The sequence below is a fragment of the Sciurus carolinensis genome, chromosome 6 (genome assembly GCF_902686445.1).
Source record: "Sciurus carolinensis chromosome 6, mSciCar1.2, whole genome shotgun sequence".
Lineage (NCBI taxonomy): Eukaryota > Metazoa > Chordata > Mammalia > Rodentia > Sciuridae > Sciurus > Sciurus carolinensis.
In genome coordinates, this window is record NC_062218.1 from 82480993 (window position 1) to 82553081 (window position 72089).

At 34.8% G+C, this 72089-nt stretch overlaps 1 pseudogene; it reads right to left on the minus strand.

Annotated features, from left to right (window-relative positions):
• Window positions 1-25608: 25608 nt before the first annotated feature.
• Window positions 25609-26016, minus strand: LOC124986342 (2-iminobutanoate/2-iminopropanoate deaminase-like; annotated as a pseudogene).
• Between the last annotated feature and the right edge of the window lie 46073 nt (window positions 26017-72089).

Genomic DNA, 72089 nt, shown 5'->3' on the forward strand with positions numbered 1-72089 from the left:
AACCAGAGACACAGGCACAAACAGGCCTTGCCTCAGCCAGCAGCCTAGTTCCTCCTGGGATGACCATTGGTCAACAAGTAGAGGCACCTCTGCCCACTAGCAGGGAATATACCCCACCTGAAGACCACCACCCCTAGAGAGGCAACTTCCTTGGGGAGCACCACAGTATCAACTTCCTCTAAGACTTCAGGCTACTGAAGGATAAGAGGGGATACACTAGCAATCTTCAGGGACATTATAAGTCGATAGAGGAAATCTGCAACATCTCAGCAGTCCACTGATACCTGAACAACATGAGAAAACAAGGGAAGAAAATGCCTCAAACAAATCTGGATGTTACATCAATAAAATCCAATGACAGCATGGCAGAAGAAATGTCAGAAAGTGAGTTCAGAATGTACATAATTAACATGATAAGGGAAGCAAACGATGAAATGAAAGAGCAAAGGCAGACATTGAATGAACGCACCAATCAACAGTTAAAAGAGCAAATACAGGAAGCAAAAGACCATTTCAATAAAGAGTTAGAGATATTGAAAAAAAGCAAACAGAAATCCTTGAAATGAAGGAAACAATAAACCAAATTAAGAACTCCATAGAAAGCACAACCAATAGGATAGAACACCTGGAAGACAGAACCTCAGATATTGAAGACAAAATATTTAACCTCGAAAACAAAGTCGAACAAACAGAGAAGATGGTAAGAAATCATGAACAGAATCTCCAAGAACTATGGGATATCATGACAAGGCCAAATTTGAGAATTATTGGGATTGAGGAAGGCTTAGAGAAACAAACCAAAGGAATGAACAACCTATTCAATGAGATAATTTCAGAAAATTTCCCAAATCTGAAGAATGAAATGGAAAATCAAGTTCAAGAGGCTTATAGGACTCCAAATACACAAAATTACAACAGACCCACAACAAGGCACATTATAATGAAAATATCTAACATACAAAATAAAGACAGAATCTTAAAGGCTGTGAGAGAAAAGAACCAAATTACATTCAGGGGGAAACCAATACGGATATCAGCAGATTTTTCAATCCAGACCTTAAAAGCTAGAAAGGCCTGGAATAACATTTTTCAAGCCCTAAAAGAAAATGGATGCCAACCAAGAATCTTATACCCAGCAAAACTTACCTTCAGATTTGACGACGAAATAAAATCCTTCCACGAAAAACAAAAGCTAAAAGAATATACAAAAAGAAAGCCAGCATTACAGAACATTCTCAGCAAAATATTCCATGAAGAAGAGATGAAAAACAAAGAAGCAAGTCAGCAAAGGGAGGAGCTATCCTAAAGGAACTCTCAAAGAGGAACCAAGTTGTGTCAAAAATAAACAAATAAATGAATAAAATGAGTCAAATGACCGGGAATACAAATCATATCTCAATAATAACCCTGAATATTAATGGCCTGAATTCATCAATCAAAAGACATAGACTGGCAGATTGGATAAAAAAGAAAGATCCAACAATATGTTGCCTGCAAGAGACTCATCTCTTAGAAAGAGATACACATAGACTAAAGGTGAAAGGATGGGAAAAAATTTACCATGCACATGGACCCAGTAAAAAAACTGGGGTATCCATCCTCATTTCAGATAAAGTGGACTTCAAGCCAAAGTTAGTCAGAAGGAATGAAGAAGGACATTTCATACTGCTTAAGGGAATCATAAATCAGCAAGACATAACAATCATAAATATCTATGCCCCAAACAGTGGCTCACCCATGTATGTCAAACAAATCCTTCTCAATCTCAGAAACCAAATAGACCATACTACAATAATACTAGGTGATTTTAACACGCCTCTCACCACTGGACTGATCTTCCAAACAAAAATTGAACAAAGAAACCATAGATCTCAATAACACAATCAATAATTTAGACTTAACAGACATTTATAGAATACACCATCCAACCAAGAGCGAATACACTTTCTTCTCAGCAGCACAAGGATCCTTCTCTAAAATAGACCATATATTATGCCACAAAGCTAATGTCAGCAAATACAAGAAGATAGAGACACTTCCTTGTATTTTATCAGATCATAATGGATTGAAATTAGAAATAAATGAAAGAGTAAAAAACAGCCTGGAGATTAAACAATATGCTATTATATGGTGAATGGATAACAGAAGATATTAGGAAGGAAATTAAAAAATTCTTAGAGGTAAACGAGAACAAAGAAACATCATATCAAAATCTCTGGGACACTATGAAAGCAGTACTTAGAGGAAAATTTATTTCATGGAGCGCATTCAATAAAAGAAGTAAAACTCAAAAAATAAACGACCTAACACTACAGCTCAAAGCCCTAGAAAAAAAAGAACAGACCAACACCAAAAGTAATAGAAGACAGGAAATAGTTAAACTCAGAGCTGAAATCAACAAAATTGAAATAAAAGAAACAATACAAAAAATTGACAAAATAAATAGTTGGTTCTTCGAAAAAATAAACAAAATTGATAAATAGCCACACTAACAAAGAGAAGACGAGAGAAAACCCAAATCACTAAAATTCGGAATGAACAAGGAAATATCACAACAGACACGATTGAAATAGAAAAGATAATTAGAAGCTATTTTGAAAATCTATACTCCAACAAAATAGAAAATTTCGAAGATATCAACAAGTTTCTAGAGACCTATGAATTGCCTAAACTAAACGAGGAGGACATACACAATTTAAATAGACCAATTTCAAGTAATGAAATAGAAGAAGTCATCAAAAGCCTACCAACAAAGAAAAGTCCAGGACCTGATGGTTTCTCAGCCAAGTTCTACAAAACCTTTAAAGAAGACCTCATTCCAATACTTTTCAAAGTACTCCATGAAATAGAAGAGGAGGGAACTCTCCCAAAATCATTCTACGAAGCCAATATCACCCTGATACCTAAACTAGACAGAGACACATCGAGGAAAGAAAATTTCAGACCAATATCCTTAATGAACATCGACGCAAACATTCTGAACAAAATTTTAGCAAATCGCATAGAAAAACATATTAAAAAGATAGTGCACCATGATCAAGTGGGTTTCATCCCAGGGATGCAAGGTTGGTTCAACATCAGGAAATCAATAAATGTAATTCACCATATCAACAGACTTAAAGTCAAGAATCACATGATTATTTCAATAGATGAAGAAAAAGCATTTGATAAAATACAGCATCCTTTCATGCTCAAAACACTAGAAAAAATAGGGATAGTAGGAACGTTCCTTAACATTGTAAAGGCCATCTATGCTAAGCCCATGGCTAAAATCATTCGTAATGGTGAAAAACTGAAAGCATCCCCCCTAAAACCTGGAACAAAGCAGGGATGCCCTCTCTCACCACTCCTATTCAATATCGTCCTTCAAACTCTAGCCAGAGCAATTAGACAGACCAAAGAAATTAAAGGGATACGAATAGGAAAAGAAGAACTCAAACTATACCTATTTGCTGATGATATGATTATATACTTTGAGGAACCAGGAAATTCCACCGAAAACTCTTAGAACTCATAAGTGAATTTAGTAAAGTAGCGGGATATAAGATCAATGCTCATAAATCTAATGCATTTTTATACATAAGTGATGAATCTTCAGAAAGAGAAGTTAGGAAAACTTCCCCATTCACAATAGCCTCGAAAAAAATAAAATACTTGGGAATCAATCTCACAAAAGAGGTGAAAGACCTCTACAATGAGAACTACAAAACCCTAAAGAAAGTAATTAAAGAACACCTTAGAAGATGGAAAGATCTCCCATGTTCCTGGATAGGCAGAATTAATATTGTCAAAATGGCCATACTACCAAAAGTGCTATACAGATTCAATGCAATTCCAATTAAATTCCCAACGATGTACTTTACAGAAATAGAACAAGCAATCATGAAATTCATCTGGAAGAGTAAGAAACCCAGAATTGCTAAAGCAATCCTTCGCAGGAAAAATGAAGCAGGGGGTATTGCAATACATGAACTTCAACTGTACTACATAGCAATAGTAACAAAAATGGCATGGTATTTGCACCAAAATAGACAGGTAGATCAATAGTACGGAATAGAGGACACAGACACAAACCCAAATAAATATAATTTCCTCATTCTAGACAAAGGGGCCAAAAATATGCAATGGAGAAAAGATAGCCTCTTCAACAAATGGTGCTGGGAGAATTGGAAATCCATATGCAACAGAATGAAACTAAACCCATATCTCTCACCGTGCACAAAACTAAACTCAAAATGGATTAAGGACCTCGGAATCAGACCAGAGACCTTGCATCTTATAGAAGAAAAAGTAGGTCTAGAGCTTCAACATGTCGGCTTAGGACCAGACTTCCTCAACAGGACTCCCATAGCACAAGAAATAAAAGCAAGAATTAATAACTGGGATAGATTCAAACTAAAAAGCTTTCTCTCAGCAAAGGAAACTATCAGCAATGCGAAGAAAGAGCCTACAGAGTGGGAGAAAATCTTTGCCAATCATACTTCAGATAGAGCACTAATCTCCAGAATCTATAAAGAACTCAAAAAACTCAACACCAAGACTACAAATAACCCAATTGACAAATTTTCTAAGGAAATGAACAGACACTTCACAGAAGAAGACCTACAAACAATCAACAAACATATGGAAAAATGTTCAACATCTCTAGTAATAAGAGAAATGTAAATCAAAACCACCCTAAGATTCCATCTCACCCCAATGAGAATGGCGATTATCAAGAATACAAGCAACAACAGGTGTTGGGGAGGATGTGGGGAAAAAGATACACTCATACATTGCTGGTGGGGTTGCAAATTAGTGCAGCCACTCTGGAAGGCAGTATGGAGATTCCTTAGAAAACTTGGAATGGAACTACCATTTGACCCAGCTATCCCACTCCTTGGCCTATACCCAAAGGACTTACAATCAGCATACTACAGAGATACAGCCACATCAATGTTCATTGCTGCTCAATTCACCATAGCCAGATTGTGGAACCAACCTAGATGTCCTTCAGTTGATGAATGGATAAAGAAACTGTGGCATATATATACAATGGAATATTACTCAGCCATAATGAATGATAAAATTATGGCATTTGCAGGCAAATGGATGAAATTGGAGAATATCTTGCTAAGTGAGATAAGCCAATCTCAACAAACCAAAGGAAGAATGATCTCGCTGATAAGTTGATGATGATACATAATGGGGGGTGGGAGGGGTTAGTTTTAGGGTTAGAGTGAGGGTTAGGGAGAGGGGCAAGAACGGGGGAAGGAAGGACTATATAGAGGGAAAAGAGGGATGGGAGGGGTGGGGGGAAGGGGAAAAATAACAGAATGAATCAAACAACATTACCCTATGTAAATTTATGATTACACAAATGGTATGCCTTTACTCTATGTATAAACAGAGAAACAACATGTATCCCATTTCTTTACATTAAAAAAAAAAAAAAAAGAATTGACTCAAGAAACTAAGAATGGAACCACCAAACTACCATTTGACCCAACTATCCCACTCCTTGGTATATGGTAGGAATGGTAAATAGTTGGCAAGAGTATTAAACAACCAATAATAAACACATTAATACATTTTGGATTTGTAAACCAACTTTAACATTCAAATTTATTAATCTAAGATGCATCCAACAAAAAGCCATAAGCATTGTGAAGATGTTGACAAGTCAGTTCTATAAATCTGTAGGTGACTAGATATTTATAAAAGGGTTTAAAAGAAATATCCTGGTGTCACCTAAAGGGAAAGCATTGGGCATTGCAAAAATGTGTGCCAAAACCTACTTAATATTGAAGAAATAAAAGGAGTGAATACAACTCTTAGAATGAATTATAACCAACAGCCAAAATTTGATCATTTAGAGCCAGTGAAAATCAGAAATAAGTGAGAGGATTAAGGTTAAAAAAGATCCCATTTGCTCTGAATATATATGTCACTTTGTCCATTGAGAATATTGCATGTAAATTATAAACTGCTCCCCTCAAAAATGAGCTGGAGTTATATCTTCAATCAACTGATCCACAGATAGAATAGCGCAAGCCCCCAAGCACTCACTCTTATAGCTAAAATTCCTTAGAAATAACACAAAAACAAGCATAGCAAAATCCCTTAAAGCTCAGAGGCTATGACCTTGTGTCTTGAAGACTGACAAGGAAATAAGTCCTCTGGGTTTCCTTTTTGTTTCTCAAATATCCTGAACAGTACACTGAAGAAGTCCACAGCCTGGAACCACCAACAAGCAAAAACAAAAAGTTCCAAGAAAAGTCTGTCTAAAATAGCAGAAGACTGGGGAAAGAGTAGGCTGTGGTTGTGGCTCAATGGTAGAGCACTTGCCTAGCACACGTAAGGCACCAGGTTCAATCCTTAGCACCACATAAAATTAAAGAAAATAAGGATGAGGTAGGAAAAATGATGAAATGAGACAGACATCATTACCCTATGTATATGTATGATTACATGAATGGTATGAATCTACCATGTACAACCACAGAAACGAAATGATGTACCCCATTTGGGTACAATGAATCAAAATGCAGTCTGTACAAAATAAAAATTAAAAAAAAAATTAAATGGTATTGTGTCCATCTACAACTAAAAGACATTAAAAAAAAAAACTGAGAAGAGTGATCTCTGGAAACACGTGTCCTACTCCAGCTAAACACTAACCTAAGTGTTCATGTGTGCACACATGCACATGCACACTCCCTGCATGGTTTCAATGAGCTAAACTTCCACTTCCACCTTATTCCGTGGAAGCTGGTAGTGTCACTCCAATCCTCCCTCCAGTGGTCTTATTGGAACACAGATGGCATCAGGTCTTTCACTCCCCATCCAGCAGGAGCAAGCCATGCCCCTATCTCCCCCAGAGTAGTTGGTGGGGTCCAGCAGCAATCTGAGCATCCATAACCACCCAACAGCAATAAGGTTCATCAATGAGTTGAAAGATGAAGTTACTCACCACTCAGTTTTACGAATCCGCATCTATGATGTAAGTGAGACCCAGTGGGATCAGCCACCTTATCTGACATCACTGAGACTTGAAGTATACAAGTTGGGGCCAGTAAGCACTCCACTGTCTCCTCCTACCATGACAGGGTCACCTATTGGGAGCTGCACTCCCACACCAACCTGGCAGTAACAAAACACGAGGTGACCTGAAGCAATGTTCATGGACACTCTTTTTTCTAATCCACACTGGTGTGAGTATAGTCAGTGAAAAGTTGAACATCCACCCCTATTGGGCATCACTAAGGCAAAATGAGGCGGTTTGAGGATATAAAGTGATCAAAACTGCTTCCTGCCCTTCATCTTAGTGGAGTCCAGAGGGAATTAGTCTCAACCCCCCACCCAACATCAAGAGACCAAATATGGTAATGGGAGGCAGAGCTAATTGTCAAACCATCCCTTTTATCTGACGTCAAAATGGCGAGAGTTGAGTTTCCATCATAAACCTTCGGTAGCAGAGGCACGAGCAAGGTCTTCACATCTCTCTTATCAGAATATGTGAACGGATGTGAAAGTGGACTGAGAGGGAAATTCACAGCGCTAAATGCTTAAATCAGAAAACAAAAAGAATATCATCTAAGTTCCTCTTCAAGCAATTGGAAAAAGAAGAGACATTTACACCTAAGTCATGAACCTAAGTTCATGATGGATACTAGTTTCTACTCTTCCTTTTTTAATAGGTGTTTCTCTAATTTTCATATCAGTGTAATAATATCCCCATAAAATAGATAGAAAAGTGTCCCCCCATCTTCAAATTTCTGGAAGAGATTGTGCAAAAGGGGGATTAATCTTTAAATATATAGTTGGTAGAATTCTCCATTGGTACAGAAGGTTTCTTTTTTGGGAGACTTCTAATAATAGATTTCACTACTTTTTTTATAGTTCTTTTTAGTTATACATAACAGTAGAATCCATTTTGATATAATTATACAAGCATGTAATATATCTTATTCTAAGGATCCCGGTCTTCTGAATACACATAGTGGTGAAATTCATGTATGTACATAGGAAAATTTTGTCAATTCTTTCCACTATCATTTCTTTTTCGGTCTCCCTCCCTTCCCTTCATTTACCTTTTCCTAGTCCACGGAACATCTATTCTTCCCCACTGCCAATGTGGGTAAGCTTCCACATATCAGAGAAAGCATTTGACCTTTGGTTTTTTGGGATTGGCTTATTTCACTTAGTATGATAATCTCCAGACCCATCCATTTACTAGCAAATGTCCATTTTATTAAGGATTATTGGACTATTTGTGTTGCCTATTTCACCTTAAGTTTTAGTACTATGTAGCGTTTATTTGAAAATTGGTACATTTCTAAGTTGTCAAATTTGTGAATATAAATTTGCTTCTTATATTCACTGCTTATCCTTTGAGTGAGTGTGGGACTTGTTGTCATAAGGCTATTTAATTCACCATGCTAATCATTTGTATCTTCTCTCTGTTAACATTTTTTTCAGACTTGCCAGAAGTTTATCAATTTAATTGTGTTTTGTTAAGAAACAGTTTCTTGTGTTATTTATTTTCTCTTCTTTTTACTGCTTTAAATTTCATATAAAAATTAAATCAAAACAAAACATAGGCTTACTCTAAAACATAAAACTATAAAACATTTTGAAAAAAAGAGAGAAAAATGTTTGGATCTACAGCAGAGCAAAATTCATAGACTTGGCACCAAAAGCATGCTCCAATTAACGATAAATTGCACTTCTAATTTTCTTCAAGATTATAAAATTCATAAATTACAAAGTGAAAAATCCATGTGAAGACAATGAAAAGATAAGCTACAGACTGGTAGAAAATATTCAAAAACCACAAGGCTAACTAAGGATTACTATACGTAACATACAAAGAACTCCTTAAAAATGAGTTAAAAATCCAATTCTTAAATAGGCAAAAGACCTGAATATTTACAATTGGTAAGTAAGTATAAGATGTTCGAAAGCATTAGCCATTAGTGAAATACAAGGTAAAATCCCAACAAAGTATAACTTGTGCTATCACAATGACTAAAACAAAAAATAGTGACAACGGTGAATGCTGACAAGGACCCAGGGAAACTAGATCACTCATGCATCACTGGTGGGAATATGAAAAGGTACAGTGACTCTGGAAAACAATTTGACAGTTTCATCATTCTTGTTAACTGAAGATACAATTGTCATATGATCCAGCCATTGTATTCTTAGTAAACAATTCCACAGAAATGAAAACTTTGTTCACATAAAAACTTGATTTATATCTTTATTGGTAAAGTAAATAAGGAACCAGTGAAGGTATTGATAAGGACCCTGAACTGGAAACCACCTAGGTGCATGTCATATATGAATGATCAACAATGTCCATATCAAGGAATATTACTCTGCAATAAAGGAGAGAGCTATTGTTATCTACAACGACTAGGATAAATCTCCAGAGAATCACACTAAGGGAAAACACCAATCACAAGATTCCATTTATATAACTTTCTTCAAATAACAAATTATAGAAATGTAAAACAGATTAAAGGTCACCAGAGGTTAGGAATGGTGGGGCTTGGTGTTGTGGGTAAGGAACTCTTCTGTATCTTGCCTGTATCACTGTCAAAATACTCATACTGTGTTGTTTTTTAGAAAAATATGTTGTAGATGTTGATAGACCTTTATTTTATTCATTTATTGATATGTGGTGTTGAGAATCAAGCCTAGTGCCTCACATATACTAGGCAAATGCTCTACCACTGAGCCACAACCCCAGACCCCTGTGCTGTAGTTTTAAAAACTGTTGCCTTTGGGAGAAATTGGGAAAAGAGTCCATGGGATTTCTCTGCACTATTTCTTACAGCTTCCTAGAAATCCACACCTATCTCAATATAAAAACTTAGTTTATGAAAAGTTAAGAAGCTGTCTGTTTTGTGGAAGGTTAGTGTTAGTTATTAATTAATCAGCTATAAATCCATTAACTGTCATAAAGAAATTTACCTAAAAATGAAAGTCACATGTATATAATTTTTTAGCTTTCAAAGCAACTTCACAAATGTTGCTACATTTAATTCCTCCAACAATGCTGTGAGCTTTCATCCCCATTTAACTGATGATGAATCTGAGAGTAGAACATGTGGCTTGCCCACGTTACCCACCTGGGAAGCGTCCATAAGGACTAAGTCTGCACCATGAGCATGTCCATGCTTCTCTCATTATCACTTTCATTGACTTTCTTCCTCTTTTCAGAAACCCAATTCCTATTCTAAGTGGTAGCCTCTGTGGCTACAGTTTTTCTCATAGATTTTATCCTTTATGTGGCCAACTCCTTCTTCTTAGAAATGTCCTTAATGCCTGCAGTTACCATTTACAATCTAGAACTGTTCATCTTCAGCCATCCAGTGACTCATCCTGCAAGGGTCCCTTATTGCCCCATGGGCCTGAGCCTTAGTCCTGAGTCTTTGCTAGTACCAACTCTTTTTGTTGACAGAGGGTCTCTCCTGGGGCAACAAACCTATCTCGCTCAAGCCTTGCTCCACTCTTTGTATTTGACTGTGAGAAATATTAAGTACACTTTTCTCCATATGTGTATTTGCTTCAGGATGCAGAATATAAATAAGTGACCCCAGGCATAAAAGTGATCACAGGCAGTGATGATTCAACTTCTGAAGTCAAACCCCCGTATTGGAAGCCGAATCTGTTGTGCCATCTTTCTGAAGAATGTGGAAAGTGTTTAAACATTTGTGAATAGCAGGAGGAAGAAATGTAATTGCCCCAAAGAGAGAATTATTTATTAGTATGTAAAAGTTCTACACTCAATATTGTAAAGAATATGTTTAGCATTCTGCAGAGGTTTCTGAACCCTAAAAAAAAGATGTTTGATGGATTATATATCATTTGAATAAAGCAAAATCTTTCATATATATAAATACATACATATATTGTCTATTGATTATATATAACTAAAATCTATAATATTGATCACATGTAATAAGTAAGTGACATAGAATGAAATAAGATATTTTGGTTATTGGTTCTTGATCATAAATTATTCATAGAATCACATATGGAGACTTAGCTTAATACCTGTTGTTTGGATTTGTATTAAATTTGAAACCCATATGAACATGATCATGCCAAATTTTCCACTTCATTCATTTCTGAATTTGTTAAACTTCTTTTTATGGTCACATATAACAATCCTATGGTAAGGGATAAGGATTCTTCTTGCATTTAAAGCAAAAATCTTCCTTGATTTTTCTGCATCTATAGTGCAAACTAGAGAAACATATTAATGGAGCTGTATGGTTGAAATTTGGACCAAGAATTTGTAAAGGTGTACTTTGCCTTGGTGTCTTGCCATTCTTGTTATTAATATTTCTTTGTACCATACAATCTAATGATCATATGTGCCACTTGTCTTTCCTTCCATCCTCCTTCCTCTCCTCCTAAGCCCTACTCACCTCATTATCTTTCTCCACTCTCTATCATCTCCCATCCTCAGAGTCTCACCTTTGCCACTCCTTCCATCACTTTCCTTCCCCACTTGCCCTTATCTCCACCTTATCTCCCTCCATTCCTTCCTTATCCATCCCCACTGTTCCTCACCTGTTCATTCCTCCCACATTCACCCCTCCTTTGGATCTCTATGCACTTTATCACTCTCCCCACCCCTAAAGTATAGCTTTCTATCTTTATAAATGCATTTTTATTCAATAAGTCAATATCACTAGCTTGCCTAAGAGACTTCCAGACCTAATCACACTAATGCAGAATGAGAACCACTCTCATCCCACCACAGGACATGAGAGTTTCCTGAGGTGTGAGGAAAGGCTTTGAGAATCAGAGTTCTCTGTGAGACCCAGGCCATGGAATTTCTTTGAATCTTCACATTTTCAACATGAAAGCCTGTGATTCATCATTGTAAAAATGTGTCTCATTTTTTTTTGTTTTGTTTTGTTTTAATTTTAATTTATTTTTATTGTAAACAAATGGGATACATGTTGTTTCTGTTTGTACATGGAGTAACAGCATACCATTTGTGTAGTCATACATTTACATAGGGTAATGATGTTTGATTCCTTCTGTTATTTTTTCCTTTCCCCCACCCCTCCTACCTCTCTTTTCCCTCTATACAGTCCCTCCTTCCTCCATTCTTGTCCCCTCCCACCCCCCATTATGTGTCATCATCCGCTTATCAGTGAGATCATTCACCTTTTGTATTTTTGAGATTGGCTTATCTCATTTAGCATGATATTCTCCAATTTCACCTATTTGCCTGCAAATGCCATAATTTTATCATTCTTTATGGCGGAGTAATATTCCATTGTATATATATGTACCACAGTTTCTTTATCCATTCATCAGTTGAAGGACATCTAGCTTGGTTCCACAGTCTGGCTATTGTGAATTGAGCAGCTATGAACATTGATGTGGCTGTATCTCTGTAGTATGCTGATTTTAAGTCCTTTGGATATAGGCCAAGGGGTGGGATAGCTTGGTCAAATGGTGGGTCCATTCCAAGTTTTCTAAGGAATCTCCACACTGCTTTCCAGAGTGGCTGCACTAATTTGCAGCCCCACCAGCAATGTATAAGTGTACCTTTTTCCCTACATCCTCTCCAACACCTATTGTGCTTGTATTCTTGATAACCGCCATTCTAATTGGGGTGAGATGGAATCTTAGTGTAGTTTTGATTTGCATTTCTCTTATTACTAAAAATGGTGAACATTTCTTCATATGTTTGTTGATTGCTTGTAGATCTTCTTCTGTGAAGCATCTGTTCATTCCTTAGCCCATTTGTTGATTGGGTTATTTGTATTCTTTGTGTAGAGTTATTTGAGTTCTTTATAGATTCTGGAAATTAGTGCTCTGTCTGAAGGATGAGTGCTAAAGATTTTCTCCCACTCTGTAGGTTCTCTCTTCGCATTGCTGATAGTTTCCTTTGCTGAGAGAAAGCTATTTAGTTTAAATCTATCCCAGTTATTGATTCTTGTTTTTATTTCTTGTGCTATGGGAGTCCTGTTAAGGAAGTCTGATCCTAAGCCGACATGTTGAAGATCTGGACCTACTTTTTCTTCTATAAGATGCAGGGTCTCTGATCTGATTTCAAGGTCCTTGATCTATTGTGAGTTGAGTTTTGTGCAGGGTGATAGATAGGGGTTTAGTTTCATTCTGTTGCATATGGATTTCCAGTTTTCCCAGCACCATTTGTTGAATAGGCTATCTTTTCTCCATTGCATATTTTTGGCATCTTTGTCTAATATAAGAAAATTGTATTTATTTGGGTTTGTGTCCATGTCCTCTATTCTGTACCATTGATCTACTTGTCTATTTTGGTGCAAATACCATGTCGTTTTTGTTACTATTGCTTTGTAGTATAATTGAAGTTCTGGTATTGCAATACTCCCTGCTTCATTCTTCCTGCTAAGGATTGTTTTAGCTATTCTGGGTTTCTTATTCTTCCAGATGAATTTCATGATTGCTTGCTCTATTTCTCTAAGGTACATCATTGGGATTTTAATTGGAATTGCACTGAATCTGTATAGCACTTTTGGTAGTATGGCAATTTTGACAATATTAATTCTGCCTATCCAAGAACATGGAAGATCTTTCCATCTTCTAATGTCTTCCTCAATTTCTTTCTTCAATGTTTTGTAGTTTTCATTGTAGAGATCTTTTACCTCTTTGGTTAGATTGATGCCCAAGTATTTTATTTTTTTTTTGAGGCTATTGCAAATGGAGTTGTTTCCTCATTTCCCTTTCAGATGTTTCGTCACTTGCGTATAAAAATGCTTTCGATTTATGCATGTTGATTTTATAGCCTGCTATTTTGCTGAATTCATTGATGAGATCAAAAGTTTTCTGGAGGAGTTTTTTGGATCCTCTAAATATAGAATCATGTCACCTGCAAATAGTGACAGCTTAAGTTCCTCTTTTCCTATTTGTATCACTTTAATTTCTTCAGTCTGCCTAATTGCTCTGATTAGAGTTTCGAGGACAATGTTGAATAGAAGTGGTGAAAGAGGACATCCTTGTCTTGTTCCCATTTTTAAAGGGAATGGTTTCAGTTTTTCTCCATTAAGAATGATGTTGGCCATGGGCTTAGCATAAATAGCCTTTACAATGTTCAGGTATTTTCCTACTATCCCTTTTTTTTTCTAGTGTTTTGAGCATGAAGGGGTGTTGTATTTTGTCAAACGCTTTTTCTGCATCAATTGAAATAACCATATGATTCCTATCCTTAAGTCTGTTGACATGATGGATTACGTTCATTGATCTATGGATGTTAAACCATCCTTGCATTCCAGGGATGAACACCACTTGATTGTGGTGCACGATTTTCTTAATATGCTTTTGGATACGGTTTGCCAATATTTTGTTAAGGATCTTTGCACCTATATTCATCAAGGATATTGGTCTAAAATTTTCTTTCCTTGATGTGTCTTTTCCTGGTTTGGGTATGAGGGTGATATTAGCTTCATAGAATGAGTTCGGTAGGGTACCCTCCTTTTCTATTTCCTGGAATACTTTGAGAATTATTGGAATGAGATCTTCTTTGAAGGTCTTGTAAAACTTGGCTGAGAATCCATCTGGTCCTGGGCTTTTCTTGGTTGGTAGGTTTTTAATGGCTTCTTCTATTTCATTGCTTGATATTGATCTGTTTAAATTGTGTATGTCTTCCTGGTTCAGTGTGGGTGGAGCATATGTCTCTAGAAATTTGTCAATGTCTTCCGTAGATTCTATTTTGTTGGAATACAGATTTTCAAAGTAGCTTCTCCTTATGTTCTGTATCTCAGTGGTGTCTGTTGTGATATTTCCTTTCTCATCACGAATTTTAGCAATTTGAGTTTTCTCTCTCCTTCTCTTTGTTAGTGTGGCTAAGGGTTTGTCTATTTTGTTTACTTTCTCAAAGAACCAACTTTTTATTTTGTCAATTTTTTGAATAGTTTCTTTTGTTTCACTTTCATTGATTTCAGCTCTGATTTTAATTATTTCCTGTCTTCTACTACTTTTGCTGTTATTCTGTTCTTCTTTTTCTAAGGCTTTGAGCTGTAATGGTAGGTCATTTACTTGTTGACTTTTCATTCTTTTCTGGAATGTGCCCCATGCAATGAATTTTCCTCTTAGTACCGCTTTCATAGTGTCCCAGAGATTTTGATATGTTGTATCGTCATTCTCACTGACCTCTAAGAATTTTTTTATCTCCTCCCTGATGTTTTCTGTTATCCATGTTTCATTCAGTAGCATATTATTTAGTCTCCAGGTGTTGGAGTAATTTCTGTTTTTTATTTTGTCATTGATTTCTACTCTCAGTCCATTATGATCTGATAGAACACAAGGCAGTATCTCTATTTTTTTTGCATTTCCTAAGGGCTGCTTTGTGGCATAACATATGGTCTCTTTTTGAGAAGGTTCCATGTGCTGCTGAGAAGAAAGTGAATCCACTCATTGATGGATTGAATATTCTATATATGTCTATTAAGTCTAGGTTATTGATTGTGTTATTGAGTTGTATGGTTTCTTTGTTTGATTTTTGTTTGGAAGATCTATCTAGTGGTGACAGTGGTGTGTTAAAGTCACCCAGAATTATTGTGTTGTGGTCTGTGTGATTCCTGAAATTGAGAAGGATTTGTTTGATGTACAGGGATGCACCATTGTTTGGGGCATAAATATGTACTATCGTTATGTCTTCCTGATTTATGGTTTCCTTAAGCAGTATTAAATGTCCTTCTTTATCCCTTCTGACTAACTTTGGCTTGAAGTCCACGTTATCTGAAATGAGGATGGATACTCCAACTTTTTTGCTGAGTCCATGTGCATGGTATGTTTTCCCCATCCTTTCACCTTTAGTCTATGAGTATCTCTTTCTATGAGGTGAGTCTCTTGCAGGCAACATATTGTTAGATCTTTCTTTTTAATCCATTCTGCCAGTCTATGTCTTTTGATTGATGAATTCAGGCCATTAACATTCAGGGTTATTATTGAGATATGATTTGTATTCCCAGTCATTTGGTTTATTTTTAGTTTTTAAGTTGGCTTGGTTTCTCCTTTGAGTGGTTTTTCTCTAAGGTAGTTCCTCCCTTTGCTGATCTACATTGTTGTTTTTCATTTCCTCCTCATGGAATATTTTGTTGAGAACATTCTGTAGTGCAGGCTTTCTATTCGTAAATTCTTTTAACTTTTGTTTATCATGGAAGGATTTTATTTCATCTTCAAATCTGAAGGTTAGTTTTGCTGGGTATAGGATTCTTGGTTGGCAACCATGTTCTTTCAGAGCTTGAAATACGCTGTTCCAGGCCCTTGTAGCTCTTAGAGTCTGGGTTGAGAAGTCGGTTGCTATCCGTATTGGTCTCCCCCTATATGTAGTCTGATGCTTTTCTCTGACGGCCTTCAAGATCCTATCTTTATTTTGAATGTTAGGCATTTTCATTATAATGTGCCTTGGTGTGGACCTGTTGTGATTTTGTACATTTGGTGTTCTGTAAGCCTCTTGTATTTGATTTTCCATTTCATTCTTCAGGTTTGGAAAATTTTCTGATATTATTTCATTGAATAGGTTGTTCATTTCTTTGGTTTGTATCTCTGTGCCTTCCTCAACCCAAATAATTCTTAAATTTGGTCTTTTCATGATGTCCCATAGTTCTTGGAGATTCTGTTCATGATTTCTTACCATCTTCTCTGTTTGGGCAACATTAGTTTCAAGATTAAATATCTTGTCTTCATTGTCTGAGGTTTTGTCTTCCACGAGGTCTAGTCTTTTGGTGATGCTTTCCATTGAGTTTTTTATTTGGTTTATTGTTTCCTTCATTTCCAGGATTTCCATTTGTTTTTTTTTTTTGTTTTTTTTTTTTTTTTTTTTTTTTGAGAATCTCTATCTCTTCATTGAAATGATCTTTTGCTTCCTGAAGGTGCTCTTTGGGGTTATTGGTATTATCATTCTTTGCCTGCATTTGCTCTCTTATCTCATCCTTTGCTTCACGAATCATCTTAATCGTGTATAATCTGAAGTCCTTTTCTGACATTTCTTCTAACATACTGTCATTGGATTCTATTAATATAGAATCTAGATTTGTTTGGATCATTTTCTTCCCTTGTTTTTTCATGTTGTTCCTGTATCTTCCCTCTAGCAGTGCAGATCTGGGGTATTGCAGATTTCCCCCTATAGGTTTATAATGGCCCTATAGGTTTCCAAAACCCTTTCTTTAAGGGGAGATCAATATTAGCAGTGCCCAATTCAGACACTATGCAATCCTAAGCCAAATAGCCCCTATGAGGACAACAACAAAATTGTCATAATAAACAGAATGAGTTAAAATATTATCTTCAATAAAACAGATTTGCAATAAGGTCTGCAGTTTCTAATGGAGGACAAACAGGATGCAGAGGGATGTAGAATGTGGCTGTTAATGGGATAAGAAAAGATTATACAGAAATTCTAGATAATAGAAAGGGTGAGAGTGGAATCAAAAGAAATTGGATGTTAGCATGCAAAAAAGGGAGAAAGAGACTCTGAGGGAACAGGTAAGCAAAAAGAAAAGAGAACAAGAAAAGTAAAGAAATAAAAACTTAAATTTTTCTCTATAAGGAGAAAAAATAAAATCTACAGTATTATAGTCATATAGTAATGAAACCTCCCAGTGTTCAGTAGCCTGATGCATGAGAAGTACCTGACAATGAGCTTCAAGTCTCCAGCAGGCGTCTCAGGATGGGATTTGCCCCACCTAAAGATCGGAGCTATGGCTTCCAGGATTATCCAAGATGGCCGCTCTGGCTTCAAAATGTGTTGGCAAGTGGGGAGCTGCAGCTCAGGGTGTGGACGTGGTCAGCTGGAGGTCCTGGAGGTGGGATGCCGTTGGTCAAGCAGGGGTCCTGCAGGTACTGTAACAGTGAACTTCCAGGCAACAGCAGGCAGCTGGAGCTCCACTGGCGGTCGGTGATCAATTTGCTGACTGTTGTCGGAGGATCAGGAGGTGAACCTCGTGCATTGGGTGATGGATAGGAGTAATGCAGATGATGAACAGGCCAGAGGCAGGCATATGGTGGATGATAGGCGCCTGGCAGTGAGCAATCTGCACTCAAAAAAGTCGTCGATATGCTGGCAGACTGCAGGTCATCACAGCAGACAAATGGGGTAAACACCAAGGAATCAATAAGCAGCAAAAACTGCCTCACCAAGAAACAGATATCCTCTGCTTGAAACCGGAGTTACGGAGCGACAAGGAATGCAGCCTCCCTCTCTCATTTGGTTTTGAGTTTTAGAGCCCCACGATAGGAATACCACTAATAATAATAATGAGATTATCTATAATTGTATTTTCTTCTTTACTGTTTAATAATGATTAATAATAAGTATAAGGCTATGATAAAATAGCTATTAATTTCTTCCTTACTAGAATACAATTTATTTGAAAACAAAATATTGTTTTGCAACATAATGTCCTCTTTTCCTGGTTAAGAAAATATGGAATTTTTCCATTGTTTAATAAATTTTCTGTTGTAAGTTTTTGAGTGTAAGATTTACAGTTTTATGAAATGTGCTAGAAGTATAGCTATGTCATTAGCACTTTCTCACTCAGTAAGTGAGAAAATACAGTGAAATTAAAACTCAGTCATGATATTTAAAGATGTCTCTCTTCTTTCATTCCAAATACATTTTCTTGTATTGTACAAAACACAGATACACATTTAACTGAAGATGGCTGAATAAAATCTTTTTACTGAAGAGAAAGAAGAATGGAAAACTGAAAAACCTTGATTATATTGTATTTAAGATAATAACATGTTTTTTGTTTTAAAAAAGTCTCAAAATGTGGGTAAAACCACATTCTGTGATTTCAAAAAGTATTACTATAGATACATCAGAAAAATAGTCACAGAGGACATGTCATCTCTTAAGAGGAAAGCTTTATGAAGAAGGAACTGTAATCAGAAAAACTAACTGATATGGAGGAGAAACAAATTAATTTACTCCTTTACTGAATTCAGAAGGACTATGTGTTAGATCTTGATCAGTTTAAAGTAGCAGCTTAATTGGCTCACATATCATTTTTCTAAATTTTGTTGGAATGGTTCCTGAATTTTATAGTTGCTATTTTTCCTTATCTGTGGTCTCACTTAGACTATGAGAGGTGATTTAAAAATATCTTATTCATCAACATAAATGGGAAACTGAACTAGAATAAAGAAATATCACTGATTAATGCCAAAAGGAGAGAAATATATTTCAAAGAAAAATAATTTTAGTAGCCAATTATTTAGGTTTGGAGAGTTTATATACATTAATAATATATAAACTAACACAATGAGCACAATATGAAATTAAAGACAGCAGTGAATTTCTTCCTGTGCACATTTTTTACTGTGGCGCTTGGTAACCTAAGTTTCTTAGTTCTCACTTGGCCCATTTTTTCATTAAATAATATGATTTACACATTTGTTTAATCTGCAAATTTGGGATTCTTCCTTGATTCTTCACTCCGTCAAACACCAAAAGGTGATTTAATACCAGAAACACACCTCAAAATTCCTAACTTTCCTCTTAATTCCACTGCTGCCTGCTTTCTCTGAACTGTCTCTCATTGGGATTGTGGAAATGACTTTCTGACTGGGTCTTGTCTTCATCCACTATAACCTAGTCTTCTAGAATCCCACGCCGGGTCCTGAAAGGCAGGGTAATATATCACTGCCCTGTTTCAAACCTTTTCATCATTTTCTGCTGCACATAGAAGATCCAAACATATCTCATGGCCTCCAACGTTCTAACTGTCCTGGTCCTTTCATATGAATTCCCCAAGATAATTTAGACCAGTAATCCCCCACTCTCAGCAGGATCAAAGTTTCCTTTGAATTTTGAACATACCATACATTTCAATCATCAGGACCCTTAAACACATATTCCCTGCCTCTGCTGGCATTGGTCTTCTGACATGAAGCCTACTCAGAAAGGCTTCTTCCTCCCTAAATTAGATATTACCCTTTATTCTGTGTTACAGTAATAGATGTTCTGTGTTGCTCCCATCTCAATTGCAGTTATCTATTTCTTTCCTTTTTTGTGTGTTGTCTGGCTCTTCTACCAGACTGTAAGATCAATGAGCTCAGGGAACATGCCTGTTTTTGTTCATCCTTATCCTAAGGCTTAGCATAGTGTTTGCTGCAGTATGTGTTGGGAAGTATTGGTGGGAGGAACACCTATCCCTGTGAGGCAGCCAGGAGCAGTGCCCAGTATGGGTGACTCTGCCCAGATCATGTGCCCCTGGGATGTTCCAGTTCATGCTTACATTTATCCTTTCACCCATGAGGACAATTCCAGGTGTCTTCAAGATCCAGTACAAAATAAAGATCAGAATTCCCCCAGTCGAAAAATTGGGGTGGAGTTAAAATGCAGTTAAAAACACTAAAATCTGAGGCTTTTTCCTTTAAAAATATCAGGTCTGAATAAAATTTATCTCATATCTGACAAAACTTAATAGGGGCAATAGTGATATATGAATATCAACATGAAGTAATAAATTGTAAAAAATTATATTTTGTGGGTCAACATGTTATATAATAATAATTAATGATTGATTTTAAATTACTCTGGGTTTTTTTTACTGCAAATTTATTTGTTGGTCATCACAGTTTTTATCTTAATTGAAAGCAACACCAATCTCTTTTGGCAAATACAAGATCACAAATAATTTTGCAGTTTTAGTTCTGGAAGAATTCCTGTGCTTGGAATTGTTACTAGAACTGTCAACTGAAATTTATAGGTTATAAAACCTTTTAGTGTATCTAGAACTAATTAGTCTCATGAACATTTTTTTCTAAAAAGATTAAACTCTTTGTACACACTGGTTTCATGTAAGTCTAAATTAATATTTTGGTTATAAATTAATATAATGACATTATAATGTTTCCTCTGACATCTGTGACTTGTGAAGGTTGTAGAAGAAACTCAAAGTGTCTTCACTGTTTCTGTATAATTCAAAATGCCTGGTTATGCATTCTATAAGTGTATTTTCAATTATAAAAAATAATTTTAAAATTAATCTTAAAAAATTCTTTTGAAGCTTCATATGAATCTAGTATTCTTTCTTGCTAAATGTGACAATTTTTATATTAAATTTTTATTTCTAAGTCTGTACTATTTGCTTTGCAATGTTGTGACGAATTACAAAACCAGAGATTCTAAACACTGAAGAATTCTAGTTATTCTTATTTTTCTTTATTACAATGTCCTTATGTGTACTTTTATTTTGGTAATTTACTCATGAAATTTAATTTACTCCCAAAAGCTAATAGTTCTAGTCCTAGAGCCTAAGTCAGAAAGTTACATTTGCACAGATGCCACAGGCAGACTTTGGGAATGCTTGGACAAGTGTCTTTTTGCTGAGGGACCTGGTTCTACCATACATGGATCCTCTTGTTGCCTAGGGCTGTGACCCCTACTGATGACTGGTGCTGCTGCCAAACTGCCCTTGGAATTTTTGCCACAAGCTCCTCCACAGGTCAGTCTCATGCACAGCCCTCCATTTTAATCAAATTTTCCCCACCCCAGTTGTCATTTTATAATAAAAGACATCCTAATGCCAAACCAAAAGATAAATCACAAAGTCAGGTATTTTGTGTAGCAAGGATTAGCAGAGAACTGTGAAGGTGGGAGGTCATGGTTTTCATAAGGAATCTGTTCCTGAGATGGTTTACAAGACAGGAAAAGTGGGATATATTATACACCCCATATATACAGAGAAGTTACTGTGCTTCTAACAGCAATGTTCAGAAATAATTATGGCAGTAAAAATAAAAGTTTTTACTTCATAAAGACCACATACCCTATACTCCAGAATGTCCAGCTGACATAAGGGCTTAGTATACTTTTGTTGAGTGACTCAATGTATTTGTAGGACCCAAGATAACTGGATTTAACCTCACGGTGAAATTGCATTTAAAACATATATTTGCATTTGAAACAAAATGATCCCAAGAATCCAGGATTTGCTAGTATTATTTTTATGTTTAACATGTGTTCTTTAATTTCACACCAAAAAATCTTATCTCTCAATTCTTCATTTTATCCTTATCCACAAAAACATGCCCACACACCTATATATATATATATGTATGTACATATATATATATTTAAATTTTCCTATTTTCCTTTTCCTTTTACTTCAGTCAATATGTAAAAGGATTAGAAAATCTCTTTTGCATTATTTTTATGATTGTTAATTTAATCCTGTATGAAGAAATAAATTGAGATCACAGACAAAATTATACAATTTTTAAGTGTAGTATGCATTATGCTAATGAAGCTTGGTAAATCTACTTCCAGCTTAAGAAAACACAGTTTTAACATAAACACTTTGGCATAAAGTTGTTCCACTGTGTGTCAAATACCTAATATGTATTTTTATAGTACATTATAATAGCACTATCATAGATCTGGATATGAACTGAAAACTTAGCAGTTGCCCAAAAGTTAGCAGTTGCTTAATCCCCAAAGGCAAGATATTGATATATATTTGCTGAAAAACAAAGTATCTATCCATAAATTATCAAAACTGCTGTATAAAAATGTATTAATTTACAAATATTTATAAAACAAAGAGTTAATTTTTTTCAAATAAGGCAGTTTTCCACCTTACATTTTATTGCCTTTACTTTTTATTTAGTTTTACCAGCCCCCCCAAAAGATAGTTTTCACTGCAGAGAAATATCTACAGCTAATCCAAGAGCAGTCAGATTGGCAGCTGTCTGGGGAAATGCCTATTTTCTGTTGTTGTGTTTTGTTTTCTCCAAATAGCTCAGAATATGCTATTTTGACTTTCCATGGGAAGTGGGCTGAATTTGTCAAAATAGTCTGGCGAGAAAAGTAATTATTATTTTAATTTTTAAAAAATGATGTCCAGAGAGGAGAAGGCATAATGCAGAGATTAGGCAAATTATCTCTGATCTCCTCAAGACTGTGCCTCTGACTCAGCTCACAGAAGTGGTAACTTTTTAGAAGAACTTTTGCCCCTGATAAATTTACTTAGCTGAGTTTGAAAGTCAAGAACCCAAAAGAGCTCACTCTCTATTGGAGTGTTAGCTCTTTCCCAGGCCAACTGACAGTCACTGTTTTTGGTAACATCACGTGTGCCCCTTCCTGTACTATCAAGGAGTGTTCTCTCTGACTCCCCTAGTAGGGTGTACTGTGAAATTTCTCTCTTGCAGCTTGAATTACCTTGTGTAATATACATCAGAATTTCTCATTTATTTTCTCATTTCACAAAATTCATTCAGATCTTCAGGGATCTGGCCAACACTTGATGCCTGTGTTCACTTTACCAGCCATCTTACTCAAGTTTGCTAACATTATCCAGATTAAGCAAAAATGTTCCATAATACCCAGTTTCATAAGATACATGGCTCAAAGTTTATGCTAAACAAAATTTGCATGTTTTATCTTCAGTTATAATCTCCTTGAAGTCAGGCATGGTATTTCAGTCCTCTTCGTTTAATTTTTACTTCTGAGAGATTCAAGAACACACTGGATGCTCAATAAACATTTATTTAAAAAATGAATCAATGTTTCATAAGTATTATCTTGGAGATGGTTGTGGGAAAATGTGATTATTTTTTTCCTGACAGATGTGGAGTAGGAATTCATACTTAATAGATCTATATAGACTTGATATTAATACCCAAAAATAATAATTAAAAAAAGATTTTAGGTTCTAGATGACCAAATGGACAAGTTGGCAAGAAGAAATTTATAAGTGGGTAGAGCATTCAGGCTCAGTCTGAATAGCAAAGAGATATTCAAATGATACTAAACCATTACAACTAGAGAGTTAATACATGTTGGGACAGATGATTAAAGGAAGCAACTACAGAATGAAACTGGTCAAACCAAGGTGTATGAATACACCACAGTGAATTCCACATTTGTGTATATCCAATTTAAAAAAAATAAAAATTGGGACTGGAGTTGTGGCTCAGTGGCAGAGCACTTGCATAGCATGTATGAGTCATTGGGTTAGATTCTTGACTCCACATATAAATAAATAAAATAAAGGTACATTGACAACTAAAAAATTTTTTTAAATAAATAAATAGAAGAAAGACCAGTAGAGTAGAAGAAGGGGAATAGGAGGAGGGAGAGAGGAAGGATAGAGAAAATACTGGGGCAAATTTCATCCCATGCATGTATCATTATGTCAAAATGAAACCCGATATTTTTAAAGAAACCATGAAATGTATCTAATGAAGAGAAAAAAAAAACTTACAATAAAATATTTGAAGACACGAAGCCCAAAATGAGTCAGCAGCAAAATGATCAACACTGATTAAAGGAAATAAAATATATATATTTAGCCTTTGTTTTTAATCCTTGAGCTATCTATATAATTTTAGTTTTTTAAAATAGGATTTAAGTAATTTTGAGTGTTCTTTTTTTTAAAATAAGACATGGGTCAGTCTCTTGTTTTACAAGTTAATACTTGAGTGTCATAGACCTAGATGTTCTTGTAATCTACACTTGAAATAACCTTGTTGCTTTCAGAAGGAATTATGCTTTGTTAAAGCAACAGTCTGTGTTAGACGCAAATGTATCTAGTATTATCTACCTCAACATAAAAATCTTGACTATAGTGGACAAATGGGAGCCCCAAGTTTAGTTATCTATGTTATGGCAAGGTTTACCTTTTTTTTTTTTTTTTCTTTTAACTTGAGATTTTATTAGGAAAAGTAAGGAATTAATTCAACATGACTCACCCATGCAGTGATGAGATCTTTCCACATTTTAATATTCAACTATCATAGGCAGATCTTCCCAGAATGACCATGACATGAATATTCTGATGTTAATTCCAAGGGCTTTCAGAGAATTCTCAATGTGACCAAGGTTCTTTTCCTTCATTTTGATCTGGATTCCTATTCTCTGATTGCCATGTGTTTTATGTATTGCTTTTATGTGGAGATGTCTTTGACCACCAACAATCAATGTAGAACAGTGCATCCCTATGCATTAGAGTTCTTACTTCCTTGCTTTATTTATGCTCTTTGTTCAAAGTTCATTTTATTTATTAATTGGAAATCTGGATATCTGTTTTATTTTCATTTGAAAAATATTATGTATAAAATATTGAGTCCACTTTCTTCTCCTTTATCTCTATCATTCAAGTTTGAGTATTTATTTTACTTGCATACAAGAAGAATCACATATCTAACAAAGGAACTAAATATTTCACAATGTTAAATTAATAGGACTTAATTTACTTGGGTTTATTCTTTACTATTTTTCAGGAACAATAACTCATCTTTCTTGTACTTCTTTTTTTTCAGTACTGGGATTTGAACCCAGGGCCTTATATATGCTAGATAAATACCCAACCCCTGAGCTACACCTCTAGTCCTCTTTCCTATATTTTTATTTATTTGAGTTACTATATTATGAGTGTCTCTTTTCCCACATTAAGCTATGTGAGTGTACCTAAGCGTAATTTATAGCATTAGTAACTGAATTCATTATCTAACATTCAACTCATGTCAAATTCCTCAAGATATGGTACTTCCACAATGGCTGCAGATATTCCAGTCATACATATACTTTCCAGCAGCAGTTGTAAAACTACAGATGTTAATTTAAAGACATGATGAGAACAACACTGTGCCCACTTATACTCATGCTGTCATGAGAACTTCTTGGACAGCTACTGCTTCGATTTCAACACAGTCTCCTTTGGGTAAAGCAAGCAACCTAGTAGGCACATCTAGCAGGAAAATTACTCTTGAAATACTGTTTGCAGATTTCATTGACAAATTGAGGTCATTCATGTGAGCCAGCAAAACGACTACTTTGACCACATTGGTGAAGTCAGAGTCTGCAGCTTTCAGAATTTCACCTACGCTTGTAAGAGCTTGTTTAGCTTCTGCTGCCACTCCTCCTGGGACACCCTGTCCACTCAAAGTGTCCAGGCTTTTCTGTCCTGAGATGTAAATGGTCCTGTTGACTAACATTGCTTGACTGTCGGAACCAATGAACCCTGGAGCTTTCAAAGTGTTAATCATAGTTTTGATCAGAGACAACATGGCTAGTTCTTTCTCACGCCCCTCTGGGAGAAGAAACCCCTACACCAGCCCCTCCTACTTCTAACTCAATAATTCTCAAAGTTTAACTATAGTCTTTATCAGTTCTATTGCCAATTAGAGTTCATTCCTCCAGTGTGTTCCACAGGGTATCTGTTACTAATTTTGAAATAATTTCTGTATGTGCGTGTGTGTGTATATAACCTAAGTGTCTTATCTTCAACTGGTGTGCCATGATACTGAAGGTGGAAGAAAGGGAAGTCATTCTTATCTAAGGCAATAGTCACAATAAATTCCTGAGCATATCCTTAATAAAATTGCAGAATTACTATTGAACAGGATACACTCATCTTGTTATGCTCTATGTAAAACCTTTAAATGCAGTCTCACAAAAACCTTACTATTTAAGTGTTTCATATCCTCTGTGGTGAAGGATATACTGGCCCAATAACCTTATCACATGTCATTGACCACTTGAATAATAGTGTCTTAAGCTATAGGCCTGGTGATTATGGATTCCCTCCATAATTCTATTCACTTGTTTTTGTTTTTTGTTTTTTGTTTTTTGTACAGGGTATTGAACCCAAGAAGTGCACTTTTCCAAAGAGTTACCCAGTCCTTTTTATTTTTATTTTTATTTTGAGACAGGGACTCACTGAGTTGCTGAGAGTCTCCCTAGTCTTGAATTTGCAACCCTCCTGCCTCAGTCTCACAAGTCAGTGGGATTACAAACATGCAACATTGCATCTGACTTCTATTCACCTTCAACTGACAGAAGGGCTGAAGTACAATGTAAAATTTTAGCAGAGCTGAGAAAAAGGGACAGGACTGATGTTATAGAAGAAACGGAAAGAATGGTGGAAAGAAAAAAATGAGCAAATAAAATGGAAACTAAGTGTTGATTACCTACAGAATAAAATATCTTTTAACTTTGGGAAAGATGAAGTACTTATGACAGGCAGATTCTCTTAGTGAATGCTGAGAGCTTCTCAGTGAAGGCTGAGACTTCTTAGTGAATGCTGAAAACATGGCTGTTTAGGAAGAAGAATCTTCCTCTATCCCTGGTTTTCTCTAAGTGAACCAATAGTGGGTATGTTTTAAGTGAATAAATTCAATTATTAAGGTACATTTTTACATTTTCAATTATCTTAGGGGACAGCTACAATTCATGAAGAATGCATTTTTACCATCTATAGTTAATATAATAAGATTCAACATATTTCCATATTGCAATTCACTGTTAGAGTAAATAATTCAAACTAACCTGAACCTGGACTGACTGTGAGGAAAACATGCACTTATGTATGTGTGCATACATATATTCTCTACAAGGAATAAGGACTTAGTCCAGAGTTTTTCACCATTTTAATTACTTTTTATAACATTAAAACTGTAATAACACCATCAACACCCCTATTTAAAACAAGGTGTTTCAGTTGTGAAGAACAAGCTTGTAAGCAATCAGTTTAAAATATTTTAGTTTTCTTCTGTTAAACATTTGTTTCTTACGGTTCCATCTGAATGCAGCATAGGCAGAGGTGGCATTCTCAAAGTTATTGAACTATCTTGGGATAATATGAGAATCAGGACTGAGAAGGCTGAGCAGGATGGGCATTTCCACTTGTCTTGCATTGTGCTCTATGTGTGGTCTCTCTGCTTTCCTCTGAGTTGATTCCACCTTACTTGGTTCATCAGCAGGACTCTTGGTTGCTTAAACTTGATGGAGGTCCATGGCTCAGGGCTGAAGGTGCTCGGAACTGTTTTCCTGGAGTGTTATGTCCTTCCCAGGCAAAATGGAGCTAGTAAAGCAGGGAAGACTCAGATGAGTAGCACTTGGCCATGGGAACAATCTCTACACTTTGTGGCATTTCAGTTTATCTGTACTCTCATCAAAAAAAGACCTAGAGTTCCTTGTTGTGGCAGCTGCCTTTCTTGACTGCCCAAGTTTCATTTGCCAGTTACCACCCTTCTCTTTGGAAACCTTGTAACCATCTTGACACCTCCTCTCTCACCTTGAAAGTCAGTCTGTTGACAACTTCCATCCTGTCTCTCTTACATTCTAGGCTTCCTGTTTTGGTGTCCCCAAGGAGAACCTTATGCTCTCCCTGGTTTACTGTGCCCTATTTAATTTATCCTCCTGACAACAGTCAAATTAAATTTTATAAAATTCACCAGATGTTTTATTAGTTGAAATTTTAAAAGTTGAAGATGTAAAATAAGCTAATCTCAAAAAACCAAAGGCCACATGTTTTCTCTGATAAGTGGATGCCAGTACAGAAAGCCGGGGCCTTGGGGGTAAAAGAGGAATGGAGGAGCTTTGGATTGTATAGAGGGAAATGAGGGGTGTGGGGGAAGAAAAGACAGGGGACTGAGACAAACATCATTAGCCTATGTGCACGTATGATTACATGAACAGTGTGAATCTACATCGTGCACCACCATAGAAACAAAAAGTTGTACCCTTCTGAGTATGATGAATCAAAATGCAGTCTGTAAAAATAAAATAAAATTAAAAAAAAAACACATAAGAAAGTATAGAAAAACACACCAATTAACAACAACAACAAACAAAAAGTAGAAGGTACCCCTTCTTTGTCTCTACAACCCCAACCTTGCTTTCTACTTCGTCTTCACTGCAGCATTACTGGCTTCCTATTCAAGCCATGTAAATACATGATTATCACAATACAGTCAAAATCCTTATTTTTACTCTTTTCATCCTTTCTACCCATAAAACCATTTCTTCCTCTGAGTAGCTTCCCTTCCCATGATAACCTTAACCACAAAAGATTTCTCAACCTGTTAGGTAAAACCTGATATGCCCTATTTCTAGAATGCCTGTTCAGATAATACCAACATTTAGGCTAAAGCCCTGGTCTGCAGGCTTTTTAATCATCACTTTGTATTTATATTTCTTTTTAGTATTCCCCATATTTCCTTACATTTTAAATTTTCTTATTCCAGGATCTCTGGCTCTCTCCTGAGCAGGAAGATTTCTCCCAGGAATCTTTTGATATCATACAGTCATTTCAAATGTAGTAGGATTTTAAGTAAATCCTTTCTCTATTCAGTAATTGGTGTTTCTATCAATTTATCTGTTTCCTTGAGAAAAATGTTAGCAAGTGTACGTTCCTTGATTTTTCTTGCCATAAATAAGTATCAATTTCTTGTCATTCTTAATCGGAGGAAAAGACAAATCACTTACATTCAGAAACTATTATTTCCCATTGAGTTAATTTGCCTTAAATAGAAATTCTATCAGAGTTATGAAATGGCAAACTCTCATTTCTGTACTTTGAAAATTACTTTAAAATAACTTTAAATGAAAAAATCAATGAAAATAATATGGTGTTTCCACAAAAGAAATGATGGTAATCGCTCATGATTTACTCAGGAAAAACAACATTTAGGAATCTCATTTTCTTGTGATATTTATTGTAGAAATGAGCTGAATGCAAGTTGTGAAACTCTGATCAGGAACTGCTTCTTCTGAGACACTGACAGTGCTTCATTTTTTTTTTTTTTTTGTAAAATCCATCTGTTATGGTGTTTATTATTTAATATGATACTGCAACATCTTGAGATTTAAACTACAGAAATTAAGAAAAAGGGGCTCAGACATCAGGTTTATATCATAAGTAGGACTTAACATCTGATCTACTTTAAAAACGTTTACTTATTCCAAGTCACTATGAGGTTCCCATGCAAGTCAAATTAATTAATCATGGAAAAATAGAAATTATTGATGTAAAGTCTATCAATTTTCTACTAGAAACTATTTTTGTTTCAGATAAAGTCTATTAAATAACTTGCTTCCAATAACATGGGATTTCATTTATCTACATGCTACATTTCCAAATTTGTTAATTAATTTTTTTTAACAAATGTTTGTTCATCATTTACTATAGGCCATGAACAGTGTTGGGTGCTAAATGTAATGATGAACAGTGTGGAAAGGGAGACTTTCCCGGCAGGGATTACAGTGGAGCAGGGAAGGCAAAGAACAGTTAGTCCTGTTTCTGGTAGTGTGGTCAGTCTGCCCACAGAAAACACTTTTAATGCTGGATATGTTTTTTTCTTTTTTTTTTTTTTTTAAAGAACATTCCAAATTCTGTATTTAGTGGAGATGACCACAAATTAAATACCTAGAGGGTCAAATCAGGGTCAAAAGTGGAAACCAAAAACGTAACCAGTTTTCTTAAATTGGTCCCTATGTGGGGGTCTCTGCTGGACCCTGCAGACTTTAGGATTAATGTCCTTGAACTCAAGGGATATGCAGACTGGAGAAAGGCAAGGCAGTGAGCCCAGAGGAGACCCAGCTTAAAGCTGTATCTCCAAAAGTCAACACCCTCAGAATAAGTGTAAATTAGAAATTGGACAAACACCACAAGAGGACATTTCTTTTAAAAAATGTCTGTCTCTAATTGGGTAGAGAGAAAGCTAAACTCTCTTCTTATCATTTTAAATCAAGAGTTATTCCTCCCATGGAGTTGTAGTACGAAAATCTCATTACCAGTGTCACACAATCTGGGGAAACTGACAGGGTGCTTTCCCTCTGCTTTCTCACCACAGCAAACACAGAAGACCTTTGTTTCTTCAAAAGTTGTGGGGATGCGTCTCCACCAGCAAGTAAGCATATAATTCTGCAGTAGTGGACCCAAGCTCAGTGCCCTCTAACTTAATTTAATTCTGACACTGTCGACCTGAACAGGATCTCAGATCTCACAAACGGAGGGCTCTATCCCATAAGACTGTTCCATTACAGACCCAGTCACAAGTCTAGGTTTCCAGAACATCTGACCAATCAGCCACAAACTGGGATTCCCATGACTCTTGCCTCAAGTTTGATAAATGTGCTAGAATAGCTAATGAAACTTGAAAAAACACTATAATAGCTTTTGCCTGTTATTACAAAGGATATTTAAAAATATGCATACAAATAAGCAGACAGATGAAGAGATGTATGAGGTGAGGTCTGGAAGGATGTTGTGTTGTTGAAACTTATGTCCTGAGGGAGTTGGGTTGCCTTCTAGTGTGGGATGAGTTCTTTTTCTCTCCTTGTAAGCCTCCATATTTACCTGCCCATAAAAAACCCTATCCTTTTGAATTTCTATGAAAACATCATTGCAAAGGCATGATTTAAAAAAAATTTTTTTTTATTGTAAACAAATGGGATACATGTTGTTTCTCTGTTTGTACATGGCGTAAAGGCATACCATTTGTGTAATCATAAATTTACATAGGGTAATGTTGTTTGATTCATTCTGTTATTTTTTCCCTTCCCTCCCACCTCTCCCACCCCTCCCACCCCTCTTTTCCCTCTATACAGTCCTTCCTTCCTCCATTCTTGCCCCCCTCCCTAACCCTAACTCTAACCCTAACACTAACCCTTCCCACTCCCCATTATGTGTCATCATCCACTTATCAGTGATATTATTCGTCCTTTGGTCTTTTGAGATTGGCTTATCTCACTTAGCATGATATTCTCCAATTTCATCCATTTGCCTGCAAATGCCATAATTTTATCATTCTTTATGGCTGAGTAATATTCCATTGTATATATATACCACAGTTTCTTTATCCATTCATCAATTGAAGGACATCTAGGTTGGTTCCACAATCTGGCTATTGTGAATTGAGCATTGATGTGGCTGTATCTCTGTAGTATGCTGATTTTAAGTCCTTTGGGTATAGGCTAAGGAGTGGGATAGCTGGGTCAAATGGTGGTTCCATTCCAAGTTTTCTAATGAATCTCCACACTGCTTTCCAGAGTGGCTACACTAATTTGCAGCCCCACCAGCATGATTTTTAATAGACTGGGTAGGGAAATCCAGCACATTCTGTCTATTTAGATTCTTCTGCATTTCTTCTTCACTGTTGTGGGGAGGAGATCTCTGGAAATAGGGTCTACTGACCTGCTATAGCACAAGGATATATCAGAGATTTTCTTTATGGCCACTCCAAGACAAAATGACTATGACCTTTCTGGAGGAGAGAGTTATGAGCAAGGAACCATGTACAAAACCCAAAAGTTATGTACATAATATTACATATAAGACCAGAAAAATACAAATTAGAAGAGATAAAATTTCACAGCTATTTGGTTGGCAAAACTTAAAGCTAACAAGAGGCACCAACATCAACATGATGAAATGGAACTCTTACCAATCAAATGTAGGTATCATTGAAAAGTGTATAGACACTTTGAAGTGCATGAAGTACTTATTTTAGTACTTTAGCAGTACTTGTTAAAACTGAAGACAGCTATATGCTATGACACAGAGTATCTATATTCAGTAATACAGTATTGAAAAGAGCCTTATACATGTGAGTAAAGAAGCTTACACTAGGATATTTGTTTATTGCAGTACTGATTATAGTAGGAGAAAAATAGAAATAATCTATTTATCAGTAAAGGAATAAAGATAGGCTTAAGCACATACAGGAATAATACAGAACAATAAAAGTAAGAAAATAAGAGATGTATAAACAGGGACAAATCTCAAAAAGTATAGTATGAGAGGGGAAAGGCATGTAAGAAAAGAACAAAAAGTGCACATTTTATGTAAGTGAATATGTTGATTGTGGATGTATATACATGAAGTTAAAATAAAATATACACTGGTACTCAATACACAACAAATTCAGGCCTGGGGAATGGAAAATTTAGAGGCGAGGAATGAAAAGCAGGCTTAAGAGATGTCTTTAAGACAATTTCTGTAAATAAAAAATGTGATGCAAAGATGATAAGTTATTACATTTTGAACATTTTTCTAATATTTAAAATATTTTATTATTAAGTGTGGAATTTGAGAAGAAAACCAGTACCTGGAACTAATCATATTGACTGATTGAGGGGGAAATAATACGATTATTCCAATCAATGCAATAGAAACATTGGATAAAATTTGATCTCCACTTGTAATTACAAACATCTACGAAAATTAGATACAGGTGGAGTTTTGTTTTTTTTTTTCTTAACTGTGTTTAAGGCGATCTACTATTCTTATTTCATTATAAAATCTAGAAGCAATCACTAAAGTCAGCAATATAAAATGGCACCTGTTATCATCCCATGTATTCAAAATTGTATGCAGATCCTTGTTAGCACAAAGATTAAAAATCATAAGAAATGAATGAAAAAATAAAATTTTCATTATTTATAGATAATCAATTTAATATAGTGAAAATTATTACAGATAAAAAGTCTAGTCAGATGCTTGGTTATATGAACAGAAAAATTTTAGCAGTATTTCTCTAGAGAAGTAGAACCTTACCCTGAAATGCAACAAAAAGCAATTCTACTTTTAAAATGACAATTATTTTATAGTTCCAGGACTATGTTAAACAAAATATGTTCAAGAAATAAGATCACATAAAATAAATCTGAAAGGTGCAGAAATTACCTAAAATAATAGAAAGTTATTATATGATATTGTACAAAAGGTATCTATGAAAAAGTTGTTAATTCTCTAAAAGTTCCTAACAAGGTTCATTATTAGAATGAATCTCAAAATCACATGAAACAACATAAAATATTCAAACTTGGAAGATAAGTTTAAAGAAGGATTGGAATTTAAAAGAGAAGTTTGAAGGAAAAATAAAGATAAATCCTATAGGTATATAAGTATGTGTCATATATTACTTGGCATATGGTGGTGTATTAGCCTCGGCATAGAAAGTAGCCCAATGAAATAAAACAAAACTCCTGAAAACATACCCATATCATCATCCACTTATCAGGGAAAGCATTTGGCCTTTGATTTTCTGGGATTGGTTTATTAATAGGAAACAAAATTAGACTCTACAAAGGAAAAAAATCTATAAATTTGTTAACGAAATTGTAATTTCTCTATGACAAAATAAAAGTATGTTTAAAGATCAGTCATGTATGAGACGAAATTGTCACACCTCCAATCACATTTAGTTATTGAAAACATTAAGAAACTCTTTAAAATTGGTAAGAAAAAGAGTAGTTCAATAGAAAACAAAGTGAAGCACGTGAGCAGACAAGTCACAAAGAAAAAACTGAACTTACATAGCATATTAGATATGTTCAATTTCATGGGTAAAGAGCTAATATAAGTCAACCCGATTAGGAGATATAATTTGAGATCCATAAATATGCATAAATGTAAAGTCCAGCAATTGAAACACCAGCAGAAACATGGTTTAATACTTTTATATGGTGCTTATTTGCATTTTGATACCTATAAGCTTTTTGAAAAACAATAGTTGAAAATGCAAGAAGCCTACAGAGCAGGAACTGCTTTTTTGTTTTCTCTAGAAAAGATTCTGATGTGTGCCAACAGACACACATAAAAAATGTTCAGAGAGTCTTACTGTAGAATCACATGTAATAACAAATAGTGAAAATGCCCTTAGTAGAAAAACTGATAAACCAACTGTGGTACATTCATAGAACGAATTCATATAGAACAGTTAATGGAACAAATCTATGTGTACTGACACAGATAAATATCACTAATATTATATTGACTAAAAATATAAAAGAAAGTTGCTAATGACAAAAACTGTAAACATTTTATAAATCCCCTGTATTCCCTTTCATTACTCTCTCCCTTGCACAAAAAGTAACATTCTGAATAATAAAATATCTGGATAGTAATTACCTTTGTGAAAGGATGGAGAGAAAAGAATGGGGTGAGGGAAAGACGTTTCTGCTGAATTCTGCTTTAATAACAAGAAGATTGAAGGAAATACAGTAAACTTTTATTTTTTTTTAAATAATGTCTTGGATATAATATTTTATCTACTTTTCTGTTCAATTTATACTTAAAGAGCTTATAGCAAAAATAAGAAATAATAATTGCAATCAATTCTGATGCCAACTAAAATGAAAGGTAGACTTAGGGAAACGAGCAATAGTAAGCCTGAAATAATCTACACGGTCAGGAATGGTATCCCTGTGGAAGCCCTCAGCTGGAGGATGAATGGAGTCAGGCACATGAAGGAGCCTGCAGGGAGCCAGACAGCAGAGTGGGTTCAGACAGAGGAAACATCAGAGGTGGAGCACCTCATATAAGAGAAGTCAAGAGGAGTTCAATTAAATAAAAGTCAAATACAGTTAGGGCAGTGCTTTTCAAACTTGGTTGACCATTAGAATTGCCCGGGCAGCTTTAAAAACTCTACTGGGCTTTCTCAAACCTCAGTGTAGTTAAACTCTACCCAAGGATTTATGTAAAATGCAGATTCTGATTCAACAATATTAAAAAATGTAATCCTGCATAGTAACGATAGACAATCATAAAGTGCTGTTAAAGAAGTTATGTCTTCAAAACCAACAAATAAATCACAATGCCTAGAAGCAAATCTAACAATGTATGTCAAAGAGTTTTAGTCATGAAATTATGTAAGACCTGCGAAAGGTACAAAAGTGACCTTAATAAACAGAGAGCTAGTCTATAAGCCCAAACAAAAAAATGTAGGATCATATAAGTGTCAACCTTCAAAAAGTCATATCCCCAATACGGATATTGGGATTGGGCCCCAGATTCTGCATTTCTAACAAAAATTCAGGCTATCCCTACGCTATTGGTCTACCTAGCAAGGATAGAGTGTAGGGATGTATGTGTGCTAGTAGATGGAGGGAGAGGAAGTATTCAGCTGGGTGTAGAAAGTGTCAGTAGATGGAAGACGGAAAACTGACAAGGATAGAGTCTTCCAGGAACCCATGAAGTTGGTCTGGACTTGATGTTATAGACAATAAGAGAACTGTGAAGCATTTCAAAACAAAGAGTGCCATGAGCAAATTTTTGTTTAAGAAATAGCAGTAGGCTATATAGTGTGGGGGAACGGATTAGGGAAGGAACCAGAGAGGAAGATGGAAGTAAATGAAAAGGCATCCATCATAATTTATGTGAGAGATTAATGGTCAGGGCTAAAAGAGTGGCAGGATGGATGTTTTAGCACCAGCACACTCCCGTATTCCCTTTCATCATAACCTTCCTTGAACAAGATTCTGAGAGGAAATCCATCATTTTTATCAGGGAAAGTGTACCATAGTCACATGTGTCAATGGTAGGTGTCTTCTTCCTCTCCTGAGAAAGAAGTCAGGAGTGCCTGTCCTGCTCCACTCCAGCAGGTTTGCATATGGCTGCAGCATTGTGCTAGTTTAAGCAATAATCCTAGATTTTGTAATTTGGTTGATCGTGTAGAAACACCTTGGTTGTCTTAAAACTCTTTCCTCATATCCCTCCCTTGTGCACTAAGCTCAAAATGTGTCTTCTTCCTGTCTCCCAATCACATGAAACTCATTTCTGTCTCAGGAAACTTTTCAGCATTTTCTTCAGTCTTTAACATTATATTTTCTTTGGGACAGCTTTTAATGGACTGAAATTAATATTTATTCTTTCTTTTTTGACTGCATTACTTTTTAACATATTTATTACCAGTCTCTACCACTACAATATGTGTCATGACAACACAAACTATGTAATATATTTAACTGCTGAATTCTTGTATGTAACAGATTGACTGGCTTAGACAAAATGCTCAAAGAATATTAAAATAAATAAATGAATTTATAACAGCTCTATTATTCACAAACAGTGTGACTTTAAGTAAATTATTTAACATTCCTAAGGCTGAGTTTCCAAGTCCATCAAATTGTGATAATAGCAATACCTTCTTTATAAGGTCCTAAAAATAATATTTCAATTTATACAATTTTTATTCCAGGTAGCATACAGTATGTGCTCCAAAAGTAGAGCTATTTTATTACTAATTGCAGGGCAAGGACAATATCCCATTTCCCAAACACTTTGACATCACATCTTGAAAGTGTAGGATGTATAATAGAGTTAAGAAATATTCTGACATGAAGACTATTGATTATATACTTTATGTAAGTATAATAGTTTTTTGCGATTTTAGAGAATGAACAATCTGATCATTTTCAGATAACTCCCTTTGAGCTATTTTATGTCACTTTGTTACACTAATAAAGGCATTGAGATTAGAGAATAATCTTTCTGCTTACCTTACTGGCATTTCTTAGATATCTAGCACCTAAATTTTATCTTCTATTTGAAAAGAATGAAGAGAATTACTCTTCTTTCAGGGTAAGCTAACAAAGCTTTAATGGGAACTCTCACAGATTAAACCCATTTCTTTACTTAATTGTAAGTTTGAACTATATTCTTAGTCTAGTGAATTCATTTTTCCTTTAATTATTTCATTATTTGAAAATTTTCTAAAGAATCATGCTTTTATTACAGTTATATTTCATTTTTATGAAGAATGAATCCAATAAAAAAGGAAGTGGAAAACAGCAGCTTTCAAATCTTTATCTTGTTTATTTTTAACCACAAGTGCCATTTTTTTGTTATTAGAGGGATGTAATTCTACATTTTATTTCTTAATGACAGAACTTAATTGATGGAAGTTAGGGGCTAATTGGAATGTAAAGGTGATGAATGGTTGTGATAATGAGGTGTATGTCAAGCCATAAACAGTATCTTTTTAGTCATTACTATCTTTCCTGAAGATTATTCAATTTGGCATGTTATATTCTCTCATTAAAGGGACATTGCAATTGGAGTCAACAGACTATTTATTCTGTCAGCTTGTCGTGAGATCTCATCTGCCTACATACAAATACTCTCATGTTTAATGTCCTAGCCCTTAGCAAGAAAATCAGAACTTATTAGGATGTCCTGAAAACAAAACACCTCCAAAGAATACCAGGGTCTTGTGCATATGGTGAAATTCAAAGGCCAAGTAACTCATGCCAAAAGAATCTGCAGAAGCCATGGGTGAAGCTGTAAATGTCTCTGGCCCCTTACATTTTAAAGAGGAAATATTTATTTTTAGATTAACATTATCCATCGAGGATATTGAATAATCTAAGAGAGTACCTAGAATGGTGGGAGATGATAGGTTGTCAGTGAAATATCCAAGTTGATATATCTTGTATTCCGTAGTTTCAGTCTCTTGAATTATCTTGCTCGCTCGTCTGTGGGAGTATTTATGGAATGGAGACAGAAATATCAATTACTAGCTTTGTAACTATCTACAAGCTCCTGTTTTGTATTCATAAAGTGTGGTTCTTTATACATAGTAGAGGTTCAATATCTGTTCAGTCAAAGAACACACAAATTCACCTGAATCAATCACTGCTTGGAATCTTTCAGGACAGTGAGCAATGAAGGTCTTTCAGTTCTGATTAATGAGCACATCAGAAACCTTACAGATTGTCACTAATTGCCAATGGCAACATTCTCCCTGCTTCCTGTTCTTTTTTCTTTCTTTGTTTTTCTCTCTTTCTCTCTCCCTTCCTTTCTTTCAACTTTTTCAAAGTCCCTCCATCTTAACCTTGATCATTGCAGACATTTGCAAATGCATCCAAAGTTGGTAGAAAAATGAAGTTGTTCTAGGCAGGACAAACATTAACGATCAACAAAGGAATGGGTGTGAATGTAAGAGCAGGATTTGTTGAACTACTGTGGCTAATGAAACATTTCTTGGGTGTATAGAAACAACAGAACATAAGACCTATAGACAATGCACAACAGAACTCAGATTCTGCAGGAAAATCAGTGGTCTGGAAATGAGTTACAATACCATAAAATTTCACAATGCAAATCGCATAGCCCTGCCTTTTCAGCTACATCCTTATTCAAATTTCTCAACTCCAGCGGTTCATTGGGTTATTAAAAGGCCTGTTTCTGCCTAATCTGGATCTTCCCTTATTTTGTACACTTTTCTTTCTTGTAAGGGAGTATTGCTCAAGTCTCAATGCACACACACACTCATTCTGAAAATATCATTCACTTCAAAAAGTAAACTGCCAATCCTTCTATTGCTCCAACCCCTTGTAATTAATTTCTCTATATTTTTATAGTAGTCTATATATGTCTGCAACATAATTACTTAACTGCAATGATTTAATTATTTTGCCTGTATATTTCTGAACTGTCTTGTAATGTGCATGAAGGCAGAAATCAAGTCTATTTTGTACATTTCCAAATCCTCAATATTTTCCCAACTCTATTAACATGGAAAGATGTCAGTGCATGTTTAAGGAAGAAAGGAAGGTAGAAAGGGAAGGAATTCTCTGTATTTTCCCATATAAAAGAATTAATCTATATATTTGTATTTGAGTATATATATAGACAGAGAGAGAAAGTTACATATTTGTATTTGAAAAAATTACCTTCTTATAACTACAAATGTTTACATAAAAATATTTGTGAAACATATGAATCATTTACACAATAAAATAATTATTATCATTTCATGTAAAATTAAGTGATTCCAAGAAAAGAGAAGTAGTCATAATACACATTTAAGAATTGTTCCTAGCTAATCAGTTTATACATATTTATTTATTTATTCGTTTTTATTTATTTGATACCAGGGATTGAACCTGGGGGTACTTAACCACTGAGCCCTATCCCTAGTTCTTCTTTTTCTTTCTTTTCCTTTTTCCTTTTTTTCTTTCTTTCTTTCTGTTTTTATTTTTTGAGAGAGGGTTTCACTAAGTTGCTTAAGGCCTCACCATGGGACTGGCTTTAAATTTGCAATCCTTCTGTTTCAACTTCCTGAACTTCTGGGATTACAATACCCAGCTTACATATTGCATTTTGCTTTTGAAAAAAACATTATTCAAACAATCCAAGCAAAACAATGATATTATGTATATAGGCTGAACAGAAATATTGTATATTTCCTGTAGTATTTGGAAAAAAATGTGAGTAGCTATTTACAGGTGTTAGACATTCCTTCTCTACTTTTATAAATTTAGTATTAACTAACACTTAAAACTAATTTTTCATACTACCTTCCCTCTCATTTCCTTCTATATATTCTAAAGTTCCCTCATTATTCTCTCATTCCCCACCCCCATTATATATCATTCTCCACTTATCAGGGAGAACATTCGGCCTTTGGGTTTTTGGGCTTGGCTTATTTCACTTAGCATGATATCCTCCAATTCCATCCATTTATTTGCAAATGCCATAATATTATTATTCTTTATGGCTGAATAGTATTCCATTGTGTGTATACACCACAGTTTCTTTATCCATTCATCTATTGAAGGGCATCTAGGTTGGTTCCACAATCTAGCTATTGTGAATTGAGCTGCTATAAACATTGATATGGCTGTGTTACTGTAGTTTGCTTATTTTAGGTCCTTTGGGTATAAACTGAGGAGTGGGATAACTGGGTCAAAATGTGGGTCCATTCCAAGTTTTCTGAGGATTCTTCACACTGCTTTCCAGAGTGGCTGCACCAATTTGCAGCTCCACCAGCAATGTAAAAGTGTGCCTTTTTCCCCACATCCACACCAACATTTATTATTGTTTGTGTTCTTGATAATAGCCATTCTAATTGGAGTAAGATGAAATCTTAAGAGTTGTTTTAATTCGCATTTCTCTAATTACTAGAGATGTTGAACACTTTTTCATATATTTATTAATTGCCTGTGTGTCTTCTTCTGTAAAGTGTCTGTCCAGTTCCTTGGCCCATTTATTGATTGGGTTCTTTGTATTTTTGGTGTAAAGTTTTGTAAGTTCTTTATAAATTTTGGAGATAAGCGCTCTATCTGAAGTGCATGTGGAAAAGATTTTCTCCCCCTCTGTAGGCTCTCTCTTCACATTCTTGATGGTATCCTTTGCTGAGAAAAAACTTTTTAGTTTGAGTCCATTCCATGTATTGATTTTTGCTTTGATTTCTTGTGCTTTGGGAGTCTCGTTGAGGAAGTCTGATCCTAAGCCAACATGATGAAGATTCGGGACTACTCTGTCTTCTATTAGGTGCAGGGTCTCTGGTCTAATTCCTATGTCTTTGATCCACTTTGAGTTGAGTTTTGTGCAGGGTGAGAGACAGAGGTTTAATTCATTTTACTGCATATGGATTTCCAGTTTTTGCAGAACCTTTGTTGAACAGGCTATCTTTTCTCCATTGTATGTTTTTGGCTCCTTTGTCTAGTATGAGGTGACTGTATTTATGTGGTTTTGTCTCTGTGTCTTCTATTCTGTAACATTGGTCTACCTGTCTATTTTGGTGCCAATACCATGCTGTTTTTGTTACTATTGCTCTGAATGGTATGAATCTACATTGTGTACAACCATAGAAATGAAATTATGTACCCCATTTGTATACAATGAATCAAAATGCAGTCTGCAAAAAATTAAAAGCTAAAGAAAAAAATAATAATAAAAAAGAAAAAAATAAAATAAATTAATAAAAAATTTAAAAAAATCATCCTAATCCTTCTCTCCTATCCCTTTTTTTATTGCTGTCACTCATTTCACTCATACATAAGTATATATAATTGATATATTTTTGCTATTATATTTGGATCAACTGTTATTTCTTAGGTCAATTAAGAATAAGAAAAATAAAATTTCTGTTTTAATTAAAAAAAAAAACTAATTTTGATAATAATCTTGAGATTCAGCCCCTTAGACCTTATGCATAAAAAGGTCATATCTTCTGATAAAGCTCAAGGTCTGAAAGACATTTCTAGAAAATTGATGCTTTTGACGAGATAGTTGTAATAATTATTTTATTATGTCTTTAGAATAGCACATTAGCAAAGATGAGTAGAGGCACATGAAATACTGCCTTCACTGTTAGCCAGGAAGCAATTGTGGGGGATAGAAATAAAGAAAAGGCCTAAACTCTGTCAAGAGAATCTGGCTCATTTGTCAATGCCACCTTCCATGGCTGAGCTTTTGAATTAAGAAGAGCTCAATTCCATGTTACTTCTCTCATCAATAAAATAAAACAAAACGATGGAGCAAGGTAGATACCCTCAGTCCCTTCCATTTCTACACCTTCTAGCATTTATTTTTCTGTTTGAAGTTTGTGAGTGACCTTTTGATCTTCTAAAAGACACTGTGAAGCATCAAAATTCCCTCTGTAGAGTTTTATCATTTTCAAGTCTATTTCTGAGCATAAAACTCTGGGAACCATCACAATATTTAGGCACTATCCCAATAGACAGTTGGGAGAAGTGGAAGAGCACATAGAATCTCCTAAATTATTCCCTTAATTCTTACATGAAACCAAACCAGAGCAGGTGCACACACAGCACCTCCACTGAACCCACAGCAGGCTGAGACTGCAATGTGTGTGTCCTTGGACTTCCTGAACAGTGTGGTTGGTATAAAGCACTGCTGGTAAATGCTTGTAAATTATGATGCTCTTTCCCAAGCTATGGGTTCTTTTGAAAAATTTTAAAACTTATTTTTGACAGATACATTTAAAACATAAATATTGTACGTATTATGAGATATCATATGATGTTTCAATACATATATAAGTTCTGTATGTTTAAATCAAGTTAATCATGTCTGTCTCCTTGAATATTCACATTTCTTTATGATAAAAACACTCAAACTTCTTTCCTCTAGTTTTTCAAATTATCCAGCTCACAATTGATAGCTATAGTCTCCCTACCATCCAAGAGCACACCAGAACTTCTTTTACCCATTTAAGTGTAACGTAGTACTCAGCCATCAAGCTTTCCCCACCCCTCTATCTTCCGACTCTACCAGGCTCTGGGAACACCATCCTACCCTCAGCTTGCTTAAGGTAAAATTAGATCTTATACTCTAAAGCCAAATGAGTAGAAGGAATTACTATGAATAATCTTGAAGTATGAAAAAGAGCATGAGTATGTAAAAAGATACTAAAATTCTACATCATGTGTAACCAGAAAAATGAGAAATTATACTCCATTATATATGATGTATCAAAGTACATTCTACTGTCATGTACAACTAATTAAAACAACTAGAAAAATTTTAACAAAGATACTAAAATTAGTAACAATTATGAAATATACCCAAATTTGTTATATTAGACACAAAAATTAATTCTCTAAAGATTATTATCTAAAATGATTAGGTTAAGATACAAGTATATAATTTGTGGATTTGACACTTTTACATTAATTGCAATGTAATATTCCTATTTTTATATTTCCTATTTTCACTAATCGCCTATATAGGCTGCATCTAATTAAATTTATTGAAATGATTAAATTCTCCATGCTTTCAAGTAAATTGCATTTATTTAAACATTACTATGAAAAGATTATTTATTTTTGATTAGCTAGCCTTCCTGGGGTCATTTTGATTGTTTAAATTTCATTATCATTATTTTTTTACATACTTATAAAGTATTAATGGTTGCATTTAGTTTCATTAAAATTCATTATATACTTCAGACTTTTAAATATTACAAATTTAAATCAGTATCTAAATCTTTTTTGTGCAATTCCTCATAATGTTTTCCTACTTATTGCCTTACATTCTTCATTTGTCTCTAAGTCACCCAAGTAATGTAATTCTACCCTTGATAAATTTTAATAAGACAACTAAAATGTGTAAATGTTTTTCTGGACAGGTGATGCATGCCTATAATCCCAGCAACTTGAGAGACTGAGGCAGGCAGATCACAAGTTTGAGGCTAGCCTTAACAACTTAGCAAGGCCCGAAGCAACTTAGTGAGATCCTGTCTCAAAATAAAAAAGGACTGAGGATGAAACTCAGTGGCATAGTGCCCTTGGCTGGGTTCAATCTCCAGTAGCAAAAAATAAAATAAAATAAAATAAAATAAAATAAAATAAAATAAAATGTGTAAATATTTGACTTTAATGAACATTATTATTTTTATATTATCCTAAAAAAATAAAAATTTTCCTCAAAAACCAGCATGCCCCTGCCTACTTCCAAAGGAATAATAGATTGGATACAAATTCTAAGAAGCTTATGGAATTTTTTTTTTACTTTCCTGAATATAAACCCATTTAAGTTGATTCATAAGAATGAATTGAGCCTTTTGCTTCTGAGTTGAGCAAACATAAAGATAATTTTGTTTTTACAATTTCATTCACTTTTCTTTGGCACATTTGTATTGTATTATTTTAAGATTGCTTACTAATAATCTATTACAAAATTATATTTGCATGTTTACACTCTGCCTTGTTTTTAAGAGGACTAGAGATGACAGCCACAATGTTTAATTCCCTTTCCCTAGGTGGTGAAAGGCTGTAGCATTAGCGCTAGATTCTATATCAGATGTGGAATGTCATTTGCTCATCATGAACAATTTATTACAAACACACTGAGATTGGTTTCAGTATCATTTTGAGCAAAATGAATATAATTTTTGCTATCATCTGGAATATCTCCCAAAATTCACATTCATACTACCAATAAATTAATAATGTGGTGGTACTAAACAGTAGGACCTTTATGAGGTGAATAATTATGAGGGTGAATGAATTATGGGTCTTTATGAAAGAGGCTTCCCATAGCATCCAGTCCATTTGCCCTTCCATCTGTTCTGCACATGAGGACCTAGCATTGGTTCCTCTGGGGAACACGGCATTCACAGCACCATCTTGGAGGAAGAGAACAACCCTTGCAAAACAGAAACTGCTGACACCGTGGTCTTGGGCTTGCCAGTCTCCAGAACTGAGAAAACAAATGCATGCTCTTTATAAATTGTCAAATCTCAAGTATTTTGTTAGGAGATCAAAAACAGATTAAGATAAACTTCATCTTAAATGAGGCAACAGGAGTCACAGGTAAGTAGAAATTGTGAATTAAAATGAAGAATGATAATACAGTAGTATGATGATATAGTACTCCTCTAGCACCCCTAGGTGGTCCAAGGATATTTTCTAAGAAGGTAATGTCTAAGCTGAGCAGAGAAGGAGCATAGTCATTACCCAGCTAACTTTATGGTTATAGAACATCCAGTATTGTTGAAAATAATTTCTTGTTGAACAAGAAATATGGCATACTGGGAAGACAGTTTTAGTAGTCAAAGTCTGGATCATTAGGGAGACATTGACAGGATAGGAGTTCAGAATTCTTAGAAGTAGGCCATGTAAGAAGTTTTGACTCAGTGATGAACAATACAGACTGGGATGGTAATAAGGAAGGTGAGTTTATACACAGGAGGTAGGAGTAAGCTTTATGAATGCCCTGAGGTCTATTCTAAGTATGCCTCAGTTTCAGTGCATTTACTTATTTTGGACAATTCAATAACATAAAATCAGTCAAACCTTTTTTTGAATGATGGAAATGGTCAGCTAAAGTAGCAGTTAGGCACGTGCTATCAAGAAATTGGGGTGATTCCACCAACATAAATACACACAAAGAGCCTCCAAATAACTAATACAGCACTCCAAATAACTAATCCATTTTTACAAATGGATATTTGAATAAAAATAATTATAAATTTATTCTACTTTTCCTTTACCAGTCCTAGTTTATTGTAGCCAAATAGCTCTAGTGTCTTTCGTTGTGAAAGACAATTCCCCAAATGGCATTTAAAATATAAATGCAAAAAAAACCTATGAAATCAGAAGGTAACCATTTTGTAACCTCTAATAACTTAAAGCATTAACTACCAATTCATGAAAATACTGATTGTAAAGTGGATTGGGTCTTTAGAATATAACAATCAGGTATTCATCAACTGAGCCCCTCTGATTTTTGTTGTTGTTGGTGGTGGTGGTAATGGTGATTGAACCCAGGGTGCTTAAACATCCCCACACCTTTTTATGAGCCCTTATTTTGAGATAGGGTCTCCCTAAGTTGTTTAGGGCCTTGATAAGTTGCTGAGGCTCCTGAGTCACTGGGATTACAGGTGTGCACCACTGTATCAGGCTACTCTTTGATTTTAGCATCACTAAAATTGGATCCAAGAAATGGAGGCCTCTCTCCCTATCTGCCACATGACAGGCAGGGTGAGCAGCCAGATACTATTTCCTGAATTGATAGTTTAAAAAGAGGAGTGAAGGCCTCTGCTGAAAGTATATCCTAAGATGCCTCTCCAACTTCTGCAGCTAATCCCAGTTACTGGATATAAGGAGAAGAGAGCAACATATCAACACCATGAGGAAGAAACCAGATTAATCCAAATTAGGATTAATATTCAGGATACTAACTGAACTTTCATAGTGTACTAAAGGTATGGAAGACAGAAGGAGACAAGACTACACCAGTGATGGTAAATAAACCTACATAAAATAAAATGTATGAACCATGCTTGGAACTTGTTTAAATAAAACAGCAAAAAAAGATATTTATACATTACAACATACTAAACATGTAATTAATTATGGAATGTTCATCAAATGATAACAGATAATTTGTGCTAATTTATAGACATGATAATAATGATTATATAAGAAAATATATTTTAAAGATATACAACAGCTATATACAGGTAATATATTGTCTAGGATGACCTTTACTATTCTTCAAAACAGAAAGGGAAAAGAAGCTAACAAAAAGTAGAATAGACAAGGCAGATACAATTGATAAAAGCAAGTGGTACAAGAGGATGCTATACTATTCTCATTACTTTTGTGTGTATTTTCACATGTCCATAATATTTGTTAAAACTGTTGCACTTATGCAGATAAGTGAATATGGCTTGGATACTAGTATTGATAATAGAAAGTGGAGAGATTTAGAAAATATTTTAAAGATACAGCCAACAGTAGTTGTAAAAGAATAGATAAATGAGGTTGAAGAAGCTGAAACTGAAGAACTGAGTGTTTTGGATCCTGAAAGTGAAGGAATACAAACAAATTAATTTTCAAACAATGTCATTTAAAAAGAAGCATCTGGGATCCCAATGCACATTGATGTAGCCTCTGGTCCCTGGTGCCTAGGGCCAGGAAGACTGAGCAAGCTCTCCTCTTCTACCCAGCCTCAGGCCTGCCTTGGCTTCCATTCTCACTTACCCATCATGTCTATCACTTCAATCAAAGCTACCTTCCTGAATTCCAGGCTCCCACTCTACAGCATCAACCAACTGCATCATTCATAGAAACCCCAAACTCCAACCATCAGAAACTCGGGTACCATGTTCTCCACTCTGCAATCTGACCCAGTCTGCCATGCCTCCTTCTCCTGTATTCCCTGTTAATGACTTAAATTATCTATTCATTAATTAATCATAGAAACACAAGTTGATCTTGCCTCTCTCCTCATCCTTCTCCCATATCAGTCACAATATCCTGTGTCTCCCAAAGTTATTGGGCCAGAGTCCTCTCCTTTTTCCCCTGCTCCTCTACTCCAGTTGAGTTCTTTATCATCTCACTGGATGGGAAGGGAGTTTTAAGTCTTATTTGCTTCTGTCTGTATTTCTCCCCATAACTATAAGAACTCTCTTTCTAAAACTTACCACACAAAGTTAATTAATTAATCAGAGTCCCGCCTGCCTTTCCACCCTCGACTCACACCACACCAACCTCTGTGGAATGGGTTCCATTCACATGACCCACACAACCATCCCACGAGACAGTGGTATGGTTTTGATTTTTCCTCAACCTTTTCTTAAGTCCTCCTTTTATTCCATCCATTGGTATTAATTTGTAATCATTCTCTGAGCCCTTCATGAATCTACTGATACCATCCTGCAATCCCAGCCTGAGGCCATTACACAGCACTCCCCTATACTCATGCAGAGGTCTCAGTAAAAGTCCTACCGCATTCCCTGTAGTAAGCTGAGTGTGCATCTCTTTCCCCCTCTATTCTGTGGATGAATTGAGGGTGAAGAGTTTGCCTTGCCCATTTTTATTGCCTCATCACTCAATGTCCAATGTATTAAATATTTAATGGAAATTGCTTGAAATAGGTCATAGTCTATATTTTCTTTTGAATATAAGTATGATTGGAAGCCTAAAGAAGAAATGTGGATAAACCTTCCTCCATTTATCATTTTTAATTAAATAAATATATGTGGTAGTCATTAAAAACAAATAAAACAGCACATACCTGACTCCAATGGGCTCACTTGAGAGGCCTGTCCTTTCTCACTTCTTAAACTAATGGAAGAGATGCTCTTTCCACTGGTTTTCTGCTCGCAGGATTTTACATTCTGTGTATCTACCACAAACACCTAGTGGGAGAGTTTGCATCTGCCAGGTGCCTTCTCTCTGTTGGGTAACTTAATGGGCCACTAACAAGAGGACTTGTGTCAGGGCAAGTGATGTGAACCTTTTTATAAGTTCTGCTCCTTGGTGACCATTTATTGAACACAACGGGGGCAATAATGTTAGACTCTATAAAAGAAAATGATACTGATTTTTACCCTTTTCCAGAGAAGTCAAATGGTAATCTTAGCACTTCACAGTAAACCACAATTGTTCTCAGAACCTAACTCATGTGACTATTTTAAAGGAAAACATTATTGTCGTATTTCATAGGACTTACTTTCTGCTCATGTTTAGCTAAGTTTCTAGACTTAGGGTGTTCCATACAGGTTTTTTTTTCACTGCAACAAGACTAGAAAGGTAGCATGAGCTGCCATAGTGAACTTCAGCCCTAGGTCAGATCTGAACTGCATGCAGGTAGTTTTGCTTAACTGAGATACAGGGAAGTACTCTGTCCCATCTCTCATTCACAGGTCTGTACTGGCAGTGAAATAGCAGTGGGTAAGATATATGGAAGGAAGATACTTGTTAGCTATCTCTGACCTTTATTACAGTAATGATTGAAGGATGAAGAAAGCAATGTATTCATAGTAGGTGGACCTCCGTGTGAGAACTTTCTTGTGTACAGCTGTGTTACTTTTATCACACTGTAAGTTATACTCATTAAGTTAGATTGTTTCTTCCTTTATTTTTTTATTTTCTTTAGTAGTACCGGAGATAAAATCCAGTGCACTATGCATGCTAGGCAGGTGCCCTACCACTGAGTCACTCCCTCCACCCGTTTCTTCTTCCTTCACTACCATGCCTTAACCCAAAGCATGCAATGAAATGGACAATGTGATAGGTGTGTGTTTGGTATTGAATTTCATGTGTTTCATATTTTAGACTACCAAAGCCAGTTCCTTAAAACTATAGAGACATCCCAAAATACAAATCATTATATACATAATGACAATTAATGCTTAAACTTATCAAAGACAGTTGTTCGAATTCACTGGTAGCTCTGTACTATTCATTGCTAAATTTGCTGCCTATAATGAGAAACAAAACAAAACCTTGTGCATTATCTTTTTTTATTTTTATAGACTGCATTTTGATTCATTGTACACAAATGGGGTACAACTTTTCATTTCTCTGGTTGTACGATATAGATTCACAGCCTTCATGTAATCATACATATATATAGGTAATGATGTCTGTCTCATTCCACCATCTCATGCCCACTTCCTCTTCCCTCTCAATTCCCTCTACATAATCCAAAATTCCTCCATTGTTCTCTTACCCCCCACACCTCCACCCCCATTATGTATCATCATCCACTTATCAGGGAAAACATTCCACCTTTGGATTTTTGGGATTGGCTTATTTCACTTAGCATGATATTCTCCAACTCCATCCATTTACCTGCAAATGTCATAATTTTATTCTTCTTTATGGCTGAATAATATTCCATTGTGGATATATACCACAGTTTCTTTATCCATTCATCTATTGAAGGGTGTCTAGGTTGGTTCTACAATCTAGCCATTGTGAATTGAGCTGCTATAAACATTGATGTGACTGTGTTACTGTAGTGTGCTGATTTTAAGTCCTTTGGGTATAAATCAAGGCATGGGATAGCTGGGTCAAAAGGTGGGTCCATTCCAAGTTTTCTGAGGAATCTCCATACTGCTTTCCAGAGTGGTTGCACCAATTTTCAACTCTACTAATGTAAAAGTGTGCCTTTTTCCCCACATCCACACAAACACTTATTATTGCTTGTGTTCTTGATAATAGCCATTAAAATTGGAGTTAGATGAAATCTTAGGGTGGTTTTAATTTGCATTTCTCAAACTTCTAGATATGTTGAACACTTTTTCATATCTTTGTTAATCACCTGTATATCTTCTTTTATAAAGTGTTTGCCCAATTCCTTAGCTCATTTGTTGATTGGGTTCTCTGTATTTTTGGTGTAAAGTTTTCTTTACCCTTTCATTAACAATGTAGCATTTTGTTTTCCTGGTACTGGGGATTGAACCCAGGGTTTTGCACATGCTAGGCAAGTTCTCTATCACTAAGCTACATCCCCAGCTCCCTCCCTCATTTCTATTTTGAATCTGAGATAAGTATAGGCAAGTGATTTTCATTAATTATTCAATTTTCATCAGATAAAGAATGATTCTTGTATCCAAATGGTAGAAAACTGCCTTCACAAACAGTTATTAGAGTGTAAAGTAATACAGATGTTCTGAGGAAATACTTTTAAATGTCAAAATGGGAATTATATTTCCTTGAAGTTTCTAGAAGAAGCCTAATGGGTAACAAGTGCAACATTAAACTTCATTGTTATACAACAACCAGAAGAGTATGCATAAAAATGAAAATAGTTGATTTGATGTGGTGATTTGATGTGGTGATAAGATTTGGGATTTTTTTTTTTTAATCTTTAAAAAATAATACCTTTGACCTAGTGTGATGGTGCATGACTGTAGTCCCATCCAGACCACTAGGGAGGTGGAAGCAGGAGGATGGCAAGTTTGAGGTAAGCCTCAACAACTTAGCTATACCCTGACTCAAAATAAAAAGTAAAAAGGGTTGGGGATATACACTATACACTGTAGTGGTAATGTGCTCCTGGATTCAATCCCCAGTACTTAAAAAGAAAGGAATGAAGAAAAGAAGGAAGGAGAGATAAAGAAAGGCCTTCATGCATAACTATAGTCCAGCTACTTAGGAGGCTGTGGTGAGCTCAGGAGTTTGAAGCTAGCCTGGGCCACACATAGAGACCCTACCTCACAAAAGACACATAATCTCCCATGCAAACAACAACAACAACACACAAGAAAAAAAAATGTAAAATAAAATAATACCTCCACAATAAACATTTACAAAAAAAATTGCCTAGAGTAGTCCTACACTTATAAAACTTGAAAATTTTGTTGCTGTCACAAAGAATAAAACCGTAATCACTTTCCTTAGCATTTGTGATATCTTCATGATTCAGAAGAGTTGACCCATAAACATACACATAATTGTAATCTTTTATGAAGTGGTAGTCTGTGGAATCTACACTCTTATACTAAGCAGACAATCCAAAGCAATCCTTCAGATGGCTTTATGAGGCAAACTTCAAAAAACCCAGTAAGGACATCTTGTGACCAAGTGACATACTTGTGGCTTTTCTTCTTAGAGAACATTGAAGAACAGAAAATGTGCCGAAGAAGAAATTGTACCTGTATGATTTAGCACTGGAATCTAACACTAAGGTCTTTTGCTCTAAGCTTAATGTTCAAGGAATGGTTCAAAAAGCCATTGCTAACTTGTGCTTTGGTCTCTGGAGGCCCTTCAGTTCTTTTTTATTGCCGTCTTGAGTTTATTTCTATCCATTATCTATAGCTATTTATTTTGGCATCTTGTAAACAAGTCCCCACGTAGAGAGTTACTCTTTCATTCTGCTCATGTATGCTTTAATAGTGAGAGTTTGCAAGACGTCGTCAACCCCATAGAAGATCCTGTCAGAGCAGCCAAAGCTCCGGGGAATAATTACTTTTTCTCACACTCATACTTTCTCCATAACATTAGATATTCTTTAGACACTGCCAGGCTTTCTTTTTTAGAATCTAAAGAGCTTATATTTTTAAAGTTAAAAATAAATTCCTGCAAACATTATTGCTGTCAATGTTCTTTCCCTATTAAACAGTGATTTAGTGGGAGCTGTTTTTAGATTATAAACAAAATATTTTACATATGCATTTCATTGTGCATGTAAGCATCACATATAAAAACATTACAGTTAGTTATATATGTTTTATTTATTTCAGTAAAACTTACAAGGCATTCAACTGATCTAATTTGTAACTACACAGAATAAAATAAGGTCTACCAAAATTATAGAATTATTTTATGTGTTTTCAGTACTTTCTTTTGTTAGTAATTATTAAAACAATGTCTAAAATAGTGAACCCCCCAAAATTGAATATGAAGAAATGGACTTATTAAAATAACAAACATGTAAAGACTCATTGCCAAGGTTAAACACTGATATACAAATACATTTAAAAATAGGAAGGGATTAGCATCTGTGAGCTTCTGTCACCAATTGTGTTGGGAATATGGCCAAATCCTGTCTTCGTGCATGAACAGTTCATATTCAGAAATGTGGGGACTGCTCCTTGGAATTCTTGGCCATAATTTATCCCACTACCTATAAGCAGCACTGTTTATACAAGCAGTCTTGTGGATGGACTGTTCCTTGTATTTCAGAGAAATAAACATTGGTGTAATTTTAAAATTACAGCTGTAGAAATTCACAGGCAGACATTGTAAACAGAAGTTTGCATCACTCATACTGGTTCATAAAGATTCATAATCCTCTGAGTTTCCCTAGATGGTAGAAAATTTTGGTGGAATGTGGGGAAAAAATAAACATTATAAGATTCAAAAATATTTGTATTTTTTTCCCGAGGAAACTGTTACTTTCCCAACATTATAATTCAACTTTTATTTTGAGACATTGGAAAAATTTAACTTATCTGTATGCAAATGTAGGACTGAAAAAATCTTAAAAATTGTAGAAACTACCTTTCCATTGATAAAATAATAATAGTAATAGCTATTATTTATTGAATGTTTATTATGTAGTAGGCAATATTCCAAGAAATTTACTTATATTATTTTGGTAAATATTGACCAAAGCCACAGTCTAGAGACCTTGTAATCAAATGATACTTCCATAAAATGTGGAAGAACTTGGGTGGATGTTGTTTTCCTGAGACTATTGTCACTTAGTCTAAGTACCATGAGTAAAAATAATTACTTTAATGATAAAAAATTGAGTTTTGTAAAATAAATTCAAATAGTACAAAAGTTATGCAATGATGTCTCCCCACTTTGCCCATCTGTCTTTCAGGAACAAACATCTTATTAGTTTCCTTATCATTTTGGGTATTCTGTGCATTAATAATTTGTGACCATTCCTTTTACATACATGCAAAATGAGGAATGTAAAATATTTAATAGGAGAACACTATCTTGTAAAGATTGTTCCAGTGTTTAAAATCATTCATTTTAGTGACTATATAATATTCCATTGGATATTTGTAACATAATATCTAGCCAACATCTTGTCATCAGACAGTTATTTGGTTCTAGTCTTTTGATACTATAAACTACACTTCCATGGATCTTACCTAAATCTTTGTTCATATATTTTAGGAGCAGAATTACAAAGTTAAGTTTAATGTATAGTTTTAGTATTCCTAGTTCTTGACAAATTTTCCTTCTGAGAAATAACAACAACTTACATGCTCATAATAAATGCATGCATGTTCCTTTTATCAATCAAAATCCAACACAAGGTGTTATCACATTGTTTGATCTTTTCCAAGCTAATAGGTGAAAAGCCATCTCTCTATTTTTACTTTTCATTTATTTCATCATGAATTCATTGAACACCTTAAGTCAAAGGATATCCTTCTTAAATATATTATGATTTCTTGGATCATGTGTTTAGAAAGATTATTTTCTGGGCTACTTTGTCTTTTTACATTTGATTTATAACATGCAGAAAATTTTAAAATTTGTGTAAAGTTCTTACCCTTTTATTTTGTGGAAAACATGGGCATTGCACTATAATTGTACTAATTACTCCAATAAGTTTTCTATTATGTAGTTGAAATAATTTGATCTTTGTACTGGCAAGTACTCTCTGTTTAGGCCATGAATATTTAGAAAAATTAAAGGTTTTGCAAAATAATATAGGATAATATAAAGAACACAAATATTCTGATCCTAAATGTACTATAATGTCCACTACAGTACTCTCCTATCCATCCTAATCATATAAAAATTAATAAAGATTATTTTAATATTTAAAATGTACTTTAATATCTATCATCTTAGAGTGATCCTAGAATGTATTAATCAAGATTCAGTATATGAACAGAATTTAAACGACCCATGAATGCTCATCTTGGGAAAGTCAGAAAGCAACCCACAAATGTGGATGAATAATTAAAATGTATTTTTAGGATTTGAGGTAGAAGATGCAATTGCAATCTAATCACACACTTTCCAAATAAAATAGAAAGATGAATGATAATGTAGTTTGGCATTTGTGGATTAAAGTCTCAAGTATGTATGGTATTTTTGTTCACTATGTTATTGATTTAGATTCATGTTTAATACCCCGTTAAGGCTGCTGTCACTTTTATTATATATTTTAATTATCAAAGTCCTAAACAACACATAAGTATAATACCACCTCCCAAAACATCCTTTATTGCTTTTAGGTAAAATCTCTTTTCCAAATCCCCCCTCAAGATGTCCTTTCTTCTTTTTCATGTCTTATGCCATATGTGAATCCAGCTGAAGCACACAACATTAACTTCTTTGGTAATTAAATTTATCATTCATCCCTTCTCAGCTTGATGTCTCTTTGTTTCACACATATGCGACAGCATTGTTCTCCTTTTAGGATCATGCCCTGTTCATAGCGGGCCTTCAAACTCCAGTCCTTTTTACCCTATGTACATGATTACAGGAACGGTATGACTCTGCATTGTGTACAACCATAGAAACAAAATGATGTACCCCATTTGTGTACAATGAATCAAAATGCAGTCTGTAAAAAAATAAAAATAAAATAAAAGAAAGAGGAACATTAAGTCTATCAAAAGGACCCTCACTGTCTAAGAAACACTGTAAAACTCTGTTTCCACTGTTTTTCAAAAATTGATATTTATTTGATGTAGTAAAATGTAGAAAAAAGAATATAATACACATTTAGCTTGATTCCATTAGAATTAGCAGTCTTTAGCATTACATTTACTTCATATCTTTGAGTACACTTGTATGTTATTTAAAGTGGAAATTTCATTTATTCTCTTTCTAAATCTTTCCTGTTTCCATACTTCTCAATTTTTTGACAGAATCTATCAAAAATAGAATAGACTTTCTTCTAAACTAGTTTTCATAGTCTTATGTACAACCATAGGTGATTATAAATAAAACATGTTTAAAATTTTGCGTTTTGAAAAAAAAAATTCTAATAAAATGATCCTCAAGATCCTTTCAACTCTGAAGTTCTATAATGCAGTAGTGCACCTATCAGGAACCTAGAACCTAGGTAGGTTTGAGAAAATAATAGATTTTAACATAAAGGTCATGTTTCATTTTTACCAAAATGCAGTTTCAAATTTCTCTGAACTATAGAGGTGGATTTTACTGTTAGTATGAATTTGACTTTAGCTTTGAAAAAAGCCTTATTCATGCAGTAGGAAACAGAGTCACTTGACTATAGCCCACATATAACACTGAAAAAGGCACTGTCTCTTAAAAAGTGCACAGGTAATTTCTTACCATCTCTACCCACATCTGTCTCCCTAGACTAGTTCATTTTTATGCTTACATTTTTTAATTTCTCATTTCTAACTTTTCTTTTTTCCCAACTTACTAAAAGTCATGTGTAATTTATCATCTAGAATTCAGTCTTCTAAAAAATTGTAAATATTACCTCTTGAAATTTAAATAATTTTTCTCTGCAAACATAACCATGATTTATCATTGAAAACATACAAGTTTTACCCAAATACATTACATACTAATTTTACTTTCCTATAACTCTATTAAATAAATGCATTTGGTCTCACAATAGATTCTGAGTTGATATCCTTCACAAAGAACTAGTTTTGAATGCAATATATATGAAAATCAAGGATTAAGTTATGCAGCATTCTATCTCCTTAGATTTCTGGGTGTCTTGTTTTCATAATAATAAATATAATAATCGCTGATTTAAGAAGCAATGTGACTCAATTTTGCATGGCAGGAATTGATTATGAGGGAAAAAATAAACTTTTTTTCTTATACTTTAGTTACTCCACATGAATATTGGGAATTTATCTCATACTGAGTAATATAAACCTCTTCAATCACAAAATACAAAAAAAGCACAAAAGCTTTCTTAATTTTGAGCATAATTAAACCAGTGTTGGAGTTAAATATTGCCTATAGTAGTATACTAAATACTAAGTATCCAAAATACTTAGTATCACTAAAGTATTTTTTTTAAAAAACCTCTCCATTAAATTTACACATTTTTCCTTTACATTCCCTCCCTGATTTCAAGGGGAAAGAGAGTGCTGACTTCATCTAATCCACTTCTGTTCTTGGCTCAGTATCATCTTTGGTTTAAGAAAAGCAGCTCTCTTTATCTAACAATTGCCTAGCCTATAGTCCCATTATTCTTCTCTCTGCCATCCATAGGCAGATTCTAATATGCTTACGCATGCATTTTCCTGTGTGTCTGTGATCATTTGCATGGAAATATCTTAAATTTGCATAAGTAACACTGTGCTAAATTGCTTATTCTATTCTTGCTTTCTCCACTCACCACTGTTTTGTAAGATCTCTCTATGTGGCTGCATGTGTACCTTGTCATTTTCTTTTCCATCAGACACCTACACTCTGCTTAGCTGCATACCTTCATGCACACACACACAAAATCTATAAGGAACATTCTCATTCTTGATGGTCTATAGACCTGTTTGAGGATTTCTCAGGAACACATAAAACATTGGAAACGTTTATTTATAAATAAAGACAAACATTTTTAAAAATAAAGTTTATCTCAGCAAAGGACAAACCAACATTCTAGAATTCATGCTTAAAACAACATAACAATATGCTTAAAGCAGCATATTAATTCCATTTGTTTGTTATAGGAAAAAGAAAATGTATTATGGTTTCTATTGGTGTCAGAACCTACATAAAGAATTCCCAAGTCTTTTGCAATAAATATTCCAGAATAAATTTTAAGAAAAATCTTGCAAGACCAATATGTGCCAACCTATAAAAATTTATTGAAGGACATAAAAGATGACTGGAATAAATTGAGAGTCATAACATGGTTCTGGATGATAGGAGTCAGTGTTTTGATGATGTCAATTGCCACCAAATTCTTCTTTATCTACAGAGAAACAAATACAAAATATCAAAAAATATTTTATGAATGGAATTTGAAAAGTTAATATGAAGTTCACCTTGAAGGGAAAATATCTAATAACAGTCAAGAACTCATTGAAAAAGGAAAATAATGAGAGATGATAAATACACTCGAAATTAAAATATAACATCTGCATGTTTCAAAAAGCTCAAAGAAAGGATTTTGAATGTTTTCACCATAATGAATGGTAAACATTTTAGGAGATGAATGTATTTAACCTTATCTAAATATTACACAATATACACGTGTCAAAGCATCACACGAGATACCATTAATATATGAAATTGTTACGTTATGATTCAGAATAAAAATTATGAATTCATTTTAAGGTATAAAGATATTATATAAAATAAAACAACTGCAGTACAACATAAATATAGCATAAATATAAAATATAAATATAACAGACTAACATGATAACACAGTGGTGAGCAAATATGCAAAAAAGTGTATGTACTAAAAATGAAGCTTTAGAAACACACATATATGCACAAATATATGGTAATATATACATATGGGTATTCAGTATAATATATTTAGATGTAGATGGTAATTCAAATATGGAAGCAAGAAGAAACCTAGGGAGACCACATGCATTTAGAAGAAAAATCCCTAATATTTTATCTAAATTTCATCTATCATTATATGCAAATATATTTCAAGTAGATTTTAGGCATATATTTAAAGACTAATTTAATATAAGAACCTACAGACTTAGATAATTTAGAATGGTGAGAATTTTACTGACTATAATAAAGAAGCCAGAAGCCAAAATAGGTAAAATATGTTCACTATCATTAATGATTCTGGAGATCCAAATTAAAACCACAGAGATAACACCTCATACATGATCAGAAAGAAAAAAAAAAAAAAACGATAATTAACGAAGATATGGAGGAAAGGAAACGCTTGTATGCTGTTGACAGGAATGTAAGGCCATAATGAAAAGCAGTATGGAGGTTCCTCAGAAAATTAAAAATAGAGCTACCATATTATCCAGCAGTCCTACTACAGAGCATACACCCAAAGGAAATAAAATTCCTTTGTCAAATAGACATCAGTCTTCCCATATTTATTGTAGCACTCTTCACAATAACCAAGATATGGAATTATCATATGTCCATTCACAGATGAATGAATAAAGAAAATGTGCACATACACAATGGAATATGTTTTAATGACAAGATGATTGGAATAAATTGAGAGTCATAGCATGCCTGCCACTTGCAAAAACATGAACGAAGACGGAGAAAATTATGTTAAGTAAAATAAGTCAAATACAGAAAAAGAAAAACCACATGATCTCACTCATATATGTAATTTTAAAAAGTTAATTGATAGAAGTAAATATATATTTACTATATATAGTAAAAAGAAGTAAATATATATTCTAGAAGAATGGTGGTTATCAGTGACTGGAGAGATATAAATTGAAACACAATTTTAGTTGAAAGGTATGAATAATTTCAAAATATCTATTGTACAACATAGTGACTATAGTTAATAACAATGCATTTTTTAAAATTATGAACAGTAAATTTTAAATGTCACCATAGAGAATTATAAGTATGGCATATGTTAATTAGTCATTCCACAGTGCATACACATACTTCAAAACATGTCATATACAATATGACAATACGTCCACACACACGCGCGCACACACACACACACACACACACACACACACATATATATAAAACAGGTGGAAATAGTTGTCTATAAAGAAACATTAGATGTTTATTAGGGGAAATATGACATGTATAAAAGAGAAAGAAAAGGAGAAAAGAAAAAACATAGGAATAAATTTCACAGGTAAAGCAAAGACTAGTTACCCATCATAAATGATATTTATGAGATCCATCATAGATCTCATAAATCAATAATAAAAATCTAATAGAAAAGTGAACAAATAAATGAATAGGTAATTTCTAGAAGAATGATTTGGAAATTAAAATATATATAAATACACACTCACACTTAATGGTAGACAAGTAAATATAAATGTCTTTGTTGACCATCAGATTTGCCATGAAAAATTTAGAAGTTTATAATATATATAATTGCTAAGATGTGGGAAAATGAGCATCTACATTAATTTTGGAATGCAAATTATCTTTTGAAATATATAATTGCCATCCCTTCTGACTATGGAAATAACACTTGAGGTAGATACAATCACAAATCTGTACATGCATACACAGGCACATGGATGTTCTTTATGACATGGTTTGTATCATTGGGAGGAAGTAGAAATAATCTATATTGCCACCACTAACTGATAAAGAAGTCTATGGAATGGACTACTATGAAGTTTTTCTTCCTTAAATGACGCCCTCCAGCGGAGTCAATTTGGCACGGGAGACAAACGAATAGCGAGGCTCTTGAATTGGGACCGGTTTATTGTAGATTCAGTAAACCCAGGAACCAGAACCTCGAACCTGGCACCCTGGTGCTCCAGGAGAGCCGGCTTATATCCCCTCCAGGAGGTGAAGGGTAGGGCTGACACCAATTATGCAAAGATCAGGCAAGGAGCCAGCTGCCCAATCATGGTAAAGGTCAAAACGAGCAGGCAGGATCAGGAGCACTGGAGAACACATGTGCATGCATTGTATGCGTGGACTTAATTGAATATGGTCAATGACAAATCACCTGAGTGTGCTTATGTTAATTAACCTCCTTACTGCCGATGTGACCAAAACAACTTCTGGCTGGCTGCCAGGCGCCATCTTGGCGTAGTCCACATGGCATAGCCCCCTACACTTAAATGAAATAATATTGCATTTCTAGTGTCGTCAACCATTCAAATGTCATGACGTTGTAAAGAGTATAATACAGTTAACTTCAAAGCAATATGTAAAATAGGATTCCATTCCATTTATGTAAAATGGACACACAGCATGCACAAACCAATATGTGCACATGGCTTGAACATAGAGGTTATCTCTAGAAGTAAACATTCCCTGTAAGATAATAATTGTCTAAGTGGGTCGAGTAGGTGATGAGTTGGGGAAGAAGGATATTTGCTTTCTATTCCATATGTCCTTTTGAACTTTTTGAAACTTCAAACATTAAAATATTTAATTATTAAAAGACAGTTTTTAAAAGTGGCAGTTTAATGAAGTACCTGTTTACCATTATTGGCATTCAAATCATCTTTAGAGAAGGACTGAACAATGTTCTGGACATTGCATAAAGTAGATAAGATTTCTTTGTTTCAAAAGCGAGGGTTCATTTTTGATTTGCTGGTGTCAGATATGAGGCTCGAATCTCAACCGGGCCTTACAATTATTTGTTTAACCCAAATGTTCTGAACATAGAAAAAGTTGCCCGGTTGCTTCTCAGAGGAATAAAGTGAGATCAGTGACACTCCCTCTTCATCAGCCTTAGAGCACATAACCACAGGAAGGCACCCCAGGGCAGTCAGGAGTCTGGAAGCTTTTGTGTGCAGCTGCAGGAACTCATGCCCATGACTTCATTGTATTTGGTCTGAAAGAGCAGAAAGAGTCATCAAATTGCCTGAATGGAGGGAACATTTTTATTGAACCATCTACTGGGCTAAATTAATTGAGCAATGGAACATGACAGTTCAATAGGTGAGATTATCAAAAGAAAACTGCCCCCCTAGGGCAGGAGCCCCAGATGGGTGCCTGAGCTTTTCTGAGAAAAGTGATTGCTTCATGATAAAAATATAATTGCCCCCTATTGTTACATTGCCCTTTAATGAATCCCATCTTGCACCTAAATATGACAAATAGAAAGGGATGGTGCACAAGAGGGTTGCCAGTTACATCTGATGCTAAACAACATGAAGCTCCAAGACTTTGAAGAGAGGCTGCCCTTTATCTTGTTAAAGAATTCTTTCTTGGTTGCTTCACTAGGTTGGTTAAGTTTTGATTAACACAAAACTTGAAAGATGTTGCACTTTCTTTCAAAAGACCCAAGTAAATTACTTCGATCTCAGAAAAACAATAAGCCTAAAAGCTGTTTTTGTGAGAAAAACGTACAATAATCAATGGAAGGAGTTTTGCAATATATTTTTTCATTTATTAATTGATCAAAAATTTTAATTTATACTAAATGACCAGATACAATGATAGGAGCTAATATTGAAGTGATTCACATATTTTATTTGGTGCACAAAATGTCTTAATTTTTAATATTTAAACTCATCAACTATCTAATTAACTACCAACTAGAAAAAAAAAAAAATGAAAGCTGAGCTCAAACTGGCTTAAACAACAATGGCATTTATTGCTTCACATGTCTGGAAGTCCAGAGGTAGGACAAGCTTTAAGGTTGATTTAGTCTAATGTTCCCAGTGCTATTTCATTGTGATTTTCTAAACCAACATTGCCCGTTGGAACTTTCTGTTATAATAGAAATGTTCTTTATCAGCACTGTTCAACAGCAGCTGCTAGCCACGTGTGACTATTGAGCACCAGAAAAGTGCTGCTATTATAATTTAGGAATTAAATGTTTTATTTTATTTAATTTTAAGTTAGTAAAATTTAAATGTAAATAACCACATAGGACTAGTGACTTTGTACTAGACCCTACAAACTCTATATTAGGTCACCCTACACACTTGTGACAGCATCACTCACAGGTTCATAAGGTGTAAGCAATAGCCAATCAGACATGAACTCACTCAGATCAAAGCATAGAAGAATTATAAGATTTCAGCCAGAACAAATATCCTATTTTCACATTGCATTGACTGAAACTAGATCAAAAGTCCATTCTTCAACTGATCACTTACAAAAAGACAGTATAACCATTAGGCTTCTTGGGCCCTTTCCTATACCATGTCCTTTCCTATAGACAATTTGTAGGAAATTGTCTTCCACTGGGGCTGGTGATGATGGATGACCAATAATATTTGTATAGGAGGAGTAAAAGGGAGTGAAGGCTTGAGGGGCATCTAAACTCCTTGCTCTTTAGACTGAAATTAGTAATGACTCGTCAGAATGAGACAGTGTCTGTGTTTGTGTTTCTGCCATTGTCTCTTGCCTAACATCCTTATTCTGCCCCACTCTGCCAAAATTTGTTGGAAAAATATTTTTCTTAATTGCATTCTGCTTGATAGGTTTGCTGAAAATATTATCTGCTCTTCGTCTATCCTTCTAGGGACCAACTGTGTTTTCCTGACAGTTAAAAAGAAAAAGAAAATATCTGGGACCAAATCCACTAAAACCTCCACATTCTCATCAAACTCCTGGTGCTCTGCTTTGAGGTAGCCATACTTCTTGCTGTTATCACTGTGCTCTGCATGCTACAGTTTGCTACCCTTGTCCAGGTCATAATTTAGTCTTTTCTTGTTTTAGGAAGTCTCCCTTGACCCCCAACATCTCCAGCTAGGTGTCCTGTTTTGTGCTTCCCTAACCTCTTATCCTTTATCTTAGCCCTTCCCAAACTCTTGTTTTCTTTGTTTACTTATCTTTACCTTCTATTGAACTGAATAATCTTCAGGGACAAGAAGAGATTCTGTTCACTGGAATATTCCTGAAAGAGAATATCCCTGGAATGGGGTGATTAATAAAGGGTCACAAGTATTTAACCAGTAAACAATAGCTATTTTGAATTTGTCAGTGATACACATTGAATAGATGAATTGTTTAATAAATGAACAGGGTAAGCAGCCTACACCAAACATGACATCGGTTGTATGTACACATCTTTCTAATCCTGAAAATTCCTATATATGCAGAAATATGCACATATAAAAAGTTTCAACTAGCTATATTTTAATAGTAAACAAATTAGGAAATTATTATTTTCTAAATTAGAGGTACATTTTCAACTTTGTTTCTGGAATTTGGTCCATCAACTTTGCAAAGGCCCTCTTGATTTAGAACTTTGTGGGACTTTAACCTTTTGGGAATCTAAAGAATTTCATTTTTAGCATCTGTATGCAACATGGTAGAATTATTTCTTTCCGAATAGCTCATATCATGTGAAAAGCTGGAAATTCTCTGAAAAGTAGAAAAGCCATTGAAGCAGATCCCAAGTGACCATATGCAAAAGCTACAGGAAGCCTTATTCTGATTTTATTCAATACGGTATGCCTTCTCCTCATAATTATTTGCTTTATACTGACTGAAAACTCCCAGTTCAGTCTTTCTCTCCTTCTCCCCCTCCCTTTTTCTTCTCTCTCTCCCATTAATTAAAAGCTTTAAGCAGTTAAAACAATACAAAAAATGTCACCCCTTATTGTTGTCATTCATCATGCAGATCTGCTAGACTATATGCAGACCAGCATTTCCAGAAAAATAAAACTACAGCTCTTAGAAAGTCCTCCCTCTGTGTAGAGGAAAATTTATTTCTTAAATGCAGAACTAAAATAGGCATTGTTCACCTCCTTATGAGTATGGAACTGCAATTTTGGATTATTTTAACCCTTTATCCTCATAAAAATGTGTTAGAGACACATTGAGAACAATAGCTGAGAACCTAGGAAAATAACCAGGGAGGCATATATTTATCTAACAGAGTTAGGGTAACAAATTCGATCTTACCTCTCTGGAAGGTTGTGGAGAGGTGGCACTGGAAACCTGGAGCATCAATTCTTGATTGATGGTACATATACAAACATGTTCTGATGCTGAATATGCATGTAAAAATCTGTAGATTTTTTTTTTAATTTGCCAGCAATTATATACACTACAATTTCAGCTGCAGAGATGTGATGGCTAAACTATGGAGTACTGGGAATCCAAAAAAAGGGGCAATCAATAAAACTACTAATTTGATTTTAGTAAAATTATGTAACATAGCTTGACCTTTAATATTGAAGCGGAGAGACACTGGAAAAAGTATTCATCACCTGTAGTCATACCTGTATTTATAAAAACACTCATTCATTCATTCAAAAATATGTATTAGTGAACTATAAATTTTCCAGATGTGAAAATATCTCTGGTTGTAAGCTTGCCATAGTCTGATAGAAGTTAGCAGCTATTAGGAAGTATTAATTATACATTATAATTGATATTATTCCATTGTAGTGCGTACAAAGTGCAAACAGTGGAATGAATTATAATGATTAATCTTGACTCTCAAGCTGGGGAAACTTTAACTTAAGAGGGTGCATTTTTTGTATGGAATTCAAGGACCCCAGGAGTTTGGCCAAGATTGGTGGAGGAACAAAAAACGTGAAGAATTTGGAAAAGCAGGAAGGCTTACACCACATAAGCATATTTAGGAAATATAGGAGTTCTATGCAGACAGAGAAAGATAAGCTTGAAGACAATTGTCAGACTATGAATCTTAAAAGATAATCAGGATCAGAATGGGAAAAACATTACATAATCTAAGAGCTTTGAATTTGTTTTCTAAATAAACAGTGGACTTTTAAGAAGCATGTGACACACAGAAGTCACACATTTAAAGATATCTTTCTCTCCCAAATAAAAAAAGACATGAAGCATGAGTGATTAGGAAAGAAGAAATCATAACTAGTTCACTACATTGATAGCTCATGGGAAATGATAAGCACTTGAATGAAGACAAGCCAGTGGGCACTGAGCTGAGACATAGTAGGCAGAGTTGACATGGTCTTGGTTGTACAGGGAGGCAATGGTAAGAAAGGAGTCAAGGATGGTTAAGGCAACAGGAGGAGGGATAAAAATTCCGTGCCACACAGGATAAACAAAATGAAAACAAAAGTACAGTTAAAGAGAAAGGGAGTTTAATTTTAGACATGAACTATTCTCCCACACCTGTGGGACGGCGTGGGTAGCGCCCGGACAGATCACGTTCCTGCTCAGGAGGTGTGAGCCACCTGGGAAAATAAAAAGTCTGAAATAAGCAGCAATAAATAAGACAATAAATAAATAAATAAGACTGGATTTAAAAAGTGGAGTGCCTGATGGATCTTCCAGTCTGTCCTAATAGGAACTGGACTGAACAACTGAAAAAGTCCCCAATTCTTTATTTAAGAGGGGGCTACATCAAAAGCAGGGATAAGGTTTCAGTGGGAGGAGTTTTGTTTTGGTGCTTGTTTCTAGGTGTGGCAGGAGTCTTGCAATAAACAGGTTGATTGGTGTTTGGCAGGCTACACCCATCTCCAGGAGGCTGTGTTTGAACTTGAGCAGTGAGCTAGGACCTGGTGCCATATGAATCAGGCATTCTGGAACCAGTGGATTCCAACTGGGAATTCCCAAAACCAGGCTTCCCTGCTCATGACTTGAATGTTGAACTAGCGTGTAAACCACACCTGTGGATCTCATCCAACCACCCAACCACCTAACTCATGAACAAACAGAGGCCCGATATTTTTCTGTTCAGATGATGAAGATCAAAACCAGAATGCAGGGATCACTGATCTGAGAAGACTGGCAGTATAGATATAGACCAAGGATCAGGGTGGGTGGATACAATCACAGAAATTCCCTACATATTATTATGACTAAAGGAGAGGTTCCTAATAATAAATACTAAATGTGAAACTTCAGCCAAAAGATCACTTTCACAACTATTATAAATGTTTCTAATTTTATGAGCTGTATTGGCCTCTTCTTTAGATTATCCATCAGATAAATAGAAATGAAAACATCATACACTTCTAGGTAAGCTGCTCTTTAATATTTCAGCATTATACTCCCTGAATATGCACCATGCATGACAGCATTTAACTGTGTTTGAGACAGTGATAATAGGCAGTAGCTATCACCAGTACTTACTCACGATCATTGTCATCATCATTACAGTTAAAACATTAAATAGACAGGGGTTTATTCTTCAGAGATCACACTTTGCTTTTCCTTTTCCTCCACTAGCTGGCTATACCATTTTATTACTGAGGGTACAGCAAAAAATAGGGTCTATTAACTATCTATAATTGCCTCCAATCTCCCTTGATAGTTAGTTGTATTTCCCCTGGAAATTAATATTAATACTGAAATGTAAAAAAAATAGTTCATATATAAGATCAAAGTTCTGTATTAGGTCTTTCTATTCTGGATATATTTGTCACCTTCAAAGTATAATGGTTTCTTTTATCTGGAACTTGTACTTACATCTTTTAAATGCTCTTGAATATGAATTCAACTATGGTTCCAAGAGTTTATTCATGGTGCTAAGGTTTGAATAATTGCCTCCGCCAAAGGTCCATGTGTTAAAGTCTTGGTTGCCAGCCTGTGGCTCTTATGGTTTAGATGTAGTGTCCCCCCAAAACTCATGTGTGAGACAGTGCAAGAAGATTTGGAGGAGAAATGCTTGGGACATGGCCTTAACCTAATCAGTGAATTAATCCCTGATGGGATTAACTGAGAGGTAGCTGGAGGCAGGTGGGGCGTGGCTACAGGAAGTGGGTCATTGGGAGTGTGGCTATGGGGTATATATTTTATATCTGAAGAGTGGAGTCTCTTTCTCTCTGCTTCCCCATGATGTGATCTGTGTCCTTCTGCCACGTTCTTCTGCCTTGATGTCCTGCCTCACCTGGCGGCCTGGGGAATGGAGCCGGCTGTCTATGGATATAGACCTCTGAAACTGCGAGCCCTTAAATAACCTTTTCCTCCTCTGCAGTTGTTCCTGTGGAGTTTTTTAGTGACAGCAGTGAAAAAGCTGACTAAAACAGTGGGAGACCACGGAACTTACAGGCGTTGGGGACCAGTGGAAGGAAGTTAGGTTACTGGCCTCATGCTCTCACAAAATATTGGGGTTCCTCCCCTTCCTCTCTTTTCTTCCTCACTGCCATGAGCTGAGTAACTTCCTTCTCCATGTGTTTCCTGCCGTGATGTTTTGTTGGGATGAAACTTCTGAACCATGAGCCAAAATACACCTTGCCTCCTTATAAGTTTGTTACCTTAGGTATTTTGAGAAAGTGACAGAAAGTTGACTAAGACACAGGCTATCTGTGTGCTTATGAATGTGGACAACTGACCATATTCAAAATGTTGGTTTGGTTTAGCCTATTTCTTCAACAAGTTTTCAGTACGAGTCAGTGTAGGCCTGATACAAGGAGAAATCTTAAATTTGTTCAAAGTAAAGACTATTTATACACGGCACTGGAAATTTAATTGTGTCTCTGAGAACTGAAGTGGATCTTACCCTATCGTCTGACCCAAACTTCTAAGAAAGAATTCACTTTTACTTTCTGTTATTTCAAAGACTGGGTATTCCAAGTGACATGTGCTGCATTATATTTTAACTAAGCAATGGAGATCAATGTTAAGAATAACTTTGTGGCCTGGGGTAGAGTGCTTGCCTAGCATGTGTGAGGTACTGGGTTGGATTCTCAGCACCACGAATGAATAAATAAATAAAAGTAAAGGTCCATCAACAACTAAAAAAATAAATAAAAAAAAATGAATAACTTTGCTACTTGTTATTCTGTGGTACATCCAAACACAACCTACCATCTCACTGTTCTGTTTTCAGAATTTCTTCTACTCATCATCCATCAGCATTTCAGTTCCCAGAAAAAACTTACTTGAATCCTTGGTCTTGTAAAAGACTTAATCTTCCGTATTAAGCTCCAGTCCATACCACACACACTGTGATATCTTGCAGCTCCAAAGTTACTATTTTCACTGAGCAATAGCATTTAAATAGATGTTTATCCTTTATCATTTTAAATTTTTGTTTGATTTCATCATTTATGTTAAGTTAGATCTTGCACATTTTATTATACTGCATGCACTAATCCAATGTAAAATAATCACTTTTATTGCACAGAATTTATATTTTATATCTGCCTGAGCTATTATGTAGGTGTAATAATTATGTTAGGCAGTTTCTAAGGCTGCTCTTGATTAGCCCCACCTCCAGTATTTATGTCCTTGTGGAATCACTTCCCACTGAGTGTGGGATAGATCTAGTGATCGGCATCTAATGAATAGAATATGGCAAAAGCAGTGGGATATTACCTTTGTGACCAGATTATGAAAGACTGTGACTTTAATCTTGCTAACAGAATCTCTTTTATTTTTTATTTATTTATTTTATTTTTTACAGACTGCAATTTGATTCATTGTACACAATTGGAGTACATCATTTCGTTTCTATGGTTGTGCACAATGTAGATTCATACATGTAATGAATCCTACATGTACATAGGGTAATGATGTCTGTCTCATTCCATGATTTTTTGTACCCCCCTCCCTCCCATTTTCTTTTACATAATCTAAAGTTCCTCCATTGTTCTCTTACTCCCCAGCCCCTGACCCCATTAAATATCATCCTCCACTTACCAGGGAAAACATTCCACCTTTGGAATGCTATAAACATTGATGTGGCTGCTTTACTGTAGTATGCTAATTTTAAGTCCTTTGGGTATAAATTGAGGAGTGGGATAACTGGGTCAAAAGGTGGGTCCATTGTAACTTTTCTGAGGATTCTCCACACTGCTTTCCAGAGTGGCTGAACCAATTTGCAGCTCCAGAAGCAATGTAAAAGTGTCAGGCTCTCTTTTAATGACTTTTATGAAGCATATGCTATATTGAAAGGCTCATATGGCACAGAACTTTGACCTCTGACCATAGTCAGTGAGGAACTGCAGCCTCCTTCCAACAGTCATGAGGAACTGAACTGCACTGGGAATCACAATGATCTTGGAAGTGGATTCTTCCTCAGGAGAAACTTCACATGAGACCACAAATGTTGATCCCAGACTTGTAGGGGACAATGGTGTAAGGTTTAATTAGGCTGTTCTCAGATTCCTGACTCACAGCAACTGCAAGATAATATTTATTAATTTAAACTTCTAAGTTTTAAGGTGGAGGATAATTTGGTTACACAGCAGTACATAACTAGCATATTAACATTCATCGAAATGGCAATTATGCAGGACTATTTGATACTGAGTAAAACATCAGAATTAAACAACAACAAAAAATTCTTTGAACATGTTTTGATCTTACACTTTATTCTTTAACATTAGTCTCATGTCCTTATTCAATTCTTAATTACTCTTACTTCAGAGACAGTTCTAAGAATGCAAATTATCATGTTTGCCAACAAACAACAGATGCAATTTTTTTAGGAATTGAAGTGAAAGCTTTAAAATATACCTGCATTACCAGCAGTTACACGTAATTCTGGTGAGATCAACAGAAATGATAGAAAAGATTCTGAGGCTAAGTTTTAAAATAAGATGACTTAATATATAGAAAAGTAAAATTTTAAGTTTTTGAAAGAATTAGTATATTTAACACATTAAAACAATTTAAATCTTGATTATAATTTATCCAGTTAATGAAAGTTCAAAATGTAATAAATAATTCTATATATTATAAATAGTTCAGACATTCAATAAACTTTGGAAAGATTTACTATCAAAGTGCTTAAATTGACATTGAAAATGAACTATTTATTTGGAACATTTACATCATACAGAAATTCATTTCTGGATGAAGCTGGATAAATGAACTGCTGCTGTTTTAAAGAACCATAGGTTTGGATTAAGTCATTATGCCCATCTCATGCTTGCAAGAAAATTTAAACCTTCCCAGAAAGAGAAAGTGATTTAGTCCAAACACATAACAGTTTCATTGGTTACACATTCCATGCCTTAATAAACATCACTGTAAGAAAACTCTCATATCTAACATAAATCACTTTAGTTTCACTTCAAGCCCAAATTCTTATGTTCTCTGTATTGCACAGATGGAAGACAGTTGGTGACTAAGCTCTGTGAAGATCTCTTAAGAGACTTGAAAACAAGTTTCACATGCTGGAATCTTTCACATTTGTTGATTCATAGCTCAGAATTTTTAAATAATGGTAGTGCCACTGACCACCCCAATCCCAACACACACCAATGGATTCTTTAATTGACCCTTATAGTGTGGAATTTTGAAAAGGTGAAAGTCTTCATATTTTTGAGAGTCGAGAAAACAGCTGTTGCTCTAAATTCTACTCATGAGGACCCACAGCTGTGGAGATGCCAAATAATATATTTCACTTCCACCTGACATTTGTTCAGATATTCGGAAATCACTTTAATCCCTATTATTTTATCCTATAGAATAAAATCTTCACCTTCCTTCTGTTAATTCTTCCTATGTAACATGAACTTGGATCCATTCACTATTATGATCTTTTCAACTGGACATATTACAGCATATTTCTCTACTTTTTCATATTCAATCATATATTGTATTAGCATATAACTGTCATGTTTAGTATGAGTTTGATTATGGGAATGATACTTTTTGTTTATTGATCACCAGCTTAAAACTTTCTCCCTCCTTTATTTTCAGAAGTTTGCATTATAAAAATGCTGAAAATAGTATTTTTGCTTTTCAAATTAAAAAAAATATTTCATTGAATATACATTTTGAGCTGCGCATCTCTACTTGTGATTCTGATACCACCAGAAGAAATACCATTCTCCTTTAGTTCACAACACTTATACAAAGTTGAATTTTTGTGTGATTATGTGACACTAAGAATTAGATATAATATTCCAATATTATGTGAGGCAATATAGACTGTAAGAGGATGGTTAGTTCCATTAGTTTGACAATTAATCACAGCAATCAAACAGGAAAACTGGAGTTTTAGTGTCCAGAGTTTTTATTAGCTCTTCATTACGTAGGCATGATTGACTGACTGCCCATGTGTTTGAACTCAATCTTTCTGTTGGTTTATAATACAAGACCTAAAGTCTCCTCTCTGGAGTGGCCAACTATCATTCTAAATCACATGGTAAAACTTTCTGGCATGAACAACCTTCACCCAAGACTGTCAGTGTAGCAATCCTCAACCAAAACAAAAATCAAATCTGACATAAATTACTTGCTAGAAGCCAAGGGAAAAATCTAGACCTGTCTTTGGGCAAAGCAAATGATTTACTACACACCAATAATCTCTGCTTTGTAAGTGAGGTAATTAGACCATTAACATTTTCATAATTATTGATATGGATGAATTTAACTCCATTTTTTGTTATCTTTCCATTTATCCCATCTAATTTTCTTTTTTCTTTTTGACTTTTTTGTATTAATTAATAAATATTAATGTTGAATTTTATTTTTATTATGAATTTATTAGCTATGTATTATTATTTTCATTTTTAGTAGTAAGTTTAAGCTTTATTATGGATGTATCTAACTATCACAGTCTTACTTCAAATATTATACTATTTATTTTATGGTATAAGAACCTGACATCAGTAACACCCATTTTATTCTTGGTCTTTACTAAGCTTGAAACATCTGACTTAAACATGGTTTAAAACTTGACATATTCCTATTATCTTTGTTCTAAACATTCAATTTCTATTAGAGGTATTACATAGTAAGAAAATTAGGTTTACTCATGTGTATAATTTCTGGAGCTATGCATTCCTTTTCATTGTTCCAAATTTCTATCAGATATGATTTTCGTTTTGTTTCAAGACCTTTCTTTAATCTTTCTTGCAAGGTTACATCCTGCTATTTCTTGAAACAATTTTTATAGTATAAAAAATATGCTAACTAATTATTGTTCTTGATGATATTTTTGCTATAAAAACATTGAAAAATGGTTAGCATTGTTATTTTAAGTATTGAAAACAATTTTTAAAGGGCACAGTAAAGAAAAATAAATGATGTATATATACCATGAAATATGAATAAAGATGTATTACCACACCATTGCCAATTTTTTCCTGTTCATCTCTCTGTTCTTTGCACTTTGTGATTCATATTTAAGAAGAATAAATTAAGAATAAGAGGAAAGAGGGAATTGCAGGGCAAAAAAAATAATAAAGTCGGTTATAAGAAAAATAGGTAAGAGGCAGAAGAGAAGGCAAAGGAAAAAGAAGAAGAACTAACATAGTAGAAAAGAAAAGAATGAACAAGAAATAATGAGAGTAGATGGTGTGTAAAGAGAAATACTTGTTTATGAAACACTATATGCCACAATAAAATAAAATCATGAAAACAAAAAATACAGTTTTTAAGTTTATTTTTTTAAGTAGGTGCTTATGTAGCTATTTTGTATACCAGGTTTTAATGTTAAAAAAGATTTTAATAACACAACTAACACAAATGGAGCACCCCAGATTCTGCACCATCGGTGCATTAGTAATAGATGATAGTGCTGCTGTCCGCAAGCCACAGTATCTTCTGAACGTCTCAAACTGATTTGTAATGCAAATGAGATGTAAATGAAGCCATTCTGACTTAAAGGCAAGAGACTGGGTGACTCAGGGATATCAAACCCATC